Source organism: Phaseolus vulgaris, chromosome 3 (assembly GCF_051622355.1).
Source record: "Phaseolus vulgaris cultivar YP4 chromosome 3, ASM5162235v1, whole genome shotgun sequence".
Lineage (NCBI taxonomy): Eukaryota > Viridiplantae > Streptophyta > Magnoliopsida > Fabales > Fabaceae > Phaseolus > Phaseolus vulgaris.
In genome coordinates, this window is record NC_143500.1 from 15,335,043 (window position 1) to 15,407,131 (window position 72,089).

A 72,089-nucleotide genomic window follows, 5' to 3' on the forward strand; every position below is an offset into this window, starting at 1 on the left:
ATGTTACACAAAAAGTGAGACTATGACAGACGATCAACAGACAAGTTTGAAAAATTAATCGATTCAATTAATCAATTAAACCAACAATACAAATAAAAATAAAATATCATTCAATCTAATGTTTATCAAATCAATTCAATTAATTCCTAATTTGATTTCTAAAATTAGAAACATAAATTAAAATCATAAAGTGAAAATTCGATATATGCTCTCTAATATGAAGAAACATAGGCCTAAATGTGAGCTCTAATTAAGTCCACAAGTCAAATTAAGAGTTTAAACTAAAATAAGGAAAATAATAAAAAAAAAGCATAAAATTATAAATTCAACAAATCATATGCCCATTTTGAAGTCCCAGAAATGTAGAATCCAAGCTACTAATATTAGTCGAAAATAATATCTACAAAAAAATTGTGGCCAAAATAGTAAGTTAGGTTATGTTAGCTGAAAATGCAAGATTAAAGCAATTATGTACATTGAACCCAATTTATTACTTCTACAAGAAAATGATTTAGAAACTAAAAATAAAGCATATTGGAAGTGTAATATTTGTCATCAGGAAGATGACTACTTTTTTTATTATTTTATTATTCTCAAGTACTTTAACATTACAATACATTCTAAGAATGTTCCAAAAGTGCTAATAGGACAACGAAATCCTCCAGGCATAAGCAATTTTAGATGCAATATTGATGGGGCTACTCATGACAATCCTAGTGTAGTACCTTGTTGAGGTATTTCAAAGGTAGCAATAAAGAATATTTGGGAGGTTACACATCTTTTATTGGTAATGTTTTTGCCTTGAAGGAAAAGATTATGATCATGTTAACAATTGATTTTGTCATGGTGAAAAGTGGTCATCCATTTTAAATCGGCTAGGACTTTTTTCTTGGAACCAGGAGTTCCTTATGGTTGGGGTAAATTTATTTGGTCTTCAGATATCCCACCTTCCAAAACTTTTGTCCTTTGTAAAGTTTTTCATCGGCGGCTTCCTATAGATCAACATATTCAAAATAAAGGTCTCCATTTTTGTTCTATGTGTACACTTTGTGAAAAACATGAGGAATTTATTAATCATTTATTTTTTGAATGCCCTAATGCTTTGTATATTTGGAGTTGGGTTCGACGGATTTTTCCTACTTCTCATTTCTCTAATAAGGAGGATCTTCTTTCTTTTATTAAGAGTGATGGTAGTCCTTTGGTTAAATTGATTAAGCTTGTTGTGATAACTTTTTTTATTTGGATGTTATGGCGTATGACGAATTATGCTCGTTTTCAGGATAAGATTGAGGTTTCTAGGGCCATTTCAGTTATTAAAGATTTAACTTGTCTAGTGGGAAAGTCTTATAAAGCTTAAATGAATAATGATATGATGAATTTCAGTGTGATTAAGTTTTTTTGTATTAATACTTGTACTGGTAAAGTTCTTCGTCCTCTTCCTGTTAGATGAGAGTTTCCTTCACCAGGTTGGTTTAAAGTTAACACTGATGGGGCTACTAGGGGTTATCCAGGTTTTGCCACTTGTGGAGGTATTTTCCATGGAGTACGGGGGAGTTTATTGGAGCGTTCTCTGCGTTTCTTGACGTTCAGACTGCTTTGGTTGCTAAATTTTATGGAGTAATATATGCTTTGGAGGAAGCTCAAAAGTTGGGACTTACTAATGTCTGGCTGGAATGTGACTCTGCCTTCGTTTGTGCTGTGTTTACTGCTAGCACAAATGTTCCTTGGATGCTTCGTAATCGATGGAATACTTGTCTTAATTACTGTGGAAAAATCAGGTTAGGGTTACTCATATTTTTCGTGAAGGGAATACGTGTGCTGATAAGTTGGCTAATTTAGGATTTATTCACAGAGAATCATTTTATTGGTATAGTAGGCTTCCATATAGTCTGTTCTTAGAAGTCTTTATTAATAGGTATAGTCTACCTATGTATCGTTTTTGTTAACATATGGGTTTTGGTCTAGTCCTCCCATATTTTTGTATTTTCTTTCTTTTTCTTTTTTAATAATACTTTTTCATGTAATGGAAAATGATTGTTGTTACTTGAGGTGTCAGCCTAGTTTAGATGTCAAGTAGCATAGTGATGCCTAACATGAAAGCTTTTTATAAAAAAAAAATGGTCATCCATTTAATTGGAAAAATATTTTATGCTAGTGGTTGAAACCATTAAGAAACCTGCTATGCTTTTTTGACATATATTTTGTGCATACATTTATAGTTGTAGACTGAAATCAATTTTCCTATGTTTTATTTTTAATTTTAAACTTCTCTCCTTTTAGTAGTAATAAATTGGGTTCAATGTACATATTTGTTTTAATTTTGTATTTTTAGCTAATTTGACCTATGCTTACTATTTTGGCTATAATTTTTGTGTATATATTATTTTTAGTTGATTCCATTTGCATTGAATTCTAAATTTCTAAAACTTCAAAATAGATATATGTTTTCCTAGATTTTGAGTTATGTGCTATTTTCTATGGTATTTAGAAGTTGAGGCAGATTTGCCAAACTTTTGTAAACAAACTCATGAATTTTATTTTTTCTTAGACTTTTGTAGTTTAACTTATGAATCTAATTAGATCCCACACTTGGGCTTATTTTTACTTCAGATTATAGATCATATATATATAACTTAAATGTGCTCTAAACAAAGAAAGAAATCATTTGTTTAGTTTTCAATTTAAAAAATTGTCTTTTCATCTATTTTTCTCTTTAAGTTTTGAGATTTCCTCATCCTTGTCTCCTCTCATTTGCATTTTTTGTTTTTTTATCCATGAAGAACTAATTTTTGAAGATCAATTCACGGAATCAAAATCAAACAGTTCTAATTAAGATTTCCCCAATCATTTAATGTTGAGTTTTTCTTTCTCTCTCTAGTTTTGGATTTGACTTTATGATTATAATTTGCATTTCTGATTTTATAGTAGTCAAATTAGTCAAATTGGATACAAATTAAATTGAATGATATTCTGATTTAATTTTGTATGACGAACTTAATTGATTAATTGAATCAATTAATTGTTCTAATTTGAATATGAATGTTTGGAGAACTATGATAAGAGAATTTTTTTTGGTTCTTGAATATGTGAATTGACGTTTTGCCTTCTTATATTTTGTTTGTCATCTTTATTTCCATTTTTGTATTTAATTTAATTTCTATTTTACAATTTTTTTCAATACCTAAAATACAAAATTAATTTATATAGGAAAATATTAAAAATTAAATGCAATTAATATGTGCCTTTATGAATTTTCCTTGGTCGTGCCCTATATTGCAAAATTGTATATAAACATAGAATATTTGATTTCAAGAATGACATTGAATATCATGATTGTATCATGGATTTGGTCCTCCATGTTCATATTTGTTCCTATTTTTTTTTCTTTTTAATAATATCATTCTCTCTAAGGGAAAAATGATTGATGAACTTTGAGATGTCACAATTTCATAGTGATGCTTAGAAAATAATAACCTTTTTGGTAAAAAAAGATAGGGATTACTAAACTATATTTATAATTGACTTTTTTTTTTTAAATGCCAACAAATTTTGTCCAAAATCTTTGACATCTCTTCAAAGGAAAACATTATATTCAAGAAATTGATATAAAGTGTCAACATGTCTTCTCAATACTATTTTTAAGATCAATTTTTACTATCAAATTTTTTGGCCTTTTTAATTTATTACTATTATTGATAAAAAAAACCTATATCGAAAATATACATAAATGAAGATTAGTGCGAGAAAAATGTTAATGTTAGAGTAAAGTCCAACCATTCTTGTTTTGATTAAGTTTTTTTCTCAACAAATTATAAAACATGAACATGCTTCCTTTATAAGACAATGTGTAAAAATATACTAATGTATGAAATACTTTTTATATGATTAAAATAGAATTTTCATAACCGTTTTAGACCCCTCATAGATACCGACAACATAGAAAGTCTGCACTTTCTATGATGGTTAATCAACATATTGTAAAAGATCCGCCATAGTAAATATATTAAAATATGTCATATTCCTATATACGTGCCTATTTCCTATGACGATTACTTTTTATGACAAAACTGTCATAGAATTTGTTACTTTCTATGATGGTAAAAAGGAAACCACTTATAAAAAAATAAGACTGTGTATCAAAGGTTTAGCCATAATCATAATAAAAAATGTTTTTTTTTTTTACATATTCATTACCTACTTGCATAACATACTATACATAATAAACACAGTTCTTAAGCAAATATATTCAAGTAAAATCTTAACGATCAACATATATAATTATAAACATTACTAAAACTTAATATGTTCAAGTTGATACAAAATTGTTGACTAGTTCTAATATGATCATTTATAGTAAATGCCTAAAAAAAGTTATGCACACGGATCTCAAACATCTTGTAACACTTCCTCCTTCAATGGAGATGGATCCTTGAATATCTACATAATCCAATATTTAAGATGAAATTAACATTTAAAATATTTAACATATTTGAGTTAATTCTATATATATATATATATATATATATATATATATATTATCTCATTCCATTAGTCCTTAATGTTAGCGGATATAATGCATATGTTTCATCACATAATACCCGCACTCATAACATCCCATTTGATGTGAGCACTACAAGTTAAATACAAATATTATAATATAATAATTTATACATTGCAATTTAATAGTAGTAAAATGAATTACTTATGTTTGGTGCAATGTGAGGGAGTTTTTTTATACAAGGGTTGTCGTATCACTTAAATATCTTATTTATTCATTTTATTATTTGTTGATAAAATAATATTTGGTGCAATTTTTTTGTAGCTTCTTTCTAGTAACATATGGAAGCCCCTGCAACCTTAAATGAACTTCCATAGCTCTATAAATAGTTACATATATTAAAATTTTATTAATTATGAAACCATATAACATAGGAAACAAAGTAATAGAAAACTTACACATTCTAATAGTCAAAATATTAATTTTCTTGTACAATGAACAAAAGAGAACATAAGATATTTTTTAGGAATAATTACTATCAATTTCTTGTGACCCCTATAAGATGAAATAATATTAGTAACAATTAAATTTTACATAGACGTGCATTAAATATAAAATGTATACTTATTGATGCAAGTAAGGTTCTAAGTACACCTCTTTCCTTTCACTTTGAAATGTGTCTATTAAATATATTTGCACCTCACCGAATTTATTCCCAACACACTAAATGGCAACATAGTTAAAGAATCCATATACGCCAACATTCGTTTTCTCAATGTAGAGATAGTGTAAATACCTTGAACATTGAAAAAAAATATTATTATAATAACATATTGAATATATTAAAACTTGTTAAAAGTTAAGATAGGAAGCCAACTTACATTAACAAAAGTTGTATTACTGATACACATATCATATCATTACTAGTGAGAATATAAAAAAAAACATCCCTTTGAGAAAGTTAGAGGAAGACATTACCTAAATTTCTGAAATTAAATCCTGAAGCTCTTGAAAATACAAGATGAATGGTGTGGACCACATTTAAGAAAAACATGCTACTTATAGGAATCATACTACCGTTTGGAAGAGCAAACGGTACGCAACCTCAACCGTTAGATCTTCTAACATCAAATGATTCAGATTTAAGACCTTTGAAGTCATGCTGAAAATGTATCATTAATGTGCACAAGGCTCGAGGATGAAAACGATTGCACGTGCAAAAAATCCTTATGTTCCAATAAAGCAAGTTCAAACGACTATTTTTATTTCTTATTTTCGGCTATCTATTTGTTAAGCATTATCATTTGTGTCAGAAACTTCGAAGTACTGTCAAGTCAAATCTAAGGATCTAGATCATAGAAACAAGCATTACAAATAAAATGACAATACCAATAATCAATTAAGAATAAAATATTATATTTAAATATCACCTCAATATATAAGAGTTTGAACAGATTACTCCCAATCCCAAAGGGTATAATTAGCCACTCATGTTGGCTATTACAAGCATGGAGAGCAAGATAAGAAGGACAAAGATGTTTCTCCTTGACGGTTGCCTCCTCTAGGGTTTCTAACATCTTCTATGCTCTCAATTGGATTCTAATCCACTCAATAATGTCTAGGGTTGTGCCTCATGCCTCATATTTAACCTAGTTAGGCTTGGGTAAAGTGACTTCTCGCCTAAGCGTTATTGGGCAGGCATGGACGAGTTGAACAAAAAAGAGGACCAATGTCACTGGAGTTATCTCGCCTGGGCGAGATTGGGCTCGCTTGGACGAGACATCTGGGGGCTTTTGGCTTGGGCGAGTTTGGGCGAGCTTGGGTGAGTGCTGGTGCGTTCCAACTTTCCCCTTTTAGCTTTTTATATTCTTCTTTTGCCCTTTCATCTCCATTCTTCCCTAGAATCCTAAAATTAAGACAAATTTGGGAATAAATAGTTCTTATTGAAATTATAATTACAAAATGTGCAAAAAGGTTTAAATTCATAAATTAGGGGTTATTTTATAGTTATTTTATCAATTAATATCCATAAGTATATGTATTTTAATATGAAATATTACTTAAATCTGGCACTTATCTAAGTACCAAACCTGCAAAAAATATTCCTTTTAAGAAATTTAATGAATGTCTTAGAATCCGCGTTTTATGCTGGAATTGCTTCAACCCATCTAGAGACATACTCAACTACCAATAATATATATTCATTTGAAAAAGATGGCAAAGGTCCTATAAAATCAATTCCCCAATAGTCAAAAACTTCAATTTGTTGAATGTTTTGTAATGGCATCTCATGTCTTCTAGAAATGCTTCTTGTTCTTTGGCACCTGTCACATCTTTGTACTAAAACATGTCTATATTTAAACAACGAAGGCCATAAAAAACCTGATTGAAGAATTTTTGCATTTGTCTTTTCCCCATTAAAATGTTCTCCATATGATGAATTATGGCATCACCATATAATTTTCTTAGCTTCACCTAGGGGCACACATCTTCTTAGCAAATTATCTGCACCAATTTTAAACAAATGAGGGTCATCCCAAACATAATGATTGGCATCTTAAAAAAAAATCTTCTTTGGTGCGAGTCCAAATTCTCATGGATTGCTCCAATAGCTTTCAAATTGGCCATGTTTACAAACCATGGCCTCTCCTTGATTACCAGTAGATTCTCATATGGAAATTCAGTAAGAACTTCAGGTTCTAATGTGGTTACCTCATCATTTTCTAATCTTGATAAATGATCACCTACATTGTTCTCACATCCCTTCTTATCTTTGATTTCTAAATCAAATTCCTGCAACAAAAGTATCTATCGTATCAGCCTTGACTTAGAATCTGATATATTTAATAAATATTTAATTGCAGCATGATCAGTAAAAGTAATAACTTAGAGCCTATTAAATAAGACCAAATATTTTCAAGTGAATACACTATAACAAGTAATTATTTTTCTATTGTAATGTAATTACTTTGAGTTTGATTTAAAACTTTACTTGCATAATGTATAACTTGAAAAATTCTTTCTTTCCCAATACAAGAAAAAATGGTTTTAATGGAGGTTTATTTTTACATTATTCAAGGTTAAAACCTCTATTAAGTCATTTATCTAGGGTTGCAGTTTCCCTCGCTAAACCATCCATGGGGTTTTTTTGAAACCTCAATAAAAGCTTTTAAGAACTCCTGTTAAATATCATGAGTTTAAGAACCTCAGTAAAATACTATGGGTTTCAAAACCTTCGTAAAATACCATGGATTTAAGAACCTTCATAAAATACCATGGGTTTAAGAACCTCCGTAAAATACCATGGGTTTAAGAACCTCCGTAAAATACCATGGGTTTAAGAACCTTAGTAAAATACCACGAGTTTCAAAATTTACCTAAAATGACTTGCCATTTCAAATAACCTTCAACCCCATTTTCCACCATCTTTAACGATCCTCCTGACTTTCTCTTCTAGTGTAGACACACTACTCTCCGGCACAGGCTCAATTGTCACTGACGGTAGTCCTAACAAGGAATCACAAGTCAACCACCTTATGTCTATTATATATAAGGAGAAGAAACGCTAAATAAGGAAATGTCTTCTTCTTACTCCAATATTGCTTCTTCCATCACCTTACTGCCCTCCAACTTGATTCACAAGTCACTGTTACCTAACTCAACAACAACCGTGTTTATCACTCCTTTATATATCCTAAATAATTGCATTATCTATCAAATATGGACTTCAAAGCCATGTGTGTTCTTGGCTAAAGATTGCAAGAACATATTGCAAGGAGAAATTAACTTTAACACTTCTCACTTTCACAGTGAATTAATTATTATATGCATTTTAAAATAAAAACCTTAATTTAAAATATTTCAAAATTATGAAAATTAAATATTAACAATTATAACTAAAACTAAAATTGCACATAAAATATATGTACATCAAAAGCTAAAATAAAACAAGTCAAGTTTTTTGAAGTATATGTTCGTAACAAAAAAAAACTATGAATTATATAAACCAACTACCATCAATCATGAAAAATATGCAAAATATTTTTGAAATACTTATTATCCAAGATTAGTTGTCGATATACTTATTATTTAAGATTATTTTGTTGAGTTTTTAAAATGAATTTTGAAACTTTAGAAGACTTATTTTTAATGTAAAGTTCACTTTCAAAATGTTAGAGAATTTAGTTATAAAATATATTAAAACTATGTAGTTTTTAATTATTTATTTATAAATAGATTTAATTATATTTATTTATTTAAGTTTGAAAAACCTGAAGTGTTTTATTGAGGTTCTACAATAAATCATTGGAATTTAAAAAAAGGTTAAAAAAACCTCGGTTAGTTTGTTCAGGTTTTAGAAAAAAGCCTTTGGAATTTTTCGAAGGGTAAAAAACCCTCCGTTATTTTGCTAAGGTTTTAGAATAAACCTTTGAAATTTAATGTAGGTTAAAAGAACCTCAACTATTTTGCCGAGGTTTTAAAATAAACCTTTCGAATTTGACGAAGGTTAAAAAAATCTCCGTTATTTTGCTAAGGTTTTAAAATAAACCTTTCAAATTTAACAAAGGTTAAAAAAACCTCCATTATTTTGCTGAGGTTTTTGAATAACCTTTGGAACTTAACAAAGGTTAAAAAGACCTCCGTTAATTAAATCAATTCCTAAGGTTATATCAACCTTCGCTAAATAACCTTCGTTAAAACCTTTTTCCTTGTAGTGTCATTTGTCTTAAAACTGCTCCTACTACATAATCACTAGCGTCACACATTATCTCAAATTTAAATTTTGAATCAAGAGCAGTTATTGATGTGAGTTGATTTTTAGATGGTTCCATTTTATGGTGACACTTTACTTAGAGTTGGGATTTTAGCAATTTAATGGTGAAACCTAAGGAAGATTCTCACTGGACACGAACTTAACCAAATGGTTAAGTAAGTGTGAAGGTTCACTTCACAAAGGCAAAGATGAAAAATCAATATAAAGTGATAGATGGAATGCAATGGGGAATGGAAATGGCAACAAGGTAGACATCAATGGTGGTCATGGCCGAAGCAAAAGATGCACTATAAGCATATAACAAAAGCATAACAAAAAAAATAAGAATTTAAGACAAATACATATATAAAATGGAAATGAATTGAAAATAGTGGAAGAAGAGTAGCTTATGGAGTGGTTGTGAGAGTGGTTCACGCCACTTGGGGTGTGGTAGCCAGCAGGATGAGTGAAGGCCCTCTACTTGAGAGTCTCACACCACTCAAGATAAGACCTAGCCAAGAGGATTCAAACCTCACACACTTCTCACACAATTTGTGCAGAGTAACTTTTCTCTTCAAAATTTGACATGTAATACATAGAGTAAGGCGCCCTATTTATAGGAATGAGTGTCTTGGTGGCCAAGAAGGGTTGGCTAAGGTCAAAATCGCACCTTGAGGTTCTCATTCTAGAAACTAGGTCAAAAACCCTAATTTTAGGTGCCTTGTCTTGAAAAAGTGGGCTTTGATTAAGCCCATTTCGGTATGAGCACTCCTATTTAAGCTAAAGGAACCTATTATATCCTATCTTGCTATTTGGACCCCTAAAGAGAGCCCAAATTATTTCCAACTAGATGCTCTGGTTTGTGTCCATTTCTCAACTATTTTGATGAAATGACTTCTCATAGTGTGAATGGTAATTTGCATCCTTGGTCATCACCTTGTTGGCTTGGTTTGTATCAGTTATGATAGGTGAAGAAATAAGTTTTTCTTTCAAGGTCTTTCTCAAGAGGGAGGGAATGATGGGGACATCCAAGCCCAAGGGCCACACACAACAAGATTGGAATATTAAAATAAAATAATATTACTATTTTATTTCGAGTTAGGATTTGAACTCAGGACCAAGTACAGAGTATCAACCTAACCACTGAGAAAAATGATCATTCTTGAAATATAAGGATTGTAGTATTGTGTTATTTTCTTACAAACAAGAAAAGACCTTTGTAATTTATACACTGTTGAAACTCAGAATAGGGAACAAATATTTTTATAATTTTAGAGAGTGTTTCTCTGTTAGGGTTTTTCCATGTATCTTGCGATCTTATCAAGAATCCACCAATTCTTGTGGCGATCATCCTTAGGCTTATCAAACTTTGTTTGTGGCGCCTTCCTTTATCCAGGTTTCTATTGTTACTGTTTTGAATTTATTCCGTCCCGTAACCCTAAATTCCCAATTTTATTGTCATGTCTATTTGGATTCATATCAGTTGGTATTCAGAGCAAAGGTTTGAGTCATAATATAATTGTGCATCCTGAAATTTTTTTTTCTTCCCCTCATTACTGTTCACGTACTGTTCACGTTACTGTTCACGGGTACTATTGACGACACTGATCATGGTACTGTTCACATGTACTGTTCACGGTACTGTTCTTTTTTTTAAAAAAAAAAAAAGCAGAAACAGAAAAAAAGAAGAATAAGAAATAGAAAAAAAAAGAAAAGAAAAGAAAAGAAATAAAAAGGAAGAAGAAGAGGAAAACAGAAATAGAAAAAAAAAATAAGGAAAAAAAAAATAGTTCTTATTCAGTGCATACTTGGTGTTTGTTAAAAGTTCTAAAAGTGTCTTGTCTACATATTTTATTTTCTCTATATATTGTTTTGCTTGCTGTTTTTTAATTGTCTTGCTTGTTTGTTGATAGTGAATTTGTTCTTCATTATTTTATTCTTTACTATTATTTTTAATTGATTCTGATTGCTACTTTTGAAAGTGATTCTGGATTATTGATTGTTTGATTCTTGTAAGAACCTTAATTAGAGAAAGAGTGGTAAAAGGCAGTGTGATCATTAGAAAAAAAGCCTTATTGTGTGAAACACGAGTGTTGAGTGTAAACACGTGAGAAAGTGGTGTGAGGCCCAAACTTATTGTTATTTGTAATCTGTTTACTTGAGCATGGCAGGGGAACCGTCAGATAGTGGATTGTCTCAACTACAGATGCAAGCCTTAACACAACACTTGGAAAGGATAATGAAACAACAAAGTGATGGACTCCATGAGAGGTTGGATCAAATGGAGCAAGCACAACAAGTAAATCTAGAAAATAGAGCGGGAGATAGGAGGAGGAGAAGAGAAAATGATTGAGAATTGGTGGAATAAAATTAAATATTCCCACATTCAATGGGAAAAGTGATCCTGATGCTTACTTGGAGTGGGAAATTAAAGTGGAGCATGTGTTTGCTTGCAATGAGTACAATGAGGAGCAGAAGATGAAGTTGGCAGCAACTGAATTTTCACATTATGCCTTAACTTGGTGGAATAAATACCAAAGGGAGAGAATTAGATATGAGGAACCCATGGTGAATACTTGGACAGAAATGAAAAGGATTATGAGGAAGAGATATATTCCAACAAGCTACAATAGGGATTTGCAGCTCAAACTTCAAAAAATGACTCAAGGAAATAAAAGTGTGGAAGAGTATTTTAAAGAGATAGAGGTAACCATGATTAGAGCTAGAAAGAATGAAGAAAACAAAGCAATCATGGCAAGATTTTTGAATGGATTGAATCATGATATTAGGGATGTTGTGGAGCTGCAAGAGTATGTTGACATGAAAGAGTTGTTGCACAAGGCTAACCAAGTAGAACAACAACTCAAGAGGAAGGGAATCATGAGGAGTTCTAACAATAATAAAAATTTCTATTGGAAGGATAAGGCGATGAAGGATAAAGGAGTTCCCTCAAGTTCAGTCACTTCTTCAAGTGGGAAGTCACCTCATAGATATAGTAACTCACCACCTAAAAGGAAAACAAGTGAGGTAAAATGTTTCAAATGCTTGGGAAAAGGACATTATGCTTCAGAATGTCCAACAAAAAAGAATATGATCAATTTATCAAAGACACAAATAGTCAGTGAACCTTCAAATGAAGAAGAGAAGGAAGAGGTAGAGGTGGAGTTGGATACATTGGAGGGTGATTTGTTGATGATTCGAAGGCTTTTAGGAAGCAAAATGCAAGCTTTGGACCAAACCCAAAGGGAAAATATTTTCCATACTAGATGTTCCATTCAAGGGAAAATATGTTCACTCATAGTTGATGGAGGAAGTTGCACCAATGTAGCTAGCTCAAGACTAGTTACCAAATTGAATTTGGAGACAAAACCGCACCCAAGGCCATACAAGCTTCAATGGCTTAGTGAAGATGGAGAGATGACAGTGAGTAAGCAAGTGGAGGTGAACCTATCCATAGGACAATATAATGACAATGTCTTGTGTGATGTGGTTCCAATGGAGGCAACTCACATTTTGTTAGGGAGGTCGTGACAGTTTGACACCAAGGTTATTCATGATGGTTTCACCAATAAAATCTCTTTCATGCAGAATAATAAGAAGATCATTCTCAAACCCTTATCTCCTAGAGAGGTGTGTGAGGATCAAATCAAATTGAGAGAAAAGAGAGTCCAAGAGAAAAGAGAGATGAGTGAAACACCTAAATAGAGCAAGAGTGAAACACTTAAAAAGAGAGAAACACATGAGAGAAAAATGAGTGGATTACTGAAAGTGAATGAAGTGAAGAAGTTGCTACTATCTAGCAAACCTCTTTATTTACCTTATTGCAAAAACAACACTTTGGTTGTTGACCATTCTAACCAAATTAATTTTCTTCCTAGTGTTGATTCTGTTTTGCAGGAAATCCAAACTCAAGTTGAAGAATTGATGAATAAAGGATGGGTACAAGAGACCATGAGCCCATGTGTTGTTCTAGTAATTTTGGTGCCTAAAAATGATGGTTATTGGAGGATGTGCACAGATTGTAGAGCACTCAATAACATTACCATCAAGTATAGACACCCTTTTCCTAGGTTAGATGATTTATTGGATGAACTGTACGGTGCTTGTATATTTTCAAAAATTGACTTAAGAAGTGGTTGCCATCAAATTAGGATTAGGAATGAGAATAAATGGAAAATTGTCTTTACAACAAAATATGGATTGTATGACTGGCGTGTGTTGCTATTTGGGCTAACAAATGCCTCAAACACTTTTATGAGATTAATGAACTATGTTTTGAGAGAATTTTTGGGCAAATTTTTTGTGGTCTATTTTGATGACATTTTGATCTATAGCACTAGTTTGGAATTACATGAGGAACATTTGTGTGTTGTTTTAAATGTTCTTAGAACGGAAAAGTTGTATGCTAATCTTGAGAAATGCACATTTTGTACTGAACAAATTGCATTCTTGTGTTTTTTAGTAAGTACCAATGGAATTCATGTAGATTATGAAAAGGTGATGGCTATCCAAGAATTATGTTTACATCAAATTGATTTTGCTTACAATATGGTTGTTGACAACACATCGAATTGTGATCCATTTGAAATTTTGTATGGATTAAATCCTTTAACTCCAATAGATTTGTTAACTATGCCTAGCATTTCTGTTTTAAAGCATAAAGATACACAGGCTAAGGTTGACTATGTGAGAAAGAAATAAAAAGGTTGAACACAAGTTGAAGAAAAAGGTGAAGGTTATTCTAAACAAGTTAACAAAGGAAGAAAGAAAGCAATCTTTGATCCTGGAGATGGGGTCTGGGTACACATGAGGAAATAAATGTTAACTAGACAAAGAAAATCCATGCTCCAATCTAGACAAAGAAATGATTAATGACAATGCCTACAAGATTGATCTTTCAAGTAAGTACAATATGAGTAGCACTTTTAATGTGTCTGATTTGTCTGTGATGAAGCTTTGGATTTAACTTCAAGGTCTTTCTCAAGAGGGAGGGAATGATGCAGACATCCAAGCCCAAGGGCCACACACAACAAGATTGGAATATTAAAATAAAATAATATTATTATTTTATTTGGAGTTAGGATTTGAACTCAGGACCAAGTACAAAGTATCAACCTAACCACTAGGACAAATGATCATCCTTGAACTATAAGGATTGTAGTATCGTATTATTTTTTTACAAATAAGAAAGGACCTTTGTAATTTATACACTGTTGAAACTTAGAATAGGGAACGAATATTTTGATAGTTTTAGAGAGTGCTTCTCTGCTAGGGTTTTCCCTGTATCTTGCGATCTTATCAAGAATCCACCAATTCTTGTGGCGATCATCCTTAGGCTTATCAAACTTTGTTTGTGGCGCCTTCCTTTATCCAGGTTTCTATTGTTACTATTTTGAATTTATTCTGTTCCGTAACCCTAAATTTCCAATTTTATTGTCATGTCTATTTGGATTCATATCAAAGGCCCTATTGGTAACAGGAACTTCAATACTAGAAAAATGCTTTGACCCTTGTTGCATTGCATAATCTCCAAGGGTTCTCCTAGGAGGTGGTGCTTACTCTTCTGCAATGTTGCTTTCCTCGTAAAAAATATTAATGAGAAAAGAATAAGTGGTTGAGGATTCCTTTCTAGTATCTCCTTCTCTTTCTTTTGTCTTTGTCTTACTGTTTCGTTTAGCTATCCTTTCAGTATCTGCTTCAAATAATAATTGGTCTTTGGGAATTTGATCTCTTAATATCATATAAGATAGCTAATCCACGGGTTAGTAACATAAGTACTCACTAGCAGTAAACAAAATAATTTAAAAAAAAAAACTAAATTTGAAAATAAACAAAATAAAATAAATTCAAATTAAATATGAAAATAAAATAGAAACAAATATGGAATTAAAATAAAATAAAACAATAAACAAAAAGAAACAATCTTTAGGAATTTGTACTAAAAAATTCAATTGTTCTCCGACAATGGCGCCAAAAACTTGATGACTACTTTACGACAAGTGCACCGTGTTTTCAGAAGTAATAATTTGTCCCTAAGGATGAATATTGAACCCATAAGGAACAATTGAATAATCAAGTAAAAGATTCACTAAATAGAAAACAAAATAATAAAGTTTGTTATGATTGCAATAACTAAAAAGAAAACAAGTTAAAGGGTTTGTTGGTTAAATTGGGAAAATTGGGTTTGGGGCTTATCCTTCTTACTCTTTTGTATTTTCATTAGCATGATAAAATTCTATCATTTAATTGATGTTATTTCTCGTATAAAAGTCATTTATATCGATTCCTCACATACAAAAACTATTAAGAGAGTCTCCTAAATATTGATTTCTCGCATATTTATAAAAAAACTTCTTATCACTATGATTAGACGTTGATAGCAATTAATATTTCAAATTTATTCCTAGCATTCAAATATGTTAAGCATTATAATTTGAGTCAGAAACTTAGAAGTACTTTCCAGTCAAATCTAAAGATCTAGATCATAGAAACAAGCATTACAAATAAAATGACAATACCAATCATCAATCAAAAACAGAATATTATATTTAAATATCATCTTAATACATAAGACTTTGAACAGATTACTCTCAATCTCAAAGGGAACTATTACAAGCATGGAAAGCAAGAAAAGAAGATCCAAGATGTTTCTCCTTGACCGCTACCTCCTCTAGGGTTTCTAACACCTTCTATTCCCCAGTTGGATTCCAATCTACTCAATGGTGTTTAGAGTTGTACCTTGATAAATGTCTAATTTCAGTAATACCCATACGAAAATTCATTTAGTCCAAGTCTAACCAGGTTAAATATGAGGCATGAGGCATGATAAGTGTCTAATTTCAGTAATATTTCATATTAAAATATAGGCACTTATGAGGATTTATTGCTAATTTACATATAAAATAATCCCTAATTTATGAATTTATACCTTTTTACATCTTTTTATGAGATTTATTTGAGTAAGAGCATTTTATTCCCAAATTTGGTGTTAATTGCAGATTTTTAGGGAGGATTGAAGATTTGGAGTAAAGGAGAATAATTTGAGCTAAAGAGAGAAAGTTGGAAGGTCCCATAATGGAAAAAGATGCAAAGAAAGATTGGGCCTTTTTTATGTTTTATCACTTAGCCCATTAGCGCGACACAGGAAGTGACATAACCATAGAAAACTAGGATAAATAGGGGGCTAGAGGCTTAACCCTAGTGTGCCAGATTGAGAGAAAAACACCATAGAGTGAATTGTAACCCAATTGGAAGAATGGAAGGTGCTAGAAGTATGCGTAACTAATTCTACCCTTTGAGATTAAGAGTAATATGCTCAAACTCTTATGTATTGAGGTGATATCTTATATATTAATATTCAATTTTTGATTGATTATTAGTATTGTTGTTTTATTTTTAACTTTTCGTGACAAATTGAGAATCTTAAATCTGACCGAGAGGTATTTTTAGGGTTCGGACCTAAACATCAATAATTGACATATTTGAGTGCTAGAGATAGACTTGATATGTTAATTGCCATTAACGTCTGATTGTGATTTCTAAGTTGTTTTTATAAGTATGCGAGAGATCGATATTTAGGAAACATTCCTAAGAATTTTTATATGCGAGAGATCGGTATAAAAGAAATTTCTATGGGCATCAATTTCAATCAAAGAACTTAATATTGACATGCTAATCAAAATACATGAGAGTGAGAGAGATGAAACCTAATCCCTATTTTGCAACTGAAGCAACTAATGTTTTGTTTGTTTTCTTATTGATCATTGCCAACACACTCAATTCAATACTTTTTTTTATTGTTCTGTTGTTATATGTAGCGAATATGGTACTTGATAATTCACTATTCCTTGTGGGATCAATATCCGTTCTTAGGGACAATTATTACTTCTAACAAATGCAATGCACTTGCCGTAAAAAGTCATCAAGTTTTTTGCCCCGTTGCCGGGAGCAGGTTTGATTTGTTGAGTATAGTTTCCTAAATATTGTGAATATTTTAATTTTTTTGATTTGTTTTAATTTTTTTTAAATATATATTTTTTATTTCATTTTATTTTAATTTGCTGTTATCATTTTAATTCTTATTTTGATTTTATTTGTTTTTATTTATAATCAGATTTATTTTGATTTTTCTTTTAATTTTGTTTTTATTTTATTATATTTTATTTTAGTTATTTTTAGGTTTAGTTACATAGTTTTATTTGGTTAAGGTAGTTTTTATTTATTTGTTTTAATTATTTATCATTACTAGTTTTAGTTTTTATTTTTACGTAAACTTAGTTTAGGTAGTATCTTTTAAGTAAGTTGGTTAGATTTTTACGATTATAATTTTCTGTTTTATTTTGTTTTAGTATTTCTTGTTTTTATATTGTTTTTTTTTTCTGTTTTTAGTTTTTATTTTATTTATATTTTTTTCTTTTCTGAATATTTTTGTTTTCTCTTAGTGTCATGTTAGTGTTTTTTTATCTTTAAGTTTTAATTTGTAGTTTAGGCGGTTATTGATTTTATTTTAGTTAGCTATTTAAATTCTTGTTTATTTTTTAATTTTTGAAAAAAAATATATAATATAAAATATAAAATTTTGGTTATTAATTGTGAATTGTTCTTGCTAACCCTTGCATTACCTGCTTTTATATGATATTGAGAGGTCAGGTTCCAAAAGATCACTTGCTATTTGAAGTAGAAATTGAGAAGGTGGCAAGAAAAAATCGAAAATCAAAGGCAAAAGAGAATCAAGAAGATAATATAGAGGACTCTTCAACATCTTTTTCTTTTTCAATTGATATTTTTCAGGAGAATAACAACATGGCGGGGGAGGAAACACCACCTCCAAGGAGAACTCTTGGAGATTATGCCATACATCAAGGGCCTAAACACTTTTCTAGCATTACAGTGCTTGCAACTAACAGGGCCTTGGAGATGAAGCCTGCGTTCCTTACCCTTATTAGTACCAATCAATTCATGACAATGGATCATGAGGATCCTCATACACACTTGGCTACATTTTATGAATTGGTGGGAACTATGGGTTTCTAGTCAGGTGATCTTGAGAGTGTATATATGCGTTTGTTTCCTTTTTCTTTGGCAGGGAAAGCAAAGGAGTGACTTATATCTCATCTTAATCAGAGTTTAACTAAATGGAAGGATGTGGAAGAACAAATTTTGTAAAGATTTTTCCCAATCTCTCGTTACATCAAAGCTAAGTCTGAAATATCCATGTTAAGACAAGGAGTAGAGGAGTCTTTCTGTGAGACATGGGAGAGATTCAAGAGAATGCTGAGAAAATGCCCAAATCATGGGTTTGAAGATATTGCTCAACTGTGCATATCTATTAATGGTCTTAGATCGAATACAAAGATGTTCCTAGATGTCGCGGCTAGTGGCACAATGATGGTTGTTGATGCAGATCAAGCAACGAGGATTATAGAAGCTTTGGCCACGACTGACTATCAAGTTCAACATGACAGACAAAATCATAAAAAAAAGGAGTATTGGAGTTAAACACTGCAGATGCATTGCTAGCTCAAAACAAAATTCTGACACAACAACTTGAGCAACTAACCGCACAGATGGCCCAATTGCCCCAAAAGTTGCATGTTGTTCAATCACTCCAAAGTCAAAATGTACCTCTCAGGTGTGTTTTTGTGGAGGAGATCATCCTAATGGTCACTGTTCTTATCAGAACAACGCATCTGAAGCTGAGGTAAATTATATGGGCAATCAAGGAAGGAAATGCGGTTTTTCCAACAATTATCCTCAAGGTTGGAAAAATAATCAAAAACAGAATTTTGGATGGAAGCAAGACTATAATTCATCCAACAAGAAAGGGTCTTTCCAATAGCAACATCAATCGAATTCTCCATCTATTCCAGACAGGATAAATAAAGTGGAAGATGTTTTGTCAAAGATTGTGAGTGGATAGGAAAATAGTATAGCCTCGATTAGGAGCATGGAAACACCTATAGAACAACTAGTTAAACAAATGTCACAACTCACACAAACTGTAGATGGGAAAATTGGCCAATTCTCAGCTAACACTACCACCAACCCCAAGGAGCATTGCAATAACATCACTACCGAGGGTGATGAGAAAACCAGAGAAGAAAATGGTGAGATGGTGAAGATTGAGAAGGAAAATGGAGAAAATAGAAAAGAGGGAGAAAAATGTGAAGTTGTAGAGAGTAGAGTTTCAAAAGAATTATCTCATTCTCTTATGCATGTAAGAAAAGAAAAGAAAAGATTATTTCCTGATAAATTGCTTCCAAAAAGTTATTTTGCAGGATGGCCAGAGAAAAAGTCATTTTTTGAAGGAATTAAAATGAAGATATGTTGTTTTGAAGATAGAGATATAGATCTAGAAGTTGAAAGCAATTCTTTTAATCTAAAAGACTTGCCAAAGAAATTCAGGGATCCAGGAAGTTTTACTATTTCTGTGTCAATGGGTGATTTATTTGTGGGTAATGCCTTATTAGATTTAGGGTCAAGTATAAATTTGATGCCACTAACCATGTTAAGACAGATAGGTAACTTGGAGGTTAAACCCACTAAGATACAATTACAATTGGCTGATAGAACGGTGAAACATCCTTATGGTATGGTTGAAGATGTCCTTATAAAGGTAGACAAATTCATGTTCCCGGTAGATTTTGTTATATTGGACATGAAAGAAGATGAGGAAGTCCCTTTAATTCTCGGCAGACCTTTCATGAAGACTGCTAAAGTTATAGTAGATGTAAAAGAAGGAGAAGTTAGAGTAAGGTCTCATGATTAAGAGGTAAGATTTAATCTTTTTGATGATGTAACTAACTGTATTACAAATAAGAATGGGAGACAAGAGGAAATATCAAAAGATGGTGAGCAGTTGGAGGTCTCAAAGCCAAAGGAGGAAGTTACTCGTCATGAAAAGTTAGAGGCAAAAGGAGACTGGAATAATCAAGGGAAGCCAGTGGAAGAAGATGAATATCGGCCAGGACAACCTATCATGCTCACTGCAGGTAGGGGGAAAGGAATGAAGAAGGCAAAGAAATTGTGGGTCATTAAGGAATTAAAGCTGGATGGAAAAATTGAAGTGAAAGAGCCATATACAAGAAAAACGAAAGTGATAACAAGAGCTCTGGTCAAGTGGAATAATTATCCCCCTTGATAAAAACTTTCGTCAAGCTATATGACGTTAAAAGAGCGCTTACTGGGAGGCAACCCAGTCCAAATTTTAGTTTTATATTGTTTTATTACCTTTGTTGATTTTATTTTTAAAAAATAAAAATCTTATATGCCTCCTAATCATTTTTTCAGGTTATGTATTTTGACCTGGGGACATGCTCTATTATTCATGGGGGAAAATCTAGCAAATACAGCAAGACTATAGATAAATGTACTGGCCAAACCTCAGGCATCGGCGTTAGACTTTGACATCGGACCTCGGTGGTCTGGTCGCATTAATGGGTCACGTAAGTGGGCCCCAGAAATAATAAATGTGTTATCATCCAGATGTAAGGACCTAAATCACGGGAGGGTTCATGCATGTGGTGTGTATAGTACGTTCAGGTCTAGCACAAGTAAATAATCCTTGGAGGCGCTAAGGCCCGTAAGGGTTAGGGTTTCCAAGGAAAGACTGCATGCATGGCACGTGAATAATTAAGGCACCCATAGAAAAGATGGTCCCGCAGCGCTGGTGTATAAGTTGGTACCCTAGCGGCCATACCGTTAAGATTTTGCACTCCAGAAGAGGAACGTCATGTGCAGCGGCTGCGCTAAGATTGTGCAATGCATCACAAGATGCCTCGCCAGTAACCCTAATTCCACTTAAGGAAAGATCCTCGTGGGACAGGGAGTTGACCTAGATACAACTTATATAAAGAGTGGTAAAAATCCTAGAAAGGTACGTCGTTTCTAAGACTGAAACTGCTTTACATACTTATTGTTTCTTAACATAGTACTGACTTGATCGTCGGAGTGCAATCAATAGGTAGGGCCCCCTCGGTTTCAACGGAGCCACTCTCGATCACCCAAGGAGAGACTAGAAACCACCAGGAGATGGCGGAGCCACCATCTGCCATTGGAGTCAACGACGGCTGAGTCAATCGGCGAGAACATTTGGCGCCCACCGTGGGGCCCGATAAATTTAGGTCCCGCTCGCAAGTGTGAGCTATCCAGCGACATGAGGAATACAAGACAAGGTGCATCTGCACTTGAAGGAGGAGACAACGTCTCCATGCAACAACTCATGGAGACCATTCGCGCTCTTCAACAAGCAGTGGCGGCGTCCAAAGCTGACCAGGACAGGATTCTAGCTAAGGTTCAAGCTGAACAAGCGGCCAGCCAGGACTGATTTCAGGTTGATTTGGCCGCGTCACGCGCAAACGATGAGGAACTACGCAGAGCCAACGAAGAGCTGCGCAGAGATTTACAATGCATGGGTGAGTGTACGACTGATGAGCAAACTCCTCCCATACCAGTTAGGGCTCGCCCCATGCCGTTTTCGCAAGCAATTATGGACACTGTGATACCAACCAGCTTCATGGGTCCAAAGATTGCCTTCACAGGCGTTGAGGGCCCAGAAGCTTATATCACGGCTTTCCACACCCAGATGATGATCTCGAGAGGCACCAACGCCATGCCCTGTAAGTTGTTTATGAGTACGTTCTCCGGCACAGCGTTGGACTGGTTCATCAGTCTTCTTGATGGACACATGACCTCATACGACGAATTCTCAAAATTATTCAGAGAGCAGTACATCGTCAACCAAGCTCCCACTCTTGTCTCTTACGATTTCTTTTGAGGTAAAGCAATACCAGGGAGAGCTTTTGAAAGACTTCTTAAACAAGTTCGGGGCATTGGTGGTGAAGCTACACACCAAAGATGAAGATATGACGGTACACGACTTCAGACGAGGGGTGCTATCAAGACCCTTTAGTGATTCTCTGATAAGGTGTCGCCCAAAGACGTTCAACGAGGTCCGCCACAAAGTCGTAGCCCACATCATCGCAGAAGAAGAGGTCACAGAAAAGCGCGGAAGCATCGGCCCTGTCAGACCTCGGGGAACTGGTCGTCCTCAACCCATGAGGGTACACGAGGCCACGACAGAGAAGAAAACCTCGGGGAAGTAGCCGCCATATGAGGCAAGGAAGCCTCATACCAAGGCACGTACAAAGGAAAATGCCCCCACCAGACACAACTTTCAAATGGACCTCAAGGAGCTGATTGTCATCCCTAACATGGCAGACAAACTGCCCTAAACAGAACAAGGGCAATAGCCTCAACAAGGCACATGAAGATTGGCCTGAACCAGCGGAGGAGGTGCTGGAAAAGGAGATTGGGGGAAGGAAGTTCAAGCTTGGCAGATCCCTAAGCCAGGAGGCACAGGACCAAATTGTCGAGGTGATAGCACGGCATCTAGATGCCATCGTATGGACTGCCTCAGACATGCCTAACATCGACCCATATTTCTTATACCACCGTCTCACCATGGACCCCCAAGTACGACCAGTGCGCTAGAGGAGAAGAAAGTTCAACGAGGAAAGGCGTCTGGTCATCAGGTAGGAGACTAAGAAGTTGTTGGATGCTGGCCACATAAGGGAGATCCAGTATCTCGAATGGCTGGCCAATGTAGTATTGGTCAAGAAGGCCAATGGAAAATGGAGAATGTGCGTTGACTTCACAAATTTGAATAAAGCTTGCCCGAAGGACTCATATCCACTACCCAGTATCGACGCCTTGGTGGACAGCGCGTCGGGCTGCAAGTTCTTAACTTCCTGGATGCTTTATCTGGATACAACCAGATTCGGATTCATCCCAGGGACAAGTGCAAGACAACATTCATGACGGAGCTCTCCTGTTACTGTTATAAGGTGATGCCTTTTGGGTTCTAGAATGCAGGTGCCACCTATCAAAGGTTAATGGATAGAGTGCTCGCCCCCATGATAGGGCGAAACGTGCAGGCATATGTGGATGACATGGTGGTCACCTCCCAAGTGAAGGATCAACATGTCGCTGATTTGGAGAAGCTATTCACCACAATAGCCAAATACAAATTGAAGCTAAACCCTGAAAAATGTGTGTTTGGGGTAGAGGCAGGCAAGTTCTTAGGGTTCATACTCATTGAGCGTGGGATAGAGGCGAACCCTGAGAAGTGCGCCACAATTATAGCCATGAGGAGTCCAATCTTAGTGAAGGAAGTGCAATAGTTAACAGGGCGGATGACTGCTTTGTCCAAATTTGTATTAGCAGGAGGGGACAAGGGGCATCCCTATTTTCAGTGTTTGAATAGAAACAATAGGTTTGTATGGAACAAGGAATGTGAAGATTCGTTTCTCAAGTTGAAGGAATACTTAGCCAGCCCACCAGTACTGTGCAAGCCACAACTAGGTACCCCACTTCGTTTGTACTTCGCCATCACAGATTGGGCGATCAGTTCAGTCCTCGTCCAGGAGCAGGACCATGTGCAAAAGCCAGTATATTTTGTCAGCAAATTTATGCAAGGGCCTGAGGTAAGATACTAGGCCATAGAAAAAGGCGGCCTTGGCAGTAGTGTTTTCAGCGCGAAGACTTCGCCACTACTTCCAGAGTTTTACCATGATAGTAATGACAGACCTCCCCATTCGTAAGGTCTTACAGAAGCTTGATGTGGCAGGTCGAATGGCGCGTTGGGCGGTTGAGCTATCAGAGTTCGACGTGCAGTACGAACCAAAAGGACCTATCAAAGGCCAGGTTTATGCTGACTTCGTAGTAGAGCTCTCCTCGGCAGCCGCACACCAAGAGAAAGCAGGTTTCAAATGGGTCCTCTCCGTAGTTGAATCCTCCAACCAACAGGGTAGTGGGGCTGACGTCATTCTGGAAGGACCAAATGGGTTGCTAATCGAGCAGGCCCTACAGTTTGCCTTCAAGGCTAGTAACAACGAAGCTGAGTATGAGGCCTTGATTGCGGGAATGCTACTAGCCAAAGAGATGGGTGCTAAGAGTTAGTTGGCAAAGAGTGATTCCCTGTTAGTAACAGGACAGGTTATAGGAGAATACCAGGCCAAACACCCTTAGATGGTTGCATACCTGGAGTATGTGAAGATCCTAAAGGAGATTTTGCGGTGTTTGAACTAGTACACGTCCTCAGAGAACAGAATGCCCGAGCTGACTTGCTAGCAAAGCTCGCCAGTTCAGGTAAGGGGTGCAGAAAGAGGACAGTCATTCAGGAGACCCTGAGGACACCTCAAACCACCTCAAGTTGCACAACAGAAGTCCAGCAAATAAGCACCTAAATAAGCACTACGCATTAACAAGGGAGGAGTTGTTGCATGTTTCCCTAGTGGAAGAAGGAGAAACCTGGATGACACCCTACATGCGTTAATTGGCTGACGGGATACTCCCGCTAGAACCCACATAGGTCAGAGTAGTCAAGAAGAACTCGAGCAAGTATGCCCTTGTGGATGGGAATTTGTTCAGACATAGGTATTGATGACTTTTTACGGCAAGTGCACTGCTTTGTCAGAAGTAATAATTGTCTTTAAGGACGGATATCGATCTCACAAGGAACAATGAATTATCAAGTACAATAATCGCTAAATATAGAACAAAACAATTAAAACAATTATGTTAAGTATTGTATTATCAAGTACAATAATCGCTAAAACAATTAATGTGACAAATATGTTAAGTATTGTTGTTTAGATCCAAACCCTAAAAATACCTCCCGGTCAGATTTAAGATTATCAATTTGTCACGGAAAGTTAAAAGTAAAACAACAATACAAATAATCAATCAAGAACTAGGTATTAATGTATAAGATATGACCTCAATACATAAGAGTTTGAGCAGATTACTCTCAATCCCAAAGGGTAGAATTAGCCACACATACTTCTAGCACCTTCCATTCTTTCAATTGGGTTACAATTCACTCTATGGTGTTTTTCTCTCAATGTGACACACTACGGTTGCGCCTCTAGCCCCCTATTTATCTTAGTTTTCTAAGGTTAGGTTACTTCATGTGTCGCGCTAATGGACTAAGTGATAAAACATAAAAAAAGGCCCAATCTTTCTTTGCATCTTTTTCCATTTTGGGACCTTCCAACTTTCTCTTTTTATCTCAAATTATTCTCCTTACTCCAAATCTTCAATCCTCCCTAAAAATCTGTAATTAACACCAAATTTGGGAATAAAATGCTCTTATTCAAATAAAGCTCATAAAAAAATGTAAAAAGGTATAAATTCATAAATTAGGGATTATTTTATATGTAAATTAGCAATAAATCCTCATAAGTGCCTATATTTTAATATGAAATATTACTGAAATTTGACATTTATCATGCCTCATGCCTCATATTTCACCTGGTTAAACTTGGGCTAAGTAACTTTTCATCTGGGTGTTATTGGGCGAGTTGCACGAAAAAAAGGACCAACGTCACTAGAGAGATCTCGTCTAGGCAAGATTGGGATCGCTTGGGTGAGTGTTGGAGCATTCCAACTTTCCCTTTTTAGCTTTGTTTATTCTACTTTTGCCCTTTCGTCATCTAGTGGGATTCGTCATCTAAAGATTAATAATGAGGTTATTGAAGATCCTAAACTTATTAAGGATCATATTTTGGATTTTTATAAAAATATTTATGCTGAGTCTATTTCTAATGTTCAAGATACAAACAATATGGAAGATTTTATTGGTACTTATATTCCTGAGCTGGTTTCCTCCGAGAAAAATATGATGTAGATTAAATGTCCTGATTTTTGGGAAATCAGGAATGTTGTTTTTAATCTTAATAGTAATAATGCTCCTGGTCCTGATGGTTTTGGTGGTGTTTTCTATCATTCTTGCTGAGAAATTATTGGGACAGATGTTTTAATGTTGTTCAACAGTTTTTTAAACAAAACTGGGTTCTCCCTAGAATGAATAGTAATGTGACCTCTCTTATATGTTAATTGCTACAAGTACTACAACCCTGTGCGAGTTATACCGAGAAATGAGCTACCTATCATGTATTGCCGAGAAGTGAGATTAGAATATAAGATCAAGCAACTAGGAGTAAAGTGGTGGAAGGATAATGAAGGTTCAAGCTGAAGGTATTTTCCCCTACTAAGAATATTAATCAAAAGGAAGAGAAGAGCCAAATGAAAAGAAGGACATTGATGGTTGATCAATTGATTTCATTGACTTAGTCTGTTTAAGGCTTCCAACCACTAGCATGCTCGATTGGGCTATCAACATGGGACTAGTAAAACCATAATCTTTTTATCATACGTAAACCAAATATAAGAATTAGTTAATTGTATCATATAGAAGGTTAGTAATTTTTGTTTCTTTTCTATGCGGCTTCAGGACACTTCATATATGAAGCATAATCATGATTCTTGGGCTAATAAGGTTGTTGGTTGTCCTATGTTTATTTTGCAATATAAGTTAAAAATGTTGAAAATTGAGCTCCAAAACTAGAATAAAAATTCTATTGGTCATGTTCACAATGCAGTTCTTCTTAAGCAGAGTCTCCTCCTTGGTATTCAACAAACCTTAAAGACTGCTAGTTTATCTGATATTGATGGGTTTTTTTGTCAAGAAAAGATTGCTAAGGAGGAGCTTGGTCATGAGTATTTTTCTTAAAACATATGGTGATTTTTTGGATCAATATGTTAATAATTCTTAAAGTAGTTTTTTCACTTTGGATAATTCTTCAAGATTTGTCACCAAAATTCAATGTATTCTTTCATGTAGTCATGGTTGTTTGCCTTTCGCTTATTTATGAGTGTCTATCTTTGTTGGTGCTCCAAAGTGTCGATTTCCTCAACCTTTGACTCTGATAAAGTCAAATTAAAGCTAGCATCTTGGAAAGGTAAATCTCTTAGCATGATGGGTTGGATTTAGTGTGTCAATACGGTGACTACTGGATTTCTAGCTTATAACTTTAATATGTATAAATAACATGTTTCACTTCTTAAACAAGTTGAGCAGTGGTGCCAAAATTTATTTGGACTAGCGATATTCTGAAAAAAAAAAAAAAATAGCTATTGTTAATTGGGCTACAATTTGTTCTCCTCTTGAGAATGGAGGTTTGAAGATTATTAACCTCGATCATCATGGAAATAATGTGTATCTTCTTAAGCTTGCTTAGAACTTTGCTTATAGCAACAAGCCTTGGTCTTTTCTCTTGAAAGTCAGGGTTCTTAAATTAAAATACGAGCTTAGAATGATTTATAGATCCTTCTTTTTTTGGTTTGGAATTAAGCCTTTTTATTCTACTATACTTGATAATACTTTTTGGACTATTGGTATAGGTACTTTTATTAACTTTTGGAATGATAAATGGGTTCTTAAATTAAAATGCGAGCTTAGAATGGTTTATAGATCCTCATCTTTTTGGTCTGGAATTGAGCCGTTTTATTCTACTATACTTGATAATACTTCTTGGACTGTTGGAATAGGTACTTTTATTAACCTTTGGAATGATAAATTGTGTTTTACTACTTCTTTAGCAAATATTGTAGGGTTATATGATGGTGTTAGCATTCCAAATACATTCTTCCATTTTTGGACGGGTTGTGATTGGAATATTCCTTTGTCTTTACAGCAGATTCCTCATTTGTTTAATCATATCATAATTTGGGAGGAACAGGATATTCCTAATTGGATTCTAGATGAGTCTGGTCGTTTCACTCTTAAATCGGCTAAGACTTTTTTCTTGGAACCACGAGTTCCCTGTGGTTGTGGTAAATTTATTTGGTCTTCATCTATTATGCCTTCCAAAACTCTAGTACTTTGGAAATTTTTTCATGGGCGACTTCCTACAGATCAGCATATTCAATATAAAGGTTTGCATATATGTTCGATTTGTATGCTTTGTGGAAAGCATGAGGAATATGTTCAACATTTATTTTTTGAATGCTCTACTGCTTTGCGTATTTGGAGTTGGGTTCGGAAGATTTTTCTTACTCCTCAATTCTCTAATAAGAATGATATTCTTTCTTTTATTAAGAGTGATGGTAGTCCTTTGGTTAAATTTCTTAAGGTTGTTGTGATAACTTTTTCTATTTGGATGATATGGTATATGAGGAATTATGCTAGATTTCAGGATAAGATTAATGTTTCTAGGGCTATTTTGGTAATTAAATATTTAACTTGTCTTGTGGGAAATTCGTCTAAATCTTCAATGCAGAATGATATGTTGGATTTCTATGTCATTAAGTTTTTTGGTATTAATACGTGTACTGGTAAAGTTTTTCGTCCTCTTCCTGTTACATAGGAGTTTCCTTCACCAGGTTGGATTAAAATGAACACTGATGGGGTTGCTCGGGGATAACTTGGTCTTGCTACTTGTGGAGGTATTTTTCCGAAGGAGTATAGGGGAGTTTATTGGTGGTTTCTTTGAGTTTCTTGACGTTCAGACTGCTTTGGTTGTTAAGTTTTATGGAGTTATATATATGCTATGGAGGAAGCTCAAAGGATAGTGTATGGCTTTAATGTGATTCTGTCTTGGTTTGTGTTGCATTTACTGTTACGACTAATGTACCGTGGATACTTCATAATCGGTGGCATACCTATTCTAATTACTGTGACAAAATTAGGTTTAGGTTTACTCATATTTTTCGTGAAGGGAATGTGTGTACTGATAAGTTGGCTAATTTAGAATTTATTCATAGAGAATCATTTCGTTAATATAATAGGTTTCTTATAGAATATTTGGTATTCCGTGCGCACAATTCATATATGCGTTCCATATATAGTTTGGGTTTGAATTCCTTACCCATGCATAAAAATATATGTGCCATCTCCTTACAAAACTTATGAGTTATAAAGATAGAGAGAAATGTGAGAATTAAATTTGAATTGTTGAGTGTGTATTACACGAAGGTACGTACAAAAATATGTGCATATTCTGAATGAATAGGGTGTGAAGCTATGTTAGAGGACTATACAAAATAATAAAGAATTAAAGAATATTGTATGGTGAGATGAAATGTTATCCTAATTAAAAGAGCTTGCTGGCGAATTCATCTACGACCATTCCTTCCATACCACAGGAAACAGATTTTGAGGCAAGGCGTCTCAGCTCCGAAACGCTTCTTCCCAACTTCATTGCCACCTTCATTTCAAATACCTCACCGTTTTCTCTTTTCTCAATGTCTTTTTCTTCAAGCGTGTCCCTAATCGTCTCTTCCAACAGCGTGAAGAATCCACCACAGTTTCTGTACATTTCAAACACCATGCCTACTTGGCCACCATGCTCAAATGCATTAACTGCTGAAGCCAATGAGCCAGCCATGAGAGGCACTAATGCCGCCAATGATCCATTCCCCACAAACGAAGACCCCACTGCTGCAATCCCACTCAGTAAAGGCCCCGCAATTGCAAAACTCTTGCTCACCTTCAACGCTATGTTTCCAAGCCTCTCGTAGTCCTCACAGTCTTTCTTCTTTATCACTTCAATCACTTCTCTCAATTCCTTTTCAAGGTCTTCACTCCATCCATTGTTAGTCCTTTTGCTCTCTTGTGTTTTGCTTCTTCTATGGGACTGAGACGAAGGCCACCAGACTGCAGGTTCATATTTTGCGGGAAACTTGTCAAGCATGGCTCCCAACAAGGGAAGTGGGTAAGCTCTGTCGATTGCCAGCACCTTCTCCATTGAACTCTTCACATCTTTCTCTGTGGGATTTCCAAGAGCGATTATGGTTTGGATTTGGGTATGAAGCTGTTTGAAAAGCCTTGTAGCATTGCGTTGCTCCTCGGCGAGTTGTGAGGGCTGAATTTTGTTCATGATGAGTGACATTCCAGTGGCCGCAGAAAACAAGAGAGTGGATGATAGTTTCAAGGCCAAAAGAGGTGTCTCAGTGTCACCACTGGTGGCTGCAGCAACACCAGCCATGGCTGTGGCAGTGAGAGTGATCATGTTGACGGAGTTAAGAAGAAGAGTGTTCCAGTTGTTTCTTTGTTCGCCAATGTTTGTGTGCATTTGAATTCTGTCAGCGACTTCCTCTAGAATTGCGTAGAGTTGAACTGTGAGGTTATTAGATTTGTTGGTGGGACTGTATAAATCTTCATATATCTGTGTGGTAATCAGATTCTTCTCCAATGGAATAGTGTCTTTGGATCCATGAAGTTGATGAATCTTGAGTGTTCTTGATGGCAGTTTTGGAACGGAATAAGTGAGTGGTGAAGGGATAGAAGCGTTGACTTTTCTTACCGAAGAAGAGGATAAAGAGAGTATAGGTGTGGTTCGTAAAGAAGCCATGGGATGTGTCTCTACTGTTTGTGTTGATGAGATTGAGTTTGGAAGTATTGGAGATGAGAATGGAGATGGGAATGGAGATGAGATTGGAGATGAGAAGAATGGAGATGAGAAGGAGAGATAAGGGTAGGGTTGGCGTGTGTGTGTGTATATATATATATATATATATTGAGAGAGAGAACAGATCCAAAGGAAAAAGTCACGTATAAGGAAAACGTTGACTAATGAATATTTAGGAAAAGAAAAGTAGAAGAATAGACTTGGCCTTGGTGTGATGGCGGACTCTTTCAGCTCTCAGATTTTGGTGAGTTCGAAATTTCAACATCTTGGCTTTCAATGTGAGACGCAGTAAAGCCACCAACAACGCCATCAATATTAGAATGTCAAATCAAACTATCTAATACTTCTTCATTCAGCACAGGGATGATTTTTTGTTTCCTTTACTTATTCTTAAATTCTTTCTTTTCATTTATCACTCAGTACTCTTCCATAATGACAAATGTTTATTGTCTTCATCAGAACCTATGGAATCAAAAAAACACTTACTTGAGCTACTCAATTAACTGTCAAGTCGTTTTCTCTCTAGCATTTCAATATTCTTTTATATTTCAAAACACATCTCTCTATATATTTATATTAAACACATCCATGAGGGCTATCTATATTTTATATCAAGAGGAAAGGTTGTTGAAATTAATTTCAACTTGCTCATATAATAAATTAAGATATTCAAATTATTTTATAATCAAATAGTTATGATATCTAATTAATTACCTGGTAGCTAATTAGATACCAATTTAGAAACTATTTATTAAAAATAGAAATTAATTTGAAAAGTAATAATTTTTTTTTAATTTTTAAAATTGTGTCTAATTACTATAACAATTAATTATTTTAATCTTTAAAATTAAGTTATTATTTAATGATTTTTTTAGTGTTTATTTTGTAAACGTTCAATTTTATTTTTTTTGTTGTCCCATAAAAAAAAACTTAAAATATATAAAAACTTCATTAGCTAGTATAATATTAATTACGTAACTAGAAGAACATATAAAAGTTATAATTTGAGAAAAAGCAGCAGAATACCTTCTTAAAAGGTTATTTCAATAATGTTGTCAATATATATATATATATATTAAGAATAGTCTTTTTATTATAATAGATACATTGAAGACATTGGTCATAAAAATTAAAGTGTTTTCTTTTCACATTTTACCCACACCGATAATAGTTTTCTTATTAAAGTTAATAATAATCATTAATTATTTAATCAATAGGGAATTTAACAAAAAATAGTAATAAAAGAACGATTATTAATTCTAATAAAAAATAAACTCTTGCAACTCAAACTGTCCGAAAAATAGAACGTTAATTCTAATATGTTGGGAATTTAAATTCATTAAGAAAATATTGTCATGCTTGAAGATATTCGAATTATTTTCTATATTTTAGAGTTTAGTAATCATGCTACAATTAAATTTTGAATTAACTTTTTATTTTATTAATGAAAGAAGTGAATATAAACCATCGTAAATATATATCCTGATTCTTTAACCTTATGGAGAGATAAAATCATCACTCCAACCTAATTAATAATATTTTAAATATAATTATTATTATTAAGGATGTTAGGTTAGAATACTTAATTAAATGCAACCATCAAAACTAGATCACATTTCAATATATGAGTTGTTTTTACTGATAACTAGGTCCAGGTCAAATTAAAAAAATTGATATTTTATTTAGACTCATTTGAAATAAGTCATAAAATTTCACTCGTCAATGATTACTTTTTACTTAATTGGAAATTAAAAAAAAATTACAACTTGTTTATATAAAAAACATGTGAACGTGTTTTGAATAAGCGTAGTTGTTAGTAGCATCAAGGGTGTCTTTGAAAGAGAAACCAGGCAAAACATTGATGACATCCTTGAGTGTGTCTCCCTGTTGATAGAAGTACGAAGCTTCGACAAAAGTGTGGAGCTGGGATGGAGGCATCAAACTACAGTAAATGCATGACAACTGTTATGACAAAAGTAATACAAAGCATGCGGTGTGGTAGAGGAGATGGAGGTGCACGTGAAACAGGAAGAAATGAAAAGGAAAAGAGAGATGCTAGAGTTTCCTTCTTTCGTATGTCAACATAAAAATTAAGAACAAACAAATTTGACATAAAAAAACGAACTGGTCAGTTCATGGGTACAAGGTAGGAATGGCCAGTGAAGAAGGTGAATAGCAAATAGACATAGAAGGAAAAGAGGGAGTTGGAGAAAGTTGACATCATATACAAGTATGCATTAACTGAGTGAGCATCCGTGTTCTGTTCTTAGCCTGCAGAGTGGTCATGTGGTTCAGGACAGGATCTTTTTTACCATAGCATAGTGCCTGGCTCGGTATCAATCTTGGTTTTTATGTTTCCCTGTTTTTAAGTTCTTATGGAGATGTTCACATGCTATTATTCCAAAATCATGACATCTTATGTGTTCAAATTTTAAATAGGTGGACACTCTTAGAGTTTATGGCTTATTTTAGCTTTTGGTTTTAAAGAGAATAATACATTCTAAAGTGTCCTATATTTATTTATTTTATTATTGATAAGAAAAAAATGGGTCAATTTTCTAAAAATACATGTGGAACTTTGTTATTTCTAACATCTTCACATAACGACCCCATTCATTAATATTTCAATCCTTTCTTAACAATTTTCTAATCAATAACTTCTTTTTTTAAGCTTTTCATCTTAGACACTTTATATCTTCAATGAACAGCAACAATTAACTCACTAAATTTTTTATCTGTACTTAATTCATGATTCCTTTGAATTCATACTTGACAATTTTTTCAACCTAGTTATTTATCATTCTCTATATGATTTTATAAATGCACTTTGATGTACTTTGATTCTTAATCTTAACCGTCATCAAATGTTTTTTCGTGGGCTCTTTTCAACTTCAAAAAGTATATCGATGTTACTCTCATGAAACCAATAAATACTATATGTTTCTCAATGTCACATTTTTTTAACCAACTCCCTTTTTTCCTCCTTACATGATTCTAATTCTCTCCAACATATCCTTCTTGTGCCATTAGTTGAGTTTTCCATTCGTTCTTCTCCTAACACCCATAATACCTTACAAAATCCTCCTCAACCATCGTCACCACCACTTATTACCCATCAACCCAGGAACCAAATAGCTAGTTCATTATCCCAAGGTGAGTTCTTTTCAATAGGTCCTTCTCAATCATTACCTAATACCATGACTTTGATCATGATGACTCAAGTTGGCCCACTACCATTCACAAAGGTACTCAATCTACTCGTAATTCTCGTCTTATATGAAAATAGATCAAATACATAAGGAAAGATTGAATTATATATTTTAAATTTTTGAAATTTTTGCAAGATATCATCTTATGATATATAGTCATGTGATAGTTTTACTTGATAAATGATCTATCAATTTTTTTTCAAAAACTTAGTTCATAAAACTCTTCTTAATTCGTTCATATGTAATGAATTAGATATAAATGGAAAGAAATATTTACACTGGAAATTTTATATTGGTTCATCTAATAATACAGAGTACATCCAGTTTTCAATCAATTGATTGAGTTTTACTATGTAGAGTGATCCTGCCTGTTGACCGGAACGCTGGAAACTGCCTCGTCAAAGGATCGACGTGCGCACCGCTTCACACCTCCGTTCCTCTTCGAGATCCACCTCAAGAACCTGCAAAGAAACAGAGCGGCGCCGCTGCGGCCGATCGCACTCCAACGCCCAAGTCAGTGACCGAATCACCAAATACTAAGAGAACAAGAACCGTGCAAATCCTCTCTCACAGTCAGCTCTATAACTCGCAAGCGTAAAGAGTATAATCTGAACGTGCGTACCTCAAAAAGTTTGTTGAGAACTCTTATATACCTGGTTGTTTTCTCTCTCCTGGCAGTTACAGACCTGGACACGTGGCTCGCATCCAGTCGTACACGTGCCATCATCTGGAGCCTCCTTGACTTGGCGCTGCTTCTACTCTCATTTTGGCTAAGTTACTTATGCATGGTACTGCCCAGTGCATAGCTAACTTGGGAGTGCGATCTCTACTGGAATTGGCGAGTTAGGGTGTCCTCATACACCTTCCCTATGGTCTCGCCGGCCACCTTCATAATTTGCTTCTCCTTCATCTTCGGCGATGTGCTCTCTCTGGCGATCTCCAACCGCTTGGTCGCCTGAGTTCACATCTGGCGACTTCATCTTTAACCCGGTGATCGCCTATTCTGATATGCTGGAGATCGGAACACGCCAACTCAATAACTGGCGGCTTCACGAGCCCCCCAACTTCCTTCCCTTCTGCCAGCCTGGCGCCTTGTCAACACGCCTATACTGTAGCAGGATGCCACGTCATCACTCCCGACTACCAGGGCGGTACACAAAATTGATTGAGTTTTACTATGTAGAGTAACACTACAAGTTACAACACAAGTTACTATGTTAAGGTAGCAAGTCTTTTCCCCTTTTTTGAGCTACTGGCTTAGCAGTTATTTGTCTATTGTTTAGTTAGACCTTCCTTTTTGGGTAAGGGTTCTCTACATCTATTTTGGTCTATTTTATGGCTATGTGGTGAGCTAGGATGAGGTTTTTGCCTCGACCTTAAAATCGGTGAACTCTTTCTATGGCTTTTGTGTTGTTTGTAATGGGTTGGAGTACCCCTAGTACTCCCATTTATATTATTTTTTATTGCTAATAAAAAAAACACAAGTAATCTTGGACCTTAGCCACTCCTAATAACCTGAATATGTTTTAGAATGCTACCACTCTTGGCTAAACAACCCAGAGTAATTTTTTGGAACCCAATCACTCTTGGCTAAGATCGAGTATTCTTTGGACAACAACCAAACTTGGATAAACAATTAGTATTGGGAAAAAGATGTGATCTACATGATTATAGGTTCGATCACTAGAAAGAGAATCAATGCCTTTTGATGTATACAAAATATTAACATTCTTCTAAGTTTCTAATGAACACAACAATGTTCTAAAGAAGCTTTTAGAGCACAAAAGGACTTGAGCTTAGATATGAGTAGCATTTCAACATTTTAAGTTTGTTCACTTCTTTTCTCTTCTTCTTGAAAGGTAGCTTTATATAGAGCTTAGAAGAAAAAGGTAATTCAAATAATTTTTTAACCATTCCTAACTTAGGTACTCATCTTCTTACATCACAATGAACAATAATGTAAATATGCATTAAATACACTTCATGCATCATTAAATGTTAATCCATTTTTCAAGCAACATCTCGATAGTTAATAATACTTATCAACCCTAAGGCAATTAACTTTTTACTCACACTGGAGTAATATCATTCAATCTAATCTGTATCCAATTATAAAATAAAGATTCAATTGATTCCTAATTTAACTTCTAAAATCATAAATGCAAATTACAATAAGGGAAAATTAGAAACTAGAGAAGAAGAACAAACTCTGATCTTTAAAGGATTCATGAAAATCTCAATTAGAATTATTTAATCTTGATTACGTGAATTGATTCTCAAGAATTAGTTATTCATTGATAAAGAACACAACATAAATGAAAGGGGAAGAGAATGAGTCCATTTTGTGAAATTGAAAATTAAACAAGTGATTTCTCTCTCTTTGTTTAGAGAATAATTAAGTTATATATATGCTCTCTATGATGAAGTAAAAATGAGCCAAAATGTGGGATTTAACTAGATTCATAAGTTAAATTACAAAAATTTAAGAAAAAACAATGAAAAACAAATTCGAATGAGTTTCTTTACAAAAATTTGGCAAATCTGCCTCAACTTCTAAAAACCCGTAAAAAATAGCATAGAACTTAAAATCTAGGAAATAATGTATCTTTTTTGAAGTCTTGGAAATATAGAATAAAAGGCAATTGGAATAAACTAAAAATAATATCTACAAAAAATGTTATTGTCAAAGTAGTATAGGTCTGATTAATTGAAAATACAAAATTAAAACAAATATGTATATTGAATCCAGTTTATTACTACTAAAAGGAGATAAGTTAAAAATTAAAAATAAAATATATGGAAAATATGTGTGCACAAAATATGTGTCATAAGAGGTTTCTTGAAGATTTCAACCACTAGTATAGAATAATTTTCTAATCAAATAGGGGACCACTCTTTCACCATGACAAAATCAATTTTAACATGACCATAATCTTTGTCTTCAAGAAAAAAAAATGATCGATAAAAAATTTGTAGCCTCCTATATATTCTTTGTTCCTAACTCTAAATATACCACAACAAACTACTACACTAGGATTACACAAGGAAACCATTAATATTGCATTTAAAAATGTTTACCTTTGGAGGATTCGGTTGTACTATTATCACTTTTGGAACCTTCCTAACATGTCTTGTAATGTTAAAGTACTTGAGAATAATAAAGTCATCAACACAATTAGTCATCACCATGATGATAATAAATATTACACTTTCAATATACTTTAATTTTAGTTTCTAAATCTTTTTCTTGTAAAAGTAATAAATTTGATTTAATGTACCTAATTTCATTAATTTTGCATTTTTAAGTAACATAACCTTGACTTACTATTTTGACCACAGTTTTTTTTAGATATTATTTTTGCTAATATCAGTTGCACTGAATTGTGCAATTATGTGACTTCAAAATGGACATATGATTTGTTGAATTTTTAATTTTCTTCTTTTTGTCTATGATTTTTAAGTTGAACAAGATTTACTAAATTTTTGTAGATTCAATTTTATTTATTTTAGTTTAAATTCTTAATCTGGCTTATGGACGTAATTAAAGTTCATGTTTAGGCCTATATTTCTTCATATTAGAGAGCAATATCAAATTTCCACTTAATGATTTTTATTTCTGCTAATTTTAGAAATAAAATTAGAAATCAATTGAATCTTGATTTGATAATTTCATACAAATTAAATTGAATGATATTTTAATTTTATTTGTATTATTGGTTTAATTAATTACTTGAATAAGTTAATTGTTTGAAATTTGGATATGAATCTTTATATATGATAACAAGAAATGTTTGGTTCTTGAACACGTGGATTGAGTTTTCATCTTCTTTGATTTTTGTTTTTCCCAATCTATTGCATTTTATTGTTTGAGTTTTCAAATTTATTTCAATTGATGTTTTGCTTAAAAAATTCCAAAATTAATTTGTATAGAAAAATATTAAAAATTGAATACAATATATATTTGTTTGTCTTTTGATAATCAACATAGGTTGTACTTTATATTACAACTCTTTTAAAAATTATAATATTTTATTTCAAGAATTACAGACAAAATTCAAATTACTTACAAATTTTTATCTATGGAACTGAATTTGTAGGTAAATTTAGCATTACCTATAAATATTAAATTGAATAATAATATGAATGATAGTATGAATAATGTTAATAATGTTTATATTATTAATAATGTTAATATTGATAATCACACTAATAAATATAATAATAATCTTATCATGACAATAAAACTTGATTAGTTAAAGCTTCTTAGGTCATTTAAGGGACATGGTTTCGAGTCCCACTCCTTACAGTCTATTTTTAACATTAATAATAATTATAATAACATATATAATAATTGTGAATAATAATCCTAAAAAGTAGCATAAATAATATTTGTAAATAATAATAAAAAAATTCAAATAATAATGTAAAATTTAAAAATAAAATATGTTGAATTATTTATGGATTTACTTATGAAGTGGGTGGATAACTCCTATTTTTGTTACCTACCAAATTGTTCCATAAATAAATTAATTTTATCTAGTAAAATAATTAAAAATAGCCCTCCTTTAAACCTATTACCTACAAAATCAATAAAACCAAAAAGCATTTCTCATGTGCCTAATTTTTTTTATCAAAAAAAAGTTAAATATAGTAAAACATAATATTTGAGAAATGTTTCAAGCCCGTATAAAAAGTTTGAAAGCTAATGAACCCTTAACTCTTATATAAAATAGACTCAAACTAGTCATCTCCTCCCCTTAAAGGTTGATCTTGTCCATAAATTTATCTAAATGCACAGTCCGTACAATACCACGATCCAGTCCCAAAGCAATCCAAAATGCATACAAAGAGCTCTGATGGAAAATTCATGGAGCTCTTCTTGGATGTTGTGAAAAATGGTGCGGAAGCTATGGATTGAGATGTGCAAGATCCTCCTAGGAGCTATGGTGACCTTGAAGGTGCATGAAGAGTGTGGAAATGGGGAGGTTCAGCCAGCCCCTTTGAAGGTGGTGAAAGGTTTGAAGATTAAAAGCCTATTCCTAAGAGAGTTTAGGCAAGGAGTGAGAATGGCACAATTTTGGCAGCATTTCACTATTCAATTAATCTTCAAAATACATGAGCCAAGCCCTCTTATTTATAGTGTTTAGGGGGCTGGAAATTAAAAAGAAAGTGGAGGGAAATTCAAATGAGAGCATTTGAATTTGGAGCCAATTCCTAGTCACAAGGGAAGTGTGACTTGGTTTCTATTTTTGGTACCTCCTAAATCTATACCTACACCTTCTTTTGTGTCACATGGAAGGTGTGACTTAGCTTTATACATTTGCACCTCTTATATTTATATCTACACCTTCCTTTATGTTCTACTAAAAATACTCAAAAGTAATTACAAAAGAAAGACATCCAATGATGCTTAGTTTGCCCATATCTTCTATTTGTTGGGCTTGAGTTAAAGCTTGAACTTGTATTTGGGCTTGGGATTGGGCTTTTTCTATCATGGGCTTGGGCCTCTTCCATCAAGCTCCCTAAATAACACATAACTCATATGTCACCCTCTAAAATTAGCATTGTAAAAAAGTTGTGTAGATAATAATTGATAATTTGTTTCTACAATATAAAGACTCTCTTCTCCAATTCATTCGTGGTTGTTCGTGGTCCATTTGTGAATTTCAACCCTTCTCTTATAATGTGGTACATCACATTTTTAGATCTATGATTTCTGTAGTCCTTGACGAACAGCTCCTTAAAATGCCCTATCACTACCTCCAACAATGTTTTCTAAAACTGTACTCCTTACAAAACAAGGATACCTTTCGTGTAGAAATTTAAATGCATATAGTATGATATAGTAAAATCTGGTGTATATACTACCTAGGTCGTTTAGACTTTCCATATGTTCATACCCACAAAAACTTACCAACCTCTCTATACTCTTAGTGTTCTTAAGAAGAAAATTAGACATTGGCACCTAACTTAGTAGGAAAAACTAATACATATTATTTTATGTTTTATCCTTAATCATGCATTCAATTTTTCCATTTTCCATACTTCCTCTCCCCTTGCGTGAAGATAACATTAGTATGGTGTGCCAAAACCAGCAGGGTATACTAGGTCCTCTCTTCTTGTCTTGGCCAGTTTTAGCATTACTCGAATGAAATTCCTTCACAGACACCATTGTATATGTCTCAAAACTAATCTTGGTACAATATATAATTGTATATCTTGAGTTGAAAAAAAAATGGCTGGAGGAGAATGACGTCCACGCAAAGGTGAATGGGGGAGGAGCAAAGGAGGAAACCAGTTTCACACATATATCATTCGCCTTCAAACTCCTGTACTACGTTTTTCTTTTCAAACTTTCCAAGTACCTATGGTGAATATGATATGCTGAAAATTTTCTAAAGATGGGATAGGGTGAAAGAGGTGTTCATTTCTGGACGTCGAAACAGGTGGGGAAGAAGGTTTGAGTTTGTGAGATTCTTCACGGTGCCAAATGAGCTCAGACTGGAGAAGGAGTTGGATCAGATATTTATTGGCAATATGAAACTTCATGTTAATCTGCCAAAATATAGGAGAACTGGGTTTTCTCAACAAGGCGGGACGCTATTTGCGGATGGTAATGGTAAGAACCAGCTAACCGTGCACAGGTGCAGTTGAAGAGCAAGGAGGTATGGTGAGAAATAAAAGGGAAGGGCGTGCGAAGGGATCATAACGTGAAGCACTCATATATTGATGTTGTTAAGAAAACACAACAGGATCAGTGGAAAGGCCCAATCATTGAGACTACATCAAAAGTTCTACCCTGTATGTCTAACAATGCAGTAGGGTGGATGATACCAGATCTGAACTTCGAGTCCTTATGTGAAGAGTTTATCAAAGGAGGGATGTCTATGGTTAAGGTGAGATATATGGGCGATAGTCTTGTCCTTTTGACCCCTAAGGAAGGTGAACGAATGGAAGATATTATCAAGTTAAACAACAACTGGTTTATGAGTGTGTTTGGGGTTATAGAACCTTGGTCTGTTCACTTGTAGTGGGTTAAAAGTTAGTTTGGGCTAGGTGCTACGATATTCTCATACCTATGTGGAATAAGGATTGTCTGTTTAAGGTTGTGGGAGAGGTGGCAGAGTTGATATCCGTTTATGAAGCTACTGAGTAGTGGGAGAACCTTGAGTATGCACGTATCCAAATAAGGGTGTTAAAATCGTGTAGAGTTGGTGTTTCAAAAGGGTACCGAATTAATGGCCAAATTTATAACATTTTTATTATTGAGGAGGAACCCAGTTAAAGGGGAGGAGTGTGTAATTGTCTTGCACATAATTATGCTTCCTCGAACAACATATCTTCAATGGATACTTTTATTGAGAAGACCATTTTTTCAGAAAAAAACATCTTATAAGGGGGATATCAACGATGCCGGTACTCTCCGGCGAGAAGAGGCTAAAGAGGAAGAAGAAAGATCACTAGAGAAAAAATTGAATCAAATGAAGGAATATGCTCAGTCTGAAAGGGGGAGGCAGAGTAAAGGCGTATTACCTAACGCAAATGAGGTAATGCGTGAGTAGGAGATTTCTGATGTTGAGGCAGCTTTATATGTACAAGAGAAGGTCAACGCTATTTGCTCCCTTATACATAATTCTTTGTCTGGCCTAGCCCACTGTGTCCAGTGTTTTAACTATCCTTCAACTGAACCGGAAATAACAGTGGCCTAGTCTTCTAAAGCCCAAGATGAAAATATTGGGTTATTGGGCCTATCGAAACAGGGAGTTAGGGTAGGTACGGAAGTGGTGTACACAAGGTATGGGCAAGGGAAACCGACGTTGTCGGTCGTAGGCTGCTCGAAATCGGCAACGGAGGCCTCTATCAATTTCTATGGAGGGTTGATTGCGGAGCTTAAACCTGGTTTCTCTCATCCAGGCGGCTCTACTCGAAGTGGCGAGGCTACAGGAGGATCATCGGCTTATCCTACGTCCAACCATATCTATTTTTCTAGTGAACCGAGCAGTGTGGGTAGCTCGATGTCGGAGAGGAGAGGTTCGACCAATGAAAAAGCTATCGCAAATGTAGAAGAAGGATCCAAAATGCTGGAGAATGTTTGCAGGTTGCGTGACCTTTGGGAGTAGGGTACGAAGCAATCTTGCCTACGGTGGAGATCCAAGGGTGGTTTGTAGCCCCTCCATTACGGAATTAATTCCTCATCCAGGTTAAGTCATTTCTCCTTTGATGAGTCTGATAGTGATATTGAACATTGTAATAACTGGTTAAGGTTCGAGGATAACGTGGCTGAATCTACTCGTATCTGGGATGCGGGTAAACATCTAGGCTTGAGGTGCTCGGGGGAGGAGGTGGATGTAGTAGTAGAATTGGAGTGTATGGAGGTAAGGGATAAGGAAGTTAAAAAACGTGTCGAGAAGGGTACTAGTCATGTTGTATAATGATCATAGTCAATATCAACATTTGGGGCCTTGGGGGGGGGGGGAACCAAAGGAAATTACTTGAAACATATTATTGCCAAGGAGGGTGCAAAATTTGTTTGTCTGTAGGAGACAAAAACTTTGTCTATCTCTGATAGTAGATGTTTCTCATTTTGGGGGGACAATAATATTGACTGGGTGCATTATGAAGAAGATAATAGAGCAGGGAGAATTTTATCTATGTGGCATAAAGATAAATTTTGCTATGACTCAGTAGTAAGGCAGCATATTAAATCAAGAAGTATGTGTTTCATGGTTAATGTTTATGCAACTTGCAACTACATGGATAAAGTTACTCTATGGGAAGTTCTTACGTCTCTTAAGAGGACTTATCAAAACATGGTAGGGTGTTTTTGCGGCGACTTTAATGTCGTAAGAAGGGAATATGAAAGGAAAGGAATTAGAGGTGGTTCTAGCCAGAAGAAGGAAATGAGTGGTTTTAAGTGCTTTATTGATACCAACTGTTTGGTGGACATCCCAAGTGTGGGAAAAAAATATACTTGGTTCAAGTCAAACGGTACAGCTAAAAGTAGGCTGGATAGATTCCTTGTTGCTAAAGAGTGGCTCCATATCTGGCCATTTTACAAGCAATATGTGCAACAAAGAAGAGTGTTAGACCATTGTGCTATTGTGGCAAAGTCTTGGGTCAAATATTGGGGTCCTAAGCCCTGTCGTTCTATAAATGCGTGCGTGGTTCATAGAGCCAGGGTTCATGGGGTTTGTGAAAGAGAAATGGGATTCATACAATGTTCAGGGAAATAACATATTTAGTTTCAAAGATAAACTTAAATTGTTGAAGGTAGATCTTAAAGATTGGAATAAGAATGTGTTTGGGTGCTTGCAGTTAAATCAGAAGCTAATCCTGAAGGAAATTGAGGTCCTTGATGTTAAGGACGATAATGAAGAACTTGAGGAGAATGGTCGACTGAGAAGAATGGATTTACTTAGTCAATTTCGAATGGTTGATAATAAGCTAGAGTCCCTTTCCAGGCAAAAAGCAAAAGCAAACTGGTGCAAGTTTGGGGACATGAAATCCAAATTCTATCATTTGGCTATCAGATTGAGTAGACTTAAAAATGAAGTCAAAGGTGTGGAGGTTGAGGGGCAATGGTGTGAGGAACCAGAAGTAGTTCGTAGGGAAGCTAAGTCTTTGTTCGAAAAAAGGTTCACGGCTACACAAGAAATTGGTGTAAATCTAGGCTCTATGGAGTTTAAATCTCTTCCTTCAGATACCAGCATAAGAATGGTTACAAATTTCACAGAGGAAGAAGTGAAAGAAGTTGTGTGGCAGTGTGAAGGATCAAAGAGCTCAGGACCAGATGAGTTTAATTTTACTTTTATCAGGAATTGTTGGGATTTTCTCAAATATGATATTTTGAAAGCTCTGCATCTTTTCCAGGAAACCGGGATTATGCCAAAGGGGCGTAATGCCTCTTTCATAGCTTTAGTACCTAAAGTGAGTGATCCCCTTTCTCTTGATCAGTTCAGGCCCATTTCCCTTGTAGAAATATTTTATAAGATTATTACTAAGGTGTTAGCGGTTCGTATGAAGGAAGTTCTTTCTTTGGTTATTGATGAAAACCAATATGCTTTTTTGAGCAACAAAGGTATGTTAGATAGTGTGCTCATGGAAAACGAGGTGGTTGAGGAGGTTAGGAGGAATCAGAGAACTGCACTATGCTTCAAGGTGGACTACGAGAAGGCTTATGATTCGGTAAGGTGGAATTTCTTACTTGATATGTTGTTACATAGGTTGGCCTTTCATAGCAAATGGATAAGGTGGGTTAGATGATGCTTGAAATCGTCCTCTATTTCAGTGCTAATTAATGGAAGTCCAACAGAGGAATTTAAACTGTCAAGAGAGTTGAGACAGGAAGATCCTTTGGCCCCGTTTTTGTTTCTTGTGGTCGCCAAAGGTTTGGTTGGGCTAGTGAGACAAGCGTCTAAGCAAAACATGCTCAAAGGTGTGAAGGTGGGGAGGAAGGAAATAAAATGTAGTATACTTCAATTTGCAGACGACACTTTTTTTATGTGTGAAGACTCTTTCTCCAATATCTTCACTATTAAGACGATCCTAAGATGCTTTGTACTAGTCTCCGGTCTGAAAATAAATTTTCAAAAATCGAAACTGGTGAGAGTAAATGTTGATAGGTTTACATTAGAAACCTATGCGAAGATGTTAAATTGCAACACCATGTAGATTCCTTTTAAGTACTTGGGGTTAGAAATAGGAAGTAACCTAAGGAAGGTACAGTTTTTGAAGCCTGTCGTCAATAAAATCAATGCTAGACTTAGCACATGGAAAGGGAGATGTTTATCAATGGCAGGAAAAATCTGCTTAATCAAATAAATCTTTACAGCCATTCCTCTCTTCTACTTGTCTTTTTTTAAAGCTCCGATCTCGTTTTGTAACAAAATCACGAGCATACAAAGGAGATTCCTGTGTGCTTGGGGCAGAGATAACAGGTCTATACCTAGGGTAAGGTTGGGGAACATTTATAAATCTCCTGAAGAAGGCGGGTTAGGGATCAAAGATGTCAGGAAGTTTAATTATGCTTTAATGGCGAAATGAAAATGGAGGTTAATGAGTGATGAGGAGGGGAATGGAAACATATCCTGGAGTCGAAATATATGGAGGTAACTAGTACTAGTCACGCTCGATCGTATTACCAATGTTGGTGGTGGAGAGACTTAGTTAATATTATGTAGGGAGGGGAGGGTGTAGGTTGGTTTCAACAAGCTTTAGTGTGGAATGTCAGATCTGGGAACTCAGTAAGATTTTGGGAGGACCCCTGGATTGATAAAAATAATCTCAAGGATTTATACCCTAGATTATTCTCTTTGTCCTTGAATCAAGGGATGACAGTGGGTGAGACTGGTTTTTGGGATGACTATGGGTGGCATTGGCACTTAAAATGGAGGATGGAGAGGTTCCAATGGGAGTTGGTCCTGGAGGAAGAATTATTATCAATTTTGTCTAGGAGAGTTTTGCATAAAGAATCCAAGGATTATCACTAGTGCAAAAAGAAGAAAAGGAAACGTTTTATTTAGTGTGGCTTTTTGCGCTACCCGCTTTCGTAAAAAACGCGGTAGCATTTTTGAAATTATTTTGATTTACGAATGCGGTTATTTGAATAGCCGCATTCGTAAATCAAAGCACTTGATTTACGAATGCGGTTATTTGTATAACCGCACTTGTAAATCAAAGCGTTTGATTTACGAATGCGGTTATTTGAATAACTGCATTCGTAAATCAAAATTCTTTGATTTACGAATGCGGTTTTACCTTTAACCACATTCGTAAATTCTTTTTTACCCTAAATTTTAAAGTGCGCCACACACAATTTCAAACTTTATTTCTCGTCTTTGCCTTAGTTTCGCGTTCGCACTCTGAGTTCGTCTCCTTCTGAGTTCGTCTCCTTCTGCTGCATCTGCATTCCATTTGTGCAATGTAAGTTTCTTGAACTCTCTTTCTTCCTCTTCATCTTCACAAATATATGCATAAATGTTTTTCGTTTTTCTTATATACGTTTTTTTCCTTGCATTGGTGGTCTCGAAGCACTGTTTCGTTGGCTGACATTCGTTTTTCTTACATTGTTTGGTTTCTCGCATTGCTCAGTACTCTTTCATTGTCTTTGTGGTTTCTTATGGATTTTTTGGTTTACTCCGTTGCTGCTTCCCTGTCCGCCGTCGCTTCTGCTGCCGCCACCGTTGTTGGTGCTCCCGTGACTCTTCATCAACGTTGGCTTCACACAAGATTGACGATGTTTTAAAATTTTTAATTTTTTTTAATGATTTGGCATATACAAGTGCAGTTAAAGCAAATAACCGCACTTGTAAATGGTATTTATAAATGCGGCTATATACCCGCATTTATATTTCTTGATTTACACGTGCGTGTTGATCAAATGCGGCTATAAAGCCGCATTTATAAATTCGAAATAACCGCATTTGTTTTATGTTTCTACACTAGTGTATATTACATGGAGAAGGGATGTCAAGGGGGTCTTTTATGTGAAATCAGCATATACTATTTTGGCCAACCAAGGAACCGGACCAAGTAATGATGTATTCAGGCTACTATGGAAGTCCAAAGCTTTACCAAAAGTTATAATCACTGCCTGGAGAATCCTTCTGGACAGAATTCCAATTAGTCAGAATCTTATGACACAAGGAGTTGTTGTGAACTCCCCTCTCTGTGCATTTTGTAACCTGTAAGAAGAATCCACCCAATATCTGTTTCTGGATTCTTTCTTTGCACACGGGGTTTGGACGCTTTGCTTCAGATGGATAGGTGTTTTGGGGGCTCAAAACAAGGATATCTGTAATCACTTTGTAAACTTTCATTTAATTAATACGTCCAAGAAACAGAATCAGGTATGGAAGGGAGTGTGGGCGGTGATTGTATGTTGCATATGGGAGCACAGGAATAATGTGATCTTTAGACAAGGGGTTCCTGATTATGAGGAAATCCTTCAAGCGGCCCAACTCCTGTCCTGGCTATGGTTGAAACATAGGGAAGGTTCTTTCTCTTACTCTTTCTTCGATTGACTTTTGAATCCTATCCAATGCCTTTTATGTGTGCGCTGAGTATGTTATGGAGCATAAGGGAACAGTCCTGTATTGAGTACGCAAGTATCTAAGGGGGTAAAGATAATAGATACCATCCTTGTTGATGGGCAACTATGGAATCTAGCTAAGGAGGCAGGGGTGTTTATACACTGAATCTGTATAGTAGTGAGATGTACTGGCTAGTGGTTGGGTTGATGGAATTTTATACACTTTTACAAGAAACTATGAAGTCTAGTAGGCAATTTACATGGAAGGTTTGGAATGTGTGAAGGAGCTGCTGGGAAGCCGCTGGGAAGGTTGGAAGACGTTGGATTTGTGTATCTATGAAAACCAACAATCTGGTGTATGGTTTTAAATGCTATTGGATGCTTTCTTTCTCGGTCTATCTCACTACACAAGGGGTATCACACTACATAGCAGAAATTCGAAGATGTGGTTATGCCAAAGCTGATGGAAGAGGCCCAAGCACAAGCCCACATGCAAGCCCACCAAAGGGTAGATTTGGGCCAACCATAGAGTTATGGCCAAGAGGATCCAAGAAGACGTTTTTTTACATGTTCAAATGCCATAAACTCTAGTGTAGAGTAGACTTTAATTTCTTGTCAAAATTAGCATAGGAACTTTATTTGTAATTTTCTTAGAATTAATTTTGGCACCTAAAACACCAACCTAGGTAAACTTAGAGTTCCTAAAAAAACCTCTAAATTTACCAAGGCCGGTCTAGAAAGCCCATGGAGGGGGTGAGCATAAAAACTAGACACACCCCTCCCCATGTGCTCATTTGTGCACCCATGTGCCATGTGCACCCATGTGCTTCACATTTACATTTCATTTGACTAGCATTAGGGTTGCATTATGGTCCTCCTTAGCCTATAAAAGGAGGAGCCTACACCTTATTTTCAAGTTTATTGTGAGTAAAGTTATGCTGCCATTTTGTGCCAAGCTTTGCTTCTCCCTAGAACTCTAGGCTCTAAACTTCACATCCTTCACCTTTCCTTGGGCTAGCCGAACCTCCCAATATTCATACATACCATGCACCTTCAAGATCAACATCACTCTTAAGAGGATCTTGCACACACACATCCATAGCTTCCGCACCATCTCTTACATGATTCAAGAAGAACTTCATAAATTTTGCCATCAAAAGCTGACTTATGTAGATTATATGGCGAATCAATAGCACCTGTCTTATTTAACATTTGTTCATGTTGGTGTATGGAGGAGAACTGACAGGTACTATGGGCGCCTTATTAGAATTATCAATACAGATTTCCTGTTGGAATTCTGCTCTGTTTAAGGGGACGACTTCCTGGATCAAACTGGTGCGGTGGTTTAGTGTATTGCTGCATATAATGCTGCCTTGTTTTTAATGCAGATGTGAGATGAGTAAAGGTAGCCAAATGGAGTTGGAAACAGTTTGGTAACAGGGCCAGAACATCTATATGGCAATACAAATGATGTATCAGCTAAGTTGGTTCTAAATAGAAGTAATGGGGTGCAGTGGAAGTGTTGGGTTGGGGAACAAGTTGGTAATGATTCTGTACCGGGCTCAAGGAGGGGGGCGGTTTTCTGCAGGTTATGGGGGCTTGGTTCTGTAGGCTCTGGAGGCATTGGTGTAAACAAAGAGTTCTGATCTTTGATTGGAGCAAATCTTTGTTGTGACTTAATAAATATAGCCGGGAGCTAGGTGTAACATAGGCTTTGTAAGCTGCTGGTTTATGTATGTAAAGCTGGTGGTGGAAGTGGTGCACGTGCTTTTTTGCATTCTTAATATGATGCAGTTTTGGTGTTTAATTGTTTTTTGGTATGTGGGACTTATTCCAAGCAGGTGAAGATGAGGTTGTTTAGTTTGGCCTAGCCTATATGATCTTTTAGGCGTGCCAATCCCCTTCTCTTTTACCAATAATATGCATGATTATGCAGCTGTCTACCTTCATGGGGACTAGTAGGGTGCTTAGGCCAGAGTTTTGAACAACAACTGTTACATTAGTTTTAGTATCTTTATCCTTTCTCTCTAATTGGAACTTTCTAAGGGTTTGTCTTTTATTTTCAAGATGAACTTTGTATAAGGGTTGGGACACCCTAAAGTGTCACTTTAAATCCATTTATTCTTTGCTAATAATAAAAAAAAAAGTGAATAGAACAATTCCTACATCCTAAATTTCTGAGTTGGTGGAGTATATGATACTCTTAATCTCTATTTTTAATTTGTTATAATTTGTTGTTTCTATAGCAATAAGAGGTTATATAGATGTTTTTCTGTAATTGAAGCACTTCCCGTAAAATTTCGCTTAAAAAGGCCAAGGGATAAATTAAAATATTAAGTCTTCCACTACTTTTCTAACGATAATATTGTTATACATATGGTGCTAAGAATTAAGTATAATAACTTTTTGATTATAAAATAATTTGAATATCTTAATTTATTATATGAGCAAGTTGAAATTAATTTCAACAACCTTTCCTCTTGATGTAAAATATAGATAGCCCTCATGGATGTGTTTAATATAAATATATAGAGAGATGTGTTTTGAAATATAAAAGAATATTGAAATTCCAGAGAGAAAACGACTTGACAGTTAATTGAGTAGCTCAAGTAAGTGTTTTTTTGATTCCATAGGTTCTGATGAAGACAATAAACATTTGTCATTATGGAAGAGTACTGAGTGATAAATGAAAAGAAAGAATTTAAGAATAAGTAAAGGAAACAAAAAATCATCCCTGTGCTGAATGAAGAAGTATTAGATAGTTTGATTTGACATTCTAATATTGATGGCGTTGTTGGTGGCTTTACTGCGTCTCACATTGAAAGCCAAGATGTTGAAATTTCGAACTCACCAAAATCTGAGAGCTGAAAGAGTCCGCCATCACACCAAGGCCAAGTCTATTCTTCTACTTTTCTTTTCCTAAATATTCATTAGTCAACGTTTTCCTTATACGTGACTTTTTCCTTTGGATCTGTTCTCTCTCTCAATATATATATATATATATATATATACACACACACACGCCAACCCTACCCTTATCTCTCCTTCTCATCTCCATTCTTCTCATCTCCAATCTCATCTCCATTCCCATCTCCATTCTCATCTCCAATACTTCCAAACTCAATCTCATCAACACAAACAGTAGAGACACATCCCATGGCTTCTTTACGAACCACACCTATACTCTCTTTATCCTCTTCTTCGGTAAGAAAAGTCAACGCTTCTATCCCTTCACCACTCACTTATTCCGTTCCAAAACTGCCATCAAGAACACTCAAGATTCATCAACTTCATGGATCCAAAGACACTATTCCATTGGAGAAGAATCTGATTACCACACAGATATATGAAGATTTATACAGTCCCACCAACAAATCTAATAACCTCACAGTTCAACTCTACGCAATTCTAGAGGAAGTCGCTGACAGAATTCAAATGCACACAAACATTGGCGAACAAAGAAACAACTGGAACACTCTTCTTCTTAACTCCGTCAACATGATCACTCTCACTGCCACAGCCATGGCTGGTGTTGCTGCAGCCACCAGTGGTGACACTGAGACACCTCTTTTGGCCTTGAAACTATCATCCACTCTCTTGTTTTCTGCGGCCACTGGAATGTCACTCATCATGAACAAAATTCAGCCCTCACAACTCGCCGAGGAGCAACGCAATGCTACAAGGCTTTTCAAACAGCTTCATACCCAAATCCAAACCATAATCGCTCTTGGAAATCCCACAGAGAAAGATGTGAAGAGTTCAATGGAGAAGGTGCTGGCAATCGACAGAGCTTACCCACTTCCCTTGTTGGGAGCCATGCTTGACAAGTTTCCCGCAAAATATGAACCTGCAGTCTGGTGGCCTTCGTCTCAGTCCCATAGAAGAAGCAAAACACAAGAGAGCAAAAGGACTAACAATGGATGGAGTGAAGACCTTGAAAAGGAATTGAGAGAAGTGATTGAAGTGATAAAGAAGAAAGACTGTGAGGACTACGAGAGGCTTGGAAACATAGCGTTGAAGGTGAGCAAGAGTTTTGCAATTGCGGGGCCTTTACTGAGTGGGATTGCAGCAGTGGGGTCTTCGTTTGTGGGGAATGGATCATTGGCGGCATTAGTGCCTCTCATGGCTGGCTCATTGGCTTCAGCAGTTAATGCATTTGAGCATGGTGGCCAAGTAGGCATGGTGTTTGAAATGTACAGAAACTGTGGTGGATTCTTCACGCTGTTGGAAGAGACGATTAGGGACACGCTTGAAGAAAAAGACATTGAGAAAAGAGAAAACGGTGAGGTATTTGAAATGAAGGTGGCAATGAAGTTGGGAAGAAGCGTTTCGGAGCTGAGACGCCTTGCCTCAAAATCTGCTTCCTGTGGTATGGAAGGAATGGTCGTAGATGAATTCGCCAGCAAGCTCTTTTAATTAGGATAACATTTTATCTCACCATACAATATTCTTTAATTCTTTATTATTTTGTATAGTCCTCTAACATAGCTTCACACCCTATTCATTCAGAATATGCACATATTTTTGTACGTACCTTCGTGTAATTCACACTCAACAATCCAAATTTAATTCTCACATTTCTCTCTATCTTTATATCTCATAAGTTTTGTAAGGAGATGGCACATATAATTTTATGCATGTGTGTAAGGAATTCAAATCCAAACTATATATGGAACGCATATATTGTCTACAATAACAACTAGAAGGAAACCTATTATACCAACGAAATAATTCTCTATATCCTAAATTAGTGAACTCCTCAGCACACGCATTCTCTTCACGAAAAATATGAGTAAATCTAAACCTGATTTTACCACAATAATTAAGATATGTATGTCATCAATTATGAAGTATCCACGGTACACTAGTCCTAATAGTAAATGCAGCACAAACCAAGACAGAATCACATTCAAGCCATACACTATCCTTTGACCTTCCTCCATAGCATATATATAACTCCATAAAACTCAGCAACCAAAGCCGTCTCAACGTCAAGAAACAGAGAACCCACCAATAAACTCGCATATACTCCTTCGGAAAATACCTCCACAAGTAGCAAGACCAGGATATCCCCGAGCAACCCCATCACTGTTCATTTTAACCCAACCTGGTGAAGGAAACTCCCATCTAACAGGAAGAGGACGAAGAACTTTATCAGTACACGAATTAATGCCAAAAAACATAATGACATTGAAATCCAACATATCATTTTTCATTGAAGCTTTAGACGAATTTCTCACAAGACAAGTTAAATCTTTAATTACCGAAATAGCCCTAGAAACATCAATCCTATCCCAAAATCTAGCATAATTTGTCATACACCATATCATCCAAATAGAAAAAGTTATCACAACAAGCTTAAACAATTTAACTAAAGGACTACCATCACTTTTAATAAAAGAAAGAAGATCGTTCTTATTAGAGAATTGAGGAGTAAGAAAAATATATCGAACCCAACTCCAAATACGCAAAGCAGTAGAACATTAAAAAAATAAATGTTGAATATATTCCTCATGTTTTCTACAAAGCGTACACATCGAACATATATACAAACCTTTATATTGAATATGTGGATCTTTAGGAAGTCGTCCATGAAATTTTTTTCAGAGTATTAGAGTTTTGGAAGGCGAAATAGTTGAAGACCTAATAAATTTACCGCAACACTAGTGCAGATATGTAAAACAAATGCGGCTATTTTAAATTTACAAATGCGGTCATAGAACCGCATTTGATCAGCACGCATTCGTAAATCTGGAATTTACAAATGCGGTCCTATGACCGCATTCATAAATCACATTTACAAATGCGGTTACCTAAAATAACCGCATTTGTATATTACTAGTACGTTGACCCGTGCAACGCACGTGAATTTTTCTAATATTTTATATTTAAATATTAATATTAAAAATAATAAATTTATTTAAATATATATAAATTATTAAGTTGATGAAATGAAATTAAATATATTGCAATAGTATAAGTTTCTTTTAGTATATTAATAAATTTAATATAATATAACATAAATAATAAAAAATTCATGAATATATTTTTGTCATAATAAATACAATATCAATATAATAAAATAATTTGAACAAATACATTATTATATAAACAATTATCTAATACTATGTATCTATTACGTATTTATGGTGAAGTCCTCTTCACCAACCTCATGCTATCTTCATACTATAATTTAATCTGCAAAAAAAACTTTCCAAAAAATCTTTGCAATTAAAAAATATAATTCAATAGATTATACCAAGTACAATTATTACATAAAAAACTATCAGTAAATGTGTGTTTCTTCCCGTAACAGATTGTAGGCAAAATCATATTAAATTATGAATTCACCTTTTATGATATAAATTAAATTAAAATGTAATGTAATATAATACAAATAAAACATAATGAAATATAAATACAATGAAATACTATTATATAAATAACTAAAGATCTTAAAAACCAAACAACAATAATAAACATATATACATTATCAGGTTTCTAGATAAAAAAAAGTAACAATTATAAATAATTTAAACAAATTTACATTATATAAATAATTATCTAATATTATGTTCCCATAAGATATTTACGAAGAAAATGAAGTATTCTTCACCAACTTCATGCTAAGTTAATATGCAAAAATCTCTCAGAAAGAATAATTATTGCAAATAAAAAATTAATTCATTATATTATACCAAGTACAGTTATAATAAAAGTAATAAAAAGATGTGTGTTTCTTCCAGAAACATATTGTAGGCAAAAATCATATTAAATTATGAAGTCACATTTTGTCATATAAATTAATACTTGTGCACATAAATCTTTATTGTCAATTTATATAATTCATAATTATATAATATATAGATTTGTGTCTCCGTGTCCCCGTGTCAGTATCTATGCTACATAGATTAGTAGTCCACAAATTAATTATAAATAAAAAGGAATGAATAAATTTTTGCCATAACAAACACATTACAATAGAAAAAAATAATTTGAACAAATTTACATTATATAAATCATTATCCAATATTATGTTCCCATAAGAAATTTACGAAGAAAATGAAGTACTGTTCATCAACTTCATGTTAAGTTAATATGCAAAAATATCTCAGAATAATTATTGCAATTAAAAAATTAATTCATTATATTATATCAATTACATTTATAGTAAAAGTAATAAAAAAGGTGTGTTTCGTCTAGAAACATATTGTAGGCGAAAATCATATTAAATTATGAAATCACATTTTGTCATATAAATTAATATTTGTGCACATAAATCTTTATTGTCGATTTATATAATTCATAATTATATAATATATAGATATGTGTCCCCGTGTCCCGTGTCCCGTGTCCCCATGTCTTGTGTCCACCCGTGTCCCCGTGTCAGTGTCTATGCTACATAGATTAGTAGTCAAAAAATTAATTTTAAATAAAAATAAATGAATAAATTTTTGGCATAACAAATACATTACAATAAAAAAAAATTGAACAAATTTACATTATATAAATAATTATCTAATATTATGTTCCCATAAGATATTTACGAAGAAAATGAAGTATTGTTCACCAACTTCATGCTACATTAATATGCAAAAATCTCTCAGAATAATTATTGCAATTAAAAAATTAATTTATTATATTATACCAAATACAGTTATAGTAAAAATAATAAAAAATGTGTGTCTTTCAGAAACATATTGTAGGTGAAAATCATATTAAATTATGAAGTCATATTTTGTCATATAAATTAATACTTGTGCACATAAATATTTATTGTCATGTTATATAATTCATAATTATATAATATATAGATTTGTGTTCGCGTGTCCCCGTGTCCCTGTGTCAGTGTCTATGCTACATAGATTAGTAGTCTACATATTATTTATAAATAAAAAGGAATGAATAAGTTTTTGCCATAACAAATACATTACAATAAAAAAAATTGAACAAATTTACATTATATATACAATTATCTAATATTATGTTCCCATAAGATATTTACGAAGAAAATGAAGTATTGTTCTCCAACTTCATGCTAAGTTAATATGCAAATATCTCTCAGAATAATTATTGCAATTAAAAAATTAATTCATTATATTATACCAAGTAAAGTTATAGTAAAAGTAATAAAAAAAATGTGTTCCTTCCATAAACATATTGTAAGTGAAAATCATATTAAATTATGAAATCACATTTTGTCATATAAATTAATACTTGTGCACATTAATCTTTATAGTCAATTTCTATAATCCATAATTATTTAATATATAGATCTGTGACCCTGTGTCCCCGTGTCAGTGTCTATGCTACATAGATTAGTAATCCACAAATTAATTATAAATAAAAAGGAATGAATAAATTTTTGTCATAACAAATACATTACAATAGAAAAAAAAATAATTTGAACAAATTTATATTATATAAATAATTATCTAATATTATGTTCTCATAAGATATTTACGAAGAAAATGAAGTATTGTTCACCAACTTCATGCTAAGTTAATATGCAAAAATCTCTAAGAATAATTATTGCAATTAAAAAATTAATTAATTATATTATACCAATTAACGTTATAATAAAAGTAATAAAAAATGTGTATTTCCTCCAGAAACATATTGTAGGAGAAAATCATATTAAATTATGAAGTCACATTTTGTCATATAAATTAATACTTGTGCACATAAATCTTTATTGTCAATTTATATTATTCATAATTATATAATTTATAGATCACTATCCACGTGTCCCTGTGTCAGTGTCTATGCTACATAGATTAGTAGTGCACAAATTAATTATAAATAAAAAGGAATGAATAAATTTTTGTCATAACAATTACATTACAATAGAAACAAAGTAATTTAAACAAATTTACATTATATAAATAATTATCTAATATTATGTTCCCATAAGATATTTACGAAGAAAATAAAGTATGTTCACCAACTTCATGCTAAGTTAATATGCAAAAATCTCTCAGAATAATTATTGCAATTAAAAAATTAATTCATTATATTATACCAAGTACTGATATAGTAAAAGTAATAAAAATTGTGTATTTCTTCCAGAAACATATTGTAGGCGAAAATCATATTAAATTATGAAGTCACATTTAGTCATATAAATTAATACTTCTGTACATAAATCTTTATTGTCAAGTTATATAATTCTTTATTATATAATATATAGATACGTGTTCCTTTGACTCTGTTTCCTCGTGTCAATTTTATGCTACATAGATTAGTAGTTCATAAATTAATTATAAATAAAATTGAATGCATAAATTTTTGCCTTAACAAATACATTACAATAGAAAAAAAATAATTTGAACAAATTTACATTATATAAACAATTATATAATAGTTTGTTCCCATAAGATATTTACGAAGAAAATGAAGTACTGTTCACCAACTTCATGCTAAGTTAATATGCAAAAATCTCTTAGAATAATTATTGCAATTAAAAAATTAATTCATTATATTATACCAATTAAAGTTATAATAAAAGTAATAAAAAATTTGTGTTTCTTCCATAAACATATTGTAGGCGAAAATCATATTAAATTATGAAGTCACATTTTGTCATATAAATTAATACTTGTGCACATAAATCTTTATTGTCATGTTATATAATTCATAATTATATAATATATAGATTTGGGTCCCCGTGTCCCCGTGTCCCGTGTTCCCGTGTCAGTGTCTATGCTACATAGATTAGTAGTGCAAAAATTAATTATAAATAAAAAGGAATGAATAAATTTTTGTCATAAAAAATACATTACAATAGAAAAAAATAATTTGAAAAAATTTACATTATATAAATAATTATATAATATTATATTCCCATAAGATATTTACGAAGAAAATGAAACATTGTTGACTAACTTCATGCTAAGTTAATATGCAAATATCTCTCAGAATAATTATTGCAATTAAAAAATTAATTCATTATATTATACCAAGTACAGTTATAGCAAAAGTAATAAAAAAAATGTGTGTTTCTTCCAGAAACATATTGTAGGCGAAAATCATATTAAATTATGAAGTCACATTTTGTCATATAAATTAATACTTGTGCACATAAATCTTTATTGTCAATTTCTATAATTCATAATTATTTAATATATAGATCTGTGTCCACGTGTCCCCTTGTCCCCGTGTCCACGTGTCCCGTGTCCCCGTGTCATTGTCTATGCTACATAGATTAGTAGTCCACAAATTAATTATAAATAAAAAGGAATGAATAAATTTTTGCCTTAACAAATACATTACAATAGAAAAAAATAATTTGAACAAATTTACATTATATAAATAATTATCTAATATTATGTTCCTAGAAAATATTTACGAAAAAAATGAAGTACTGTTCACCAACTTTATGCTAAGTTAATACACAAAAATATCTCAGAATAATTATTGCAATTAAAAAATTAATTCATTATATTATATCAATTAAAGTTATAATATAAGTAATAAAAAATGTCTGTTTCTTCCATAAACATATTGTAGGCAAAAATCATATTAAATTATGAAGTCACATTTCGTCATATAAATTAATACTTGTGCACATAAATATTTATTGTCAATTTATATAATTCATAATTATATAATATAAAGATATGTGTCCCCGTGTCTATGCTACATAAATTAGTAGTGTGCACAAATTAATAATAAATAAAAAGGAATGAATAAATTTTTGTCATAACAAATATATTAAAATAGAAAAAAATAATTTGAACAAATTTACATTATATAAATAATTATCTAATATTATGTTCCCATAAGATATTTACGTAGAAAATGAAGTACTGTTCCCCAACTTCATGCTAACTTAATATGCAAAAACCTCTCCGAATAACTATTGCAATTAAAAAATTAATTCATTATATTATACCAAGTAGTGTTATAGTAAAAGTAATAAAAAATGTGTATTTATTCCAGATACATATTGTAGGCGAGAATCATATTAAATTAAGAAGTGACATTTAGTCATATAAATTAATACTTGTGCACATAAATCTTTATTGTTAAGTTATATAATTTATAATTATATAATATAAAGATCCGTGTCCCGGTCTCCCTGTTTCCACGTGTCTCGTGTCCCCGTGTCAATGTCTATGCTACATAGATTAGTAGTCCATAAATTAATTATAAATAAAAATGAATGCATAAATTTTTGCCTTAACAAATACATTACAATAGAAAAAAATAATTTGAACAAATTTAAATTATTTAAAGAATTATCTAATATTATGTTCTCATAAGATATTTAGGAAAAAAATAGAGTTCTATTCACTAACTTCATGCTAAATTATTATGCAATAATCTCTCAGAATAATTATTGCAATTAAAAAATTAGTTGATTATATTATACCAATAACAGTTATAATAAAAGTAATAAAAAATGTGTGTTTCTTCCAGAAACATCTTGTAGGGGAAAATCATATTAAATTATGAAGTCACATTTTCTCATATAAATTAATACTTGTGAACATAAATCTTTATTGTCAATTTATATAATTCATAATTATATAATATATAGATTCGTGTCCCAGTGTCCCGTTTCCCCGTGTCAATGTCTATGCTACATAGATTAGTAGTCTACAAATTAATTATAAATAAAAAGGAATGAATAAGTTTTTGCCATAACAAATACATTACAATAAAACAAATAATTTGAACAAATTACATTATATAAATAATTATCTAATATTATGTTCCCATAAGATATTTACGAAGGAAATGAAGTATTGTTCACCAACTTCATCCTAAGTTAGTATGCAAATGTCTCTGATAATAATTATTGCAATTAAAAAATTAATTCATTATATTATACCAAGTACAGTTATAGCAAAAGTAATAAAAAATGTGTGTTTCTTCCAGAAACATATTGTAGGCGAAAATCATATTAAATTATGAAGTCATATTTTGTCATATAAATTAATACTTGTGCACATAAATCTTTATTGTCAATTTCTAGAATTCATAATTATTTAATATATAGATCTGTGTCCCCGTGTCCCGTGTCCCCGTGTCACTGTCTATTCTACATAGATTAGTAGTCAACAAATTAATTATAAATAAAAAGGAAAGAATAAATTTTTGCCTTAAAAAATACATTACAATAGAAAAAAATAATTTGAACAAATTTACATTATATAAATAATTATGTAATATTATTTTCCATAAGATATTTACGAAGAGAATGAAGTACTGTTCACCAACTTCATGCTAAGTTAATTTGCAAAAATCTCTCAGAATAATTACTGCAATTAAAAAATTAATTCTTTATATTATACCAAGTACTGTTATGGTAAAAATAAGAAAAAATATGTATTTCTTCCATAAACTTTATAAGCGAAAATGATATTAAATTATGAAGTCACATTTTGTCATATAAATTAATACTTGTACACATAAATCTTTATTGTCAATTTATATAATTCATAATTATATAATATATAAATCCGTGTCTCTGTGTCCCCGTGTCCTTGGTTCCCCGTGTCCCGTGTCCCTGTGTCAGTGTCTATGCTACATAGATTAGTAGTCCACAAATTAATTATAAATAAAAAGGAATGAATAAATTTTTGCAATAACAAATACATTACCACAGAAGAAAAAATAATTTCAACAAATTTACAATATATAAATAATTATCTGATATTACGTTCCCATAAGATATTTACGAAGAAAATGAAGTACTGTTCACCAACTTCATGCTAAGTTAATATGCAAGAATCTCTCAGAATAATTATTGCAATTAAAAAATTAATTAATTATAATATACCAATTACAATTATAGTAAAAGTAATAAAAAAATGTGTGTTTCTTCCAGAAACATATTGTAGGCGATAATTATATTAAATTATGAAGTCACATTTTGTCATATAAATTAATACTTGTGCACATAATTTTTTTTTTGTCAATTTATATAATTCATAATTATATAATATATAGATCCGTGTCCGTGTGTCCCCGTATCCTCGTGTCCCCATGTTCGTGTGTATGCTACATAGATTAGTAGTCCACAAATTAATTATTTGTCATAACAAATACACTACAATAGAAAAAAATAATTTGAACAAATTTACATTATATAAATAATTATCTAATATTATGTTCTCATAAGATATTTACGAAAAATATGAAGTATGTTTCACTGACTTCATGTTAAATTAATATGCAAAGATCTCTCAAAATAATTTTTGCAATTAAAAAATTAATTCATTATATTATACCAAGTACAGTTATAATAAAAGTAATAAAAAATGTGTATTTTTTTACAGAAACATATTGTAGGCGAAAATCATATCAAATTATGAAGTCACATTTTGTCATATAAATTAATATTTGTGCACATAAATCTTTATTGTAATTTATATAATTCATAATTATTTAATATATAGATCCGTGACCTCGTGTACCTGTGTCCTCATGTTCCGTATCCCCGTGTTCCGGTGTCCTCGTGTTCCCGTGTCCGTGGCTATGCTAAATAGATTAGTAGTGCACAAATTAATTATAAATAAAAAGGAATGAAAAAAAAAATTCCGTAACAAAATACATTACAATAGAAAAAAATAATTTTAACAAATTTACATTATATAAATAATTATCTAATATTTTGTTCCCATAAGATATTTACGAAGAAAAGGAAGTACTGTTCACCAACTTCATGCTAAGTTAATTTGCAAAAATCTCTCAGAATAATTATTGCAATTAAAAAATTAATTCATTATATTATACCAAGTACTGTTATGGTAAAAGTAATAAAAAATGTGTATTTCTTCCAGAAACATATTATAGGCGAAAATGATATTAAATTATGAAGTCACATTTTGTCATATAAATTAATACTTGTGCACATAAATCTTTATTGTCAATTTATATAATTCATAATTATATAATATATAAATCTTTGTCCCTGTGACTCTGTTTCCCCGTGTCAATGTTATGCTACATAGATTAGTAGTTCATAAATTAATTATATATAAAAATGAATGCATAAATTTTTGCCTTAACAAATACATTACAATAGAAAAAATTAATTTGAACAAATTTACATTATATAAATAATTATCTAATAGTATGTTCCCATAAGATATTTACGAAGAAAATGAAGTACTGTTCACCAACTTCATGCTAAGTTAATATGCAAAAATCTCTGAGAATAATTATTGCAATTAAAAAAATAATTCATTATATTATACCAATTAAAGTTATAATAAAAGTAATAAAAAATGTGTGTTTCTTCCATAAACATATTGTAGGCGAAAATCATATTAAATTATGAAGTCATATTTTGTCATATAAATTAATACTTGTGCACATAAATTTTTATTGTCATGTTATATAATTCATAATTATATAATATATAGATTTGTGTCCCCATGTCCCCTTGTCCGAGTGTCCCGTGTGCCCGTGTCAGTGTCTATGCTACATAGATTAGTAGTGCAAAAATTAATTATAAATAAAAAGGAATGAATAAATTTTTGTCATAAAAAATACATTACAATAGAAAAAAAATAATTTGAACAAATTTACATTATATAAATAATTATATAATATTATGTTCCTATAAGATATTTACGAAGAAAATGAAGTATTGCTCACCAACTTCATGCTAAGTTAATATGCAAATATCTCTCATAATAATTATTGCAATTAAAAAATTAATTCATTATATTATACCAAGTACAGTTATAGCAAAAGTAATAAAAAAATGTGTGTTTCTTCCAGAAACATATTGTAGGGGAAAATCATATTACATTATGAAGTCACATTTTGTCATATAAATTAATACTTCTGCACATAAATCTTTATTGTCAATTTCTATAATTCATAATTATTTAATTTATAGATCTATGTCCTCGTGTCACTGTCTATGCTACATAGATTAGTAATCCACAAATTAATTATAAATAAAAAGGAATGAATAAATTTTTGCCTTAACAAATACATTACAATAGAAAAAAATAATTTGAACAAATTTACATTATATAAATAATTATCTAATATTTTGTTCCCATAAGATATTTACGAAGAAAATGAAGTACTGTTCACCAACTTTATGCTAAGTTAATTTGCAAAAATCTCTCAGAATAATTATTGCAATTAAAAAATTAATTCATTATATTATACCAAGTATTGTTATGGTAAAAGTAATAAAAAATGTGTATTTCTTCCAGAAACATATTATAGGCAAAAATGATATTATATTATGAAGTCACATTTTGTCATATAAATTAATACTTGTGCACATAAATCTTTATTGTCATGTTATATAATTCATAATTATATAATATATAAATCTGTGTCCCTGTTTCCCCGTGTCAATGTTATGCTACATAGATTAGTAGTTCATAAATTAATTATAAATAAAAATGAATGCATAAATTTTTGCCTTAACAAATACATTACAATAGAAAAAAATAATTTGAACAAATTTACATTATATAAATAATTATCTAATATTATGTTCCCATAAGATATTTACGAAGAAAATGAAGTACTGTTCACCAACTTCATTCTAAGTTAATATGCAAAAATCTCTCAGAATAATTATTGCAATTAAAAAAATAATTCATTATATTATAGCAATTAAAGTTATAGTAAAAGTAATAAAAAATGTGTGTTTCTTCCAGAAACATATTGTAGGCGAAAATCATATTAAATTATGAAGTCATATTTTGTCATATAAATTAATACTTGTGCACATAAATCTTTATTGTCATGTTATATAATTCATAATTATATAATATATAGATTTGTGTCGCCATGTCCCCTTGTCCCCGTGTCCCCGTGTCAGTGTCTATGCTACATAGATTAGTAGTTTAAAAATTAATTATAAATAAAAAGGAATGAATAAATTTTTGTCATAAAAAATACATTACAATAGAAAAAAAAGAATTTGAACAAATTTACATTATATAAATAATTATATAATATTATGTTCCCATAAGATATTTACGAAGAAAAGGAAGTATTGCTCACCAACTTCATGCTAAGTTAATATTCAAATATCTCTCATAATAATTATTGCAATTAAAAAATTAATTCATTATATTATACCAAGTACAGTTATAGCAAAAGTAATAAAAAAATGTGTGTTTCTTCCAGAAACATATTGTAGGGGAAAATCATATTAAATTATGAAGTCACATTTTGTCATATAAATTAATACTTCTGCACATAAATCTTTATTGTCAATTTCTATAATTCATAATTATTTAATTTATAGATCTGTGTCCCCTTGTCACTGTCTATGCTACATAGATTAGTAGTCCACAAATTAATTATAAATACAAAGGAATGAATAAATTTTTGCCTTAACAAATACATTACAATAGAAAAAAATAATTTGAACAAATTTACATTATATAAATAATTATCTAATATTATGTTCCCATAAGATATTTACAAAGAAAATGAAGTACTCTTCACCAACTTTATGCTAAGTTAATACACAAAAATCTCTTATAATAATTATTGCAATTAAAAAATTAATTCATTATATTATACCAATTAAAGTTATAATAAAAGTAATAAAAAATGTGTGTTTCTTCCATAAACATATTGTAGGCAAAAATCATATGAAATTATGAAGTCACATTTTGTCATATAAATTAATACTTGTGCACATAAATATTTATTGTCAATTTATATAATTCATAATTATATAATATATAGATATGTGTCCTGGTGTCCCCGTGGCTATGCTACTTAAATTAGTAGTGCACAAATTAATAATAAATAAAAAGGAATGAATAAATTTTTGTCATAACAAATGCATTACAATAGAAAAAAAATAATTTGAACAAATTTACATTATATAAATAATGATCTAATATTATGTTCCCATAATATATTTACGAAGAAAATGAAGTACTGTTCCCCAACTTCATGCTAACTTAATATGCAAAAATCTCTCCGAATAATTATTGCAATTAAAAAATTAATTCATTATATTATACCAGGTAGTGTTATAGTAAAATAAATAGAAAATGTGTATTTCTTCCAATACATATTGTAGGCGAGAATCATATTAAATTAAGAAGTCACATTTAGTCATATAAATTAATACTCGTGCACATAAATCTTTATTGTTAAGTTATATAATTCATAATTATATAATATATATATCCATGTCCCTGTCTCCTCGTGTCCCGTGTCCCCGTGTCAATTTCTATGCTACATAGATTAGTAGTCCATAAATTAATTATAAATAAATATGAATGCATAAATTTTTGCCATAACAATTACATCACAATAGAAAAAAATAATTTGAACAAATTTAAATTATATAAAGAATTATCTAATATTATGTTCTCATAAGATATTTATGAAGAAAATGAAGTTTTATTCACCAACTTCATGCTAAGTTAATATGCAAAAAATCTCTCAGAATAATTATTGAAATTAAAAAATTAGTTTATTATATTATACCAATTACAGTTATAATAAAAGTAATAAAAATGTTTGTTTCTTCCACAAACATATTGTAGGGGAAAATGATATTAAATTATGAAGTCACATTTTGTCATATAAATTAATACTTGTGCACATAAATCTTTATTGTCAATTTGTATAATTCATAATTATATAATATATAGATTTGTGTCCCAGTGTCCCGTTTCCCCGTGTCAATGTCTATGCTACATAGATTAGTAGTCTACAAATTAATTATAAATAAAAAGAAATGAATAAGTTTTTGTTATAACAAATACATTACAATAAAAATTTTTTTTTGAACAAATTACATTATATAAATAATTATATAATATTATGTTGCCATAAGATATTTACGAAGAAAATGAAGTATTGTTCACCTACTTCATGCTAAGTTAATATATACAATACATGAACATAAAATGATACACAGAGATAAATAATTAAAGTATAACAAACTTACAAAATTTGTTTAGAAAATTAGTAACAATAAACAGTTATGTGTAAACAGTTATAATAATAATTATTATTTTGATATTTAGAATAATGAAAAAAAAAATTATTTATTTAAGTAGGACATTAAATAATTTAGGATTTTTATATGTTTAAAATTCTTAAATTATTTAAAAATATTATTATTATAAAATTTTATCGAAGTATGACATTGAATAATTTAAAATTTGTGTTTATTTATATTTTTAAATAATTTAAGAATTTTATGTATTATAAATTTTTATTTAAGTATGACATTCAATAATTAGAATTTGTATTTATTTCTAATTTTCAATAATTTATGTATTTTATTTATTGCAAATTTTTTATTTAAGTACTACATTTATTAATTTAAGATTTGTATTTGTTTATAATTTTAAATAATTTAGGATTTTTTTTATTTCCATTAAATTAAGTATGACATTTTTTATTTCCATTTAGGATTTTGAATAATTTAGGAATTTAATTTATTTAAAATATTAAATCATTTAGATTTTGTATTTATTTAGGATTTTAAAAACATTATAAATGTTATTTATTATTTAGGATTTGTATTCATTTAGAAATTTGAAAAACATAAAAATTTAATTAATTTATATTTTCATTTAAGAATGACATTAAATAATTTAGAAATTTTATTGATTTTCAGTTTTAATTTAAGAATGAGATTAAATGATTTAGGAATTGTATTATTTTGAATTTTTATTTAAGAATAACATTAAATATTTTTTAGACTTATATTTATTTGATTTTGAAAAACCTATAAATTTCCTTTATTTTAGTTTTTTATTTAAGTTGGAAATAAAATAATTTAATATTTTTTTATTATTGAGTATTTTGAAAACTTATAAATGTTTTATTTATTTGAGATATGTATTTATTTAGAATTTTGAATAATCTAGTAACTTTATTGATTTTCGATTTTTATTTAAGAATGACATTAAAATTGAGTGAATTTATATTTATTTAGGATGTTAAAAAACTTATAAATTTTATATTTTTATTTAAGTAGAAAATAAATAATAGAACCAGAAATAGTAAGAAAACATAATGAAAGTATTGTCAGAAAGGTAATTATTGTTGTTGAAATTTTAAAATTTTAAAATCTGAAAAATTAAATATTTGAAGATTAATAATAATAATAATAATAATAATAATAATAATAATAATAATAATAATAATAATTTTGGAATTGGAAATAAGTGTGCAGCAGAAGAAGTCAGAAAAAGAAGATATGAATCAGAAAAGTAATCAATGATCTTGGAATTGTAAAATTTGATAATATGAAATATTAAATATTTTTAAATTATTATTTTTAATAATAATCTTGGAATTGGAAATAAGTGTGCAGCAGAAGAAGTCAGAAAAAGAAGATATGAATCAGAAAGGTAATTAATGATATTGGAATTATAAAATTTGAAAATATTTTAAGATTAATAATAATAATAATAATAATCTTGGAATTGGAAATAAGTGTGCAGCAGAATAAGTCAGAAAAAAGAAGATATGAGTCAGAAAGGTAATTAATGATCTTGGAATTGTAAATTTTGAATATTAAATACATTAAAGTTTTGAATTTGAATTTTGAATTTGAATTTGAAATTTGAAATTTGAATTTTGAATTTGAATTTGAATTTTGAATTTTGAAGAATAATATAATGCGAATAATCTTAACGTTAAAGTTTTTCGGAGGAATACATTAATGCGAATAATAAAATTAAATACATTAAATATAATTAAATACATTAAATTGAAGAATAACTTTTTATGAAGTTTAACTTATTTATGCCAACACATTATTATAAACAAATAACACATCTCTTTTCAAAGTAAACTATAAAGTAACATATTGAAATAAAAAATACAAAATAACATTCCATAATAATATTTAATATGAAATTACAAAACTTGATAACTAAAATAAAGTAAACAATTAATTTTCTCCGGTGGACATTACAACAATTTGCAAATTACATAACTCTATAATAGTAATGAAATCTCTATAATCAGAACATTGTCTTTGGAAAATTAAATTCAGAAGAATACAATCCTGAATTTTCCCAGCACTTACAACACCATCATATGAATCCCACTATGAAAGATCAATTTGTGGTCTTCACAAAGTGCATGGATCTGACAAAATTTCCTCCATCCCAACAAAATTTTGCCGCACATCTTTGAGAGGAAGTCAAAACCCTAAGTAGCCCAAAAATAACTTCATTAACGATTTTATCAGAAAAAAAAATGAACAATGAAAACAACTCTGAGAAAAGAGGAAAGAAAAGATTTCACCTTGATGCTTGAAGGTACTATTGATATGAACGAAAATTCATTCCACTTCCACTACACGAAGCTGCACAAACTGAAATATAGATGAAAAAAAGGTGTAAAAAATTTGCCAAAGAAAGTTTAACAACAAAAAGGAGATCTCTTTGAGTGGAAGTCCAAATCCTAAGTAAAAAAAACTCCATTAACGATTTTATCAGCAAAGAAACAAAGAGGTGGTAAAAGAGATGAAAAGAATAAGCAAAAACATGAAAATAATGAAACTTTGATAAGAAAAACCAAAAAAAAATATCATTTTTATGCTATGAAACGTAACAACAAAACCCAGGATCAACAATGTGAAGAACAAAGAAGCAAGAAACGGTAAAAGAGATGAACATAATCAACAGAAACATGAAAATAATGAAACTTTGATAAGAAAAACAAAAAAAAAATATCATTTTTATGCTATGAAACGTAACAACAAAACACAGGATCAACAATGTCAAGAACAAAGAAGCAAAGAAACAGTAAAAGAAATGAAAAGAATCAGCAGAGACATTGAAAAAAAACGAAACTTTGATAAACAAAACCCAAAAAAATATCTCTTTGAGTGGAAGTCCAAACCATGAGGACAGACAAACTTACCCTGGAAAAGATTTTACCTTGGTGCTTGAACATACAATGAATATGAACGAAAATCCATTTCACTTCCACTACTGGTTGCGGAAGAAACTGAAATGAAATGTAGATGAAAAAAAGAAACTGAAATGAAATGTAGATGAAAAAAAAAACAGCAGAAACATGAAAATAACGAAACTTTGATAAGAAAAACCCAAAAAGAATAAATAATAACCTGGAGAAATAGGAGAGAACCACAGGAAACCAAGAGAAGAACCGTGCAGGAAACCCAAAGAAGAAAAAAATATCAGAAACATGAAAAGAGCGAAACTTTGATAAGAAAAACCCAAAAAGAAAAAATAATAACCTAGAGAAATAAGAGAGAAGGAAACCCAAAGAAGAACCTGCAGGAAACCCAGAGAAGAAAAGAAAAAAAAATCATCAGAAACATGAAAAGAACGAAACTTTGATAAGAAAAACCCAAAAAGAAGAAATAATAACCTGGAGAAATAGGAGAGAACCGTAGGAAACCCAACCCAGAGAAGAAAAAAATCATCAGAAACATGAAAAGAATGAAACTTTGATAAGAAAAACCCAAAAAGAAGAAATAATAACCTGGAGAAATAGGAGAGAACCACAGGAAACCCAGAGAAGAACCGTGCAGGAAACCCAAAGAAAAAAATCATCAGAAACATGAAAAGAATGAAACTTTGATAAGAAAAACCCAAAAAGAATAAATAATAACCTGGAGAAATAGGAGAGAACTGTAGGAAACCCAGAGAAGAACCGTGCAGGAAATCCAGAGAGAAAAAAATCATCAGAAACATGAAAAGAACGAAACTTTGATAAGAAAAACCCAAAAAGAAGAAATAATAACCTGGAGAAATAGGAGAGAACCACAGGAAACCCAGAGAAGATCCGTGCAGGAAACCCAAAGAAAAGAATCATCAGAAACATGAAAAGAATGAAACTTTGAACAGAAAAACCCAAAAAGAAGAAATAATAACATGGAGAAATAGGAGAGAACTGTAGGAAATCCAGAGAAGAACCGTGCAGGAAATCCAGAGAAGAGATACCGGGGAAGTTGAAAAATAGGAGAGAGAAGGAAACAAAGAGAAGAACGGTGCAGGGAACCAGATAAGAGAGATCGGGGAAGTTGAGTAATAGGAGAGAGAAACGCTGAAAGTGTGTATAAAGAAAGGGAGTATTTAAAGAAATGGAGTTTTCACACGTGTAAGTCATATAGAGTGCCACTTGTCACTCCCAGAATGAGTTTCAGCTTGCTATTTTTAGTTAAAATTTGAATTTTTTTCTTTTTGAATTTTTTTTAAAACTTACCCTGGAAGTGCCTTCTATTTGTTATATTTATAGATTCTGAATTAGGGAGTGGGTTTGGGGTTTGGGATTTATGAATGCGGTCTTGGTAAAAACCGCATTCATAAATCACTATTTACAAATGCGGTCATTTACCAAGACCGCATTTGTAAATAGTGCTTTTTTTTTAAAGTACACTCTGTTTTGTGCAGAAACCATATATTTAAATAACCTGCATAATGATCAAACCCAGCCAGACAAATACAAAAATATAGTAATCAATTGAAATCATCAAAATGTACATTTACAAGTGATCAAATTACATATAATAAAACCACTATTGTTTACCTATGCTAGAGTTATAAAAATTAATGAAATATGCGGACCAAGAATCTCTAACATATGAAATGCCTTCCTCACTCATTGGTGTTTCTTCTGTGAATAACTGCATTGCAAAGTTGACATAAATTAGTTTCTAGATATATATATGTTCAAGAATTATAAAAATGATTTAACATATACCTCTTTCCAACCAGTTTTAACACCTAGTCTTATAATGGTAATCATCCATTGCATAATGTAATAGCCACACTCATAGCTTCCTGGTTGTTTATTACACTATAATTCAATAAAAAGTAATATGTTAGTATATTGATAAACAATGATAATAGAGAAAGAAAAAAATTACAAACCTTTACTCTTATGTAGTTCAAATTATTTGAACTGGATCGACCTTTTAGGATGTTATATCCACGCCATGAACTGGTTAATACAAAAAACCTCGTTAGTAGATGGTTAATTAGTAACATACAAAGTTAAGTTTATACTATACTTACGTATCAATGATATCCTTAAATTTTGTGGGCATCTTCTTGTGTAGGGAACAGAACCACACAGCAGTCTTATCAACCATTGATAAGACAAGTAACTGCCAATGATGCCTATATGATCAATGAAAAAAGTTAGTAAATATTTAAAATATGAAATAATAATAATTGATGACATATAATTAAACTTACTCATTAATATAAGGGCATAAATAAATTTTTTTTCCCTCTTTTTCCAGGATGTTAGTGATGTATGCTTGAGTCTCAGTTGAGTTTGGTCCAACGGGATTAGTATATGCAAGATCTAAGAATCCATACATATTTTCCTTCCCCTCAGTGATACAGACTCTATGCAAAAACCTACAAGTTTTTAGTTAAAGCATAATCAATAATAATTTAACATAAAGTAAATTGAATAATAGGTAAAGATACTTACATCATAAAAATTGAATTATACTTATATTGAGCTCCTGTTTCCCAGATATAAATTCTGATAAATCTGTGTTGTAAATCATCAGTGGCAGTTCAGTGTTGATTTGAAAAAATGTATTATCCCACGGAACTGGAAAAGGATCATTGCCAATCTGACTAGCAATGAGACGTAGGGAAGCCATAGGATCGTCAACTGGAACCTCACGCTTCTTTTTCGGACTTGGTGGCTGAAAAGGTTTCTACAAGATAAACAACATTTGTATTAAATTATATGTAATATATAAATATAAATAAAAAATAATATAATGAAACGAAATTATTACATGAGGTTCGGGCATAGATCGAATGAGCTCTCTGGGCCAGGCAACGAATGTCTGAAATGCATCGGCCACAGTGGTTACCTCATCTGAAGGTAGTGGAACACGAGCATCAGGAAATCGTACTTTTTCAACTGTTACCTTCGCCACATCAGGGGAGAGAGGAACGTTATGTAAGGTGGTGGCGTTTGTATAGACTTTTCCAAGTGCCACCACCCGAGGAAGTTTGTCGCCCACTACCAGTAGCTCACAATCCTCTGTCTGCCCATTGATATCATCCCCTGATGTTGGAGGAGCCGCACAACTCCCCTTTGTGCTCTTGGGAGTGGGACTAACAAGGGGTTCAATCGGCTCAGCACAAACTTGTTGCGATAGAAACTCTTGTCGCATTCGATCATTCTCCTTTTTCATCTCCAGCCACATCAAATCAGTCTCCTTTCTCATCTCCTCCATTATTTCTTCACGTAACTTACTCTTCATTTGAGTTTCCTTCTTGGAGGAGGAGGATGGCTGTCGTTCTGAAACTCCAAAATAAAGTTTAATTCCGACCCCTTGTCCAGCGGCACAAACACGACCAGAGTGTTCAGGTCGTCCAATTGCTTCAACCAGGATATCGTGACGACCTTCAGCAACAAATTTACCGTCGGATTCCAAGGAATCCTGCAAGAGTACACAAAAATCATATTTTCAATCATTAATATAATTAATGCTTTAAAAAAATTGAAAATAACAAAAATAACATACAATTTTTTCGATTATAACCCCGGATTGCTTAGAACTTGGTGCACCCGACTTCTTAATTCGGGCCCTCTTCCATTTTACATGGCGAAAAGGTGGTGATGGAGGAGAAGTGACCCCTGTTTCCACATTCTCAAACAACGTCCCCTGTTGAGATTTCTCCTTTTCCACCATCAGTGTTTGCTCAAGTTTTCTATACCCCGAACGAGACATAACGTGCGGGGTAAGATTCTTCAAAGCTATCTCTTGAGCTTTCTTCCGACGATCCTGTCATAATTGAAATAAACAAACTGAAGTAAATAAGATAAACTTATTAATGTTATATAAACAAAAAAGTTACTTCACTTACCATCCAAGCCTCATTTTCATGGCTTTCTCTAAAAAGACGCCATGTCTCTTCATCAATATGTTGGTACTTTAAACATGGATTTTCGTCTTTAAGGTCGCCAAAAATGTATCTCGAAGTCAGTCTTGACTTAAAGGTACGAAATTTAAGTGCGATATTGGATAATATCTTTGATCGAAGCGGTTCCACATCAGGAATGTCAAAGTTTGCCTGGAAAATAACATCATCAAATTAAAATTAATTAATCAATATTAAAAAGCATTATATGATAACAATAATAATGTAAAGCTTACTAGAACATCATCCCATAGCATGTTCCGATCAACCTCTGAAACCTCATCCCATGAATTAATCAAAATGGAGAGCCTCTCACGAGAAACAACTCCAAGATAGCTCATAAACTCATCTGCCTTAGGACCAAAAGCCACTCCAGTGTTGACGTCAATGTCAACATGTGTCTTCTCACCAGCAGCACGTCTCAATGCAAGACGCTTCAATCTAGTAGGTCCTCTACTGCCTCGCCCAAATCGAGGTCTGTCTGGAGTCTGGTC

General features: G+C 32.4%; 4 protein-coding genes, 1 long non-coding RNA gene and 1 pseudogene across 5 annotated transcripts; 2 read left to right on the forward strand and 4 right to left on the reverse strand.

Annotated features, from left to right (window-relative positions):
* Window positions 1-1,487: 1,487 nt before the first annotated feature.
* On the forward strand, window positions 1,488-12,782 carry LOC150028714 (uncharacterized). Its single transcript, XM_090300065.1, has 4 exons — window positions 1,488-1,529; window positions 1,591-1,735; window positions 11,423-11,522; window positions 11,606-12,782. The coding sequence occupies exons 1-4, from the start codon at window positions 1,488-1,490 to the stop codon at window positions 12,780-12,782; spliced, it is 1,464 nt and encodes a 487-aa protein (XP_090156191.1).
* Window positions 12,783-18,444: 5,662 nt separating this feature from the next.
* LOC137808866 (small nucleolar RNA R71) lies at window positions 18,445-18,550 on the reverse strand (annotated as a pseudogene).
* Window positions 18,551-29,026: 10,476 nt separating this feature from the next.
* Window positions 29,027-30,550, reverse strand: LOC137806720 (putative F-box protein At4g22030). The gene has a single exon (XM_068606972.2). The coding sequence runs from the start codon at window positions 30,443-30,445 to the stop codon at window positions 29,186-29,188; it is 1,260 nt and encodes a 419-aa protein (XP_068463073.1). The 5' UTR covers window positions 30,446-30,550; the 3' UTR covers window positions 29,027-29,185.
* Window positions 30,551-49,794: 19,244 nt separating this feature from the next.
* LOC137806721 (putative F-box protein At4g22030) lies at window positions 49,795-51,329 on the forward strand. The gene has a single exon (XM_068606973.2). It carries the CDS (start codon window positions 49,898-49,900, stop codon window positions 51,155-51,157), a length of 1,260 nt encoding a protein of 419 aa, XP_068463074.1. The 5' UTR covers window positions 49,795-49,897; the 3' UTR covers window positions 51,158-51,329.
* A 15,302-nt stretch (window positions 51,330-66,631) lies between these two features.
* LOC137823377 (uncharacterized) lies at window positions 66,632-67,984 on the reverse strand. Its single transcript, XR_011083115.2, has 4 exons — window positions 67,932-67,984; window positions 67,592-67,678; window positions 66,971-67,040; window positions 66,632-66,874 (listed from the first exon to the last, which is right to left on the reverse strand). It is a non-coding gene; the product is annotated as an uncharacterized LOC137823377 (long non-coding RNA).
* A 2,158-nt stretch (window positions 67,985-70,142) lies between these two features.
* LOC150028715 (uncharacterized) lies at window positions 70,143-71,852 on the reverse strand. Its single transcript, XM_090300066.1, has 3 exons — window positions 71,832-71,852; window positions 70,461-71,114; window positions 70,143-70,376 (listed from the first exon to the last, which is right to left on the reverse strand). Exons 1-3 carry the CDS (start codon window positions 71,850-71,852, stop codon window positions 70,143-70,145), a joined length of 909 nt encoding a protein of 302 aa, XP_090156192.1.
* Between the last annotated feature and the right edge of the window lie 237 nt (window positions 71,853-72,089).

What these genes read in the sequence shown, in the direction of transcription:
- LOC150028714 (XM_090300065.1), top strand. Translation starts at nt 1,488, where the DNA reads ATGGGGCTACTAGGGGTTATCCAGGTTTTGCCACTTGTGGAG. An exon ending in AGGTTTTGCCACTTGTGGAG is followed by an intron (nt 1,530 to 1,590) that starts GTATTTTCCATG and finishes CTTGACGTTCAG; the next exon opens with ACTGCTTTGGTTGCTAAATT. An exon ending in AGTGATGGACTCCATGAGAG is followed by an intron (nt 11,523 to 11,605) that starts GTTGGATCAAAT and finishes AAAATGATTGAG; the next exon opens with AATTGGTGGAATAAAATTAA.
- LOC137806720 (XM_068606972.2), bottom strand. Translation starts at nt 30,445, where the DNA reads ATGGCTTCTTTACGAACCACACCTATACTCTCTTTATCCTCTTCTTCG.
- LOC137806721 (XM_068606973.2), top strand. Translation starts at nt 49,898, where the DNA reads ATGGCTTCTTTACGAACCACACCTATACTCTCTTTATCCTCTTCTTCG.
- LOC150028715 (XM_090300066.1), bottom strand. Translation starts at nt 71,852, where the DNA reads ATGCTATGGGATGATGTTCTA. An exon ending in TGCTATGGGATGATGTTCTA is followed by an intron (nt 71,115 to 71,831) that starts GTAAGCTTTACA and finishes GTACTCTTGCAG; the next exon opens with GATTCCTTGGAATCCGACGG. An exon ending in GATCTATGCCCGAACCTCAT is followed by an intron (nt 70,377 to 70,460) that starts GTAATAATTTCG and finishes TTTATCTTGTAG; the next exon opens with AAACCTTTTCAGCCACCAAG.